Below are 62,087 nucleotides of genomic sequence, written 5' to 3'. Positions count from 1 at the left end.
AACTGACCTTCATTAATTGTTAGCTAAAAAAGCAGAAATTCCTTTCACTTTGAAAACCGAGCCGAGGTGGCGCAGCAGTTAGAGTGCAGTACTGCAGGCCACTTTAGCTGACTATGTTCAGCAGGTCGGCGGTTCAAATCTCACCGTATAAGTCTCATAAATAAATAAATAAATAAATAAAACCAGTCAAAGGTAAGCCTTGAAATGGAACAACACAAAGCACAAAAGGAGCCAGGAGCTGGCCAGCACTGATAGATAAGTAAATCCCAACAGATCATACTTTCCTTGCACCAACAGTGCCTTGCTTTGGAAACTTTCATGCCAATTGCCCTTTGTTCTATAATAGAGTAAAGCAATTTCCTGTCTTGTGTGCATGATTGGATTTGTGTGACAGGCGTAAATGAAACCCAGTATTTCTTGGGACAACACCTATATAGTTGATAGCTGTGGAATGAACCTGTGGCTTTGGAAGATATAGCTCCATTTATTCAGTGTTGGAAGAGTGATTCAGCCCAGAACTGCCAAAAATGCAGTTATAGTACTTTTACCTCACGTGTAATTGCATGTCTGCTCTTGATGGCAGGGCCATAGGATTATCACATTATGTTTTTTTAAAGAACGCTATTTTATAAGGTGTATAGCCCACTTATCAAGGAGGTTATATTGATTTGGATGTGGGTCCAAGTGAAAAAAGATCCTTGGGCATGAACTAGAATTACCTAGAACAGGGGTCCCTAACCCCTGGGGCCGTGGCCTATTTGGAATTGGGCCTTGCAACTGGCTGGCCAGAATGCGCGCATGCATGTAGCTCAACTTGCGTGAGCCGATGGGAAGTCATGCACATGCATGTTGGCCCGCTGCTCAGATAAGTGAGCTGCATGCATGGCACTGGCCTGCCACTTGCACATGTGCATGTGTGCCAGCCTGCCACTTGCACAGACCAGTTCTCCTCTCCCCCTCCCCAGCCAGGCCACCAAGCCACAAAGGTTGGAGACCGCTGACCTAGAACATGACATCACAGGTTGTCCTTGACTTATGACTGGTCATTTAATGACTGCTTGAAGTTATGACAGACCGTCCTCAAAATTTACATCTGTGTCCCTCCCCCCGTCATGTGACCACATTTCAGATGCTTGGTGACTGGTTAACATTTATGACTGATTGCAGCATCCCACGGTTATGTGATTACAATTTGCAATGCTTTTTGCCAGTTTCTGGCCTTTTTTATTCTCTCATCGACAACATGATTCACTTTATGACTGCACTGATTTTCTTTATGACCTTTGTAAAAACAGTCAAAATCGAATTCAGCCTCGACTTACGATCGCAAAAACATATGACTGAAATTCTATGTTCTATTGTGATTATAACTCAAGGACTACCAGTAGTGACATGCTGCATTTCATTTTATATTAAATTTTAAAATTAAAAATAATACAACATTGTACAATTTCTGCTCACATAGACCTTTATTTTTTTTTAAAGAGTGAAGTCTGAAATAGCTGCCTTTCAGAATAGTAACCATAAAACCTGACAATAATTATAAAGGTGTATTTACAGCAGAGGTCCCCAACCTTTTGGGCATCAGGGACCGGTTCTGTGGAGAGGAATTTTTCCACAGACTGGAGGGGGTGTGGTTTTGTGTGCTGCCTGCATCCCGCGGATGGGCATTGCTTGTTTGTGCGGACTGGTTGCTGGCATGCCACAGACCGGGGGACCCCTGATTTACAGTATAGGTGGGTGCTAGTATGATATGCTACTATTTTTGAAAAGATATATATTGTATGTATGTTTTAAATTGTGGCAAATTTAGCCTATTGTTAGTTCCCTAAGTTTCTTTTTAGACTGAAGATAATTTTCCAGTCTTCATGTATAGACAAAAAGAAAAGTCAAAAGTATATTATGACTATTAAAGAGTAGATGTGGCATTTTTGGAAACTAGAACAGGTACCCCATATAGTTTCACATTTAGCTATGATAAATTAGTCCTGGTGGCATAGTGGTTAGAATGCAGTATTGCAGGCTGATTCTGCCCACTGCCTGGAGTTCGATCCTCAAGGTTGATTCAGCTTTTCTCTTTAGAAATTAGTGTGATTTCAGAATAAAAAAAAATCTTTATTAATCCCCCAGTAGATCTGATGGAAAATGTATTTCAACTATATGCATGACTGGGGATTATCTCAAGCTAAATTTAAATCACTATGGCTTACTCGATTACTTCACTCCTTTGGGGAATTCCTATTACACTATCATGCTTCCTCTCTCTGCCAATGAGGCAGTGAATCAATCAAGAGAATAGGAAAGTTTTGCTCCATTTTTCCATAGACCCATTCCAAAGTTAGCTGTTTTTTGTTTATTTAAGAAAAGAGAAGATGGAAAATATTTGACTCTAAAACCTGGAACTCCTACGACATTATTTGAATAAGATAGAACAATTACTCAATGAAGATCTTGACTTAAAAGGCCACCATTACCTCAGAGAAGAACTATTGATCAGGAATAGAAAATAGAACAGAATAGAGTAGAGTAGAGTAGAGTAGAGTAGAGTAGAGTAGAATAGAATAGAATAGAATAGAATAGAATAGAATAGAATAGAATAGAATAGAATAGAATAGAAGCTGGAAGGGACCTTGGAGGTCTTCTAGTCCAGCCCCCTGCTCAAGCAGGAGAACCTATACCATCTCAGACAAGTGACTGTCTAGTCCAGGGGTAGGCAACCTTGACTCTTTTATGACTTGTGGACTTCAACTCCCAGAATTCCTGAGCCAGCATGGTTGCCTACCCCTGGTCTAGTCTCTTCTTTAAAATCTCACTGGTTAATTGTCCTCACTGTCAGGAAGTTTCTCCTTAATTCCAGGTTGCTTCTCTCTTTGATCAGTTTCCAATTGATCCACCTATGTTTTCTCTTGAAATAGAAATGTGCTTCAATAAATAAATTCCACAATTTATTGTCCTGGGTCATTTGAACGATGAAATGGAAAGGCATATAAGAAAGTAAAAATACCTCATGCCCTGTATGGTACAGTGGTAATCCTTGACTTACAACCATTTGTGACCATTTGAAGTTACAACAGCACTGAAAAAAAATCAATTTATGACCATTTTTCACACTTACAACCTTTGCAGCATTCCCTGTGGTCATGTGATCAAAATTCGGATGCTTGGTAGCAGGCATGTATTTATGACAGTTGCGATGTCCCAGGAACAAGCGATAACCTTTGGCGACCTTTAGACAAACAAAGTCAATGGAGAAGCCAGATTCCTTTATCAACCACAGTTACAAACTTAACAGCTGCAGTGGTTCACTTGCCACAACTGTGGCAAGAAAGGTCATAGAATGGGGCAAAACACACCTAGCCACTTTGTTGCTTGGCAATAGAAACTTTAGGCTCAGTTGCGGTTATAACGTTAAGGGCTATTTGTACCAATGAATCTTTCCTATTTTGCAAAGTAATGTATATGTGCATGGTACACATGTTTATGTGGATCTAGAATTAGATCTAGGTAGAAAAAAACAGTAATAGATCCTGAGGTACAAGACTATTTTAGTCTGAAGCCATTAGGACAGTTTTCTCCAATCTGCTGTCTTCCAGATATGTTGGATCTAATCAGAATTCTGAACCAACATGGTCCGTTGTGGAAGCTGTAAACATGACATATCTGAAAGGCCACAAGTTGGCTAAAGTTGCATTATGGAATGACAGAGACAGCCCTTCCACCAGGGGGTTATTCTTCAAAAAAAAAAAAAAAAAAACCCTGCAAGCTTACTTTCAAAGTCATGAGGCACAGAAATCCTTTTCAATAAAGCAGGGTGACTTTAGTTTATCAAGGTTTCTACTTTTTAAGAGACCGTCAGTGCAGTGTTGTAGATAACTAAAGCAGAAAAGTGCCCTTTGCCTTTCTGAATTTCCTTTAAAAATAATCTTTATTATTATATTCCAAGATAGCAGCACCAAGAAGACGACGTAGGACCTGAGCAACAAAGAACCTCAGCCGATTAAACACACAAAACAAAATGAAGATCTCTTACAACTCTCTTAGCAACGTGCCTGTTTTGCTGGTTTGGAAACGGAGCGGTCAAAGCAAGGCAAGCCGGTGGCTGATTACATTTACATTCACCTAATTGTATGACTTTGTAAGTCTTTTTCCCACTTGCACACAGCAAAAACACACTCTGACAATACCTTTGTTCTGGGATATCCCTTTCACGCTGCTGTCATCTTGTCCCTAGCTTATGGGTAAAAAGGCTTAACTTCTCTAGCTAGATGATTTATCTCTTCTTCAGCTGTTCTGATGTTCAGATAGTGTTTACCCACTGATTCTGACCCACTCCAGAGCAGTTCTAAGCTGCATAACATCTGTTGGGCTTTGTTACCCCATTTCCTTGAAGGGAGTCAGGAGACTGCACAGATGGGGGACAGAATTGGGATATAGGAATTAGTAACGGGAAGAGCTAATTCCCTGCTGGCATAGCTTTTTGCTAGCACATAGGTAAATGGAGAGAGTCTCCACTCAACAGTGGGGAATGACCCTTAGTGTACTATCTAGGACAGTGGTTCTCAACCTGTGGGTCGGGACCCCATTTGGGGTCGAACGACCATTTCACGGGGGTCGCCAAACAACACAGTCCACCATTTTTTTCCCCCTTTTCCTTAGCTGTGCTACTCCCTTTTATTCTATTAGCTTTTGAAAGCCAATAGAATAGACTCTCTTGAATAGAGTCTAATTCTATTGGCTTTCAAAAGCCAATAGGAATTGTCCAGGCTGTCTCTGCCCTGCTGAGCCCGCCAAAAATCCCATTTTGCAAACGGTGCTGCACCAGTTGAGTAGTCCTCGACTTACGACCGGTTGAGTAGTCCTCGACTTATGACCGGTTGGGGGTCGCGGCATTTAAAAAGGTTAAAAACCACTGATCTAGGAGATCACTATCTTCGGATTTCGTGCTGGTCTTTGTGTTTCCACTAGTAGAAATGTTAAGGACCCATGTTTTTTTTGGGGGGGGGGAAACATTCTGAAAGGTGTCAGAGATGTTCTCCACCTTCTGTGGGTTAGAGTCCTGAAGTGATGGATGGTGAACAAAGCAAGAATTCAGTCTCTCCATTTAGTCCATCTAGCTTGCAGCAAGATCCTCTTCCCTGGGCCTAACCTGGCTGCTTTTTGACCAGCTTACCATCCTCCAGGAGGAACTGGCTAGGAAGCAGCACCTGTGAATCATACACACACACCTGCCCACAACATTCATATTGCACCAACCCTGCTTTCGACAGCAAGGCAACATGACCGCCTCTTTGCAGTACCCTATCATCTCTATGGCAACAGATGCCATGACCATCAGGTGATGGAGGGGGCTCTCTGGCAGCCAGAGTAATCTCTCTGCTTTACACGTTTAGCTGAGCTTGGACCCCTTCCTTTGTATTTTTGGCAGTGGCATTACCAGCCAAGATGCCATTACAGATGCCATTTCACAGGCATCATAAGGAAGCCAATCCTTCTGAGGCCCAAGGACTACCTTCTGCCTACAGATAACCAGTGGGATCGATCCCATTTTGCAATACACCCTCAGTCCACAGCCCTCAAGTGCAGCTTGGCCTGTGCACCTTGAGTTGAGCGAGGGGGAACAGGGATTCCTCCAGTCTCTTGACGTTCTTGCTCCATGGTTGATTCCGCTGCTTCCGTGAGCTCCTCTTCTTCTCGGCTTTGAGCAGGTGGCAAACAAGGGCCTTGGCGCTAGCATGGAGCCAGCTGGGTCCTGAGCTGGAGTTGCCCTGCAGGACCCCAACCAGGTCTGGCAGGTCCTGAGGCAGGCGGTAACGGGGAAGAAGGCGCAGAGCACGTGGAATATCCCGCCGGTCGCACAGTTTATTGAAATAGGCAATGATCCAGTCACATCGCTGGACTGTTCCAGACACACCCTGAAGTTCACTTTGTAGACAGGCCATGGCTGCCCCAAAGAGGTCATAGGGCTCTGGAGCTTTCCTACCATGGCTACTTGCCTCTCCTTGCCAGAGTCCATAAGCGCGGGCACTGCCCGCACTCCACAGCAGTAGCACCTGGCCCTGCTTGCGACCCACGAGTTCCCGTTGGGCATACACCCAGGGCAAGATGCCAAGTCGTCCCACATGGCCCAACTCCCAGAGGTCCAATAGCACAGGGCAGCCCAGCGCCGACCTCAACAATGCAGCAAAGGAGCAGACCAACTGTGTGTGTTCCTCTGAATCAGGAGAATAGATCAGCAGGATGGGACAAGAATGGTGCCGGCCGGGCGCATCTGGAAGAAAACAGAAAGGAAAGGGATGAGGGATGCTTCTTACAGGAACTTGGGTCCTTTTTTTTATTGGAATCTAATAACCTGCCAAGGAACAACTGATCTTCCAAAACTTTTAATTAGCGAGGTTGTTTTATTGTCCTGTTATATTGTTTCACTTCCCCAACAACTATTTCTAAACTATTTCTTTTATACTATACTCTTTTATTGTAAAGGCTAGTCAAAGACTGTAATGAGATATTTGATTTGACCTTGCATTTCACATATTTATCTCAAAGACAAAACACACGGTAAAGGTAGAGTTTCTTTTTTTTTTAACAATCCACATTTGGAAGCCTCAGAAATAACTCCTTAAAGTATGTACATGCACCTGAATCAACTCAAATTCATTTCTTTTTAGCCTTTCTCTCTATGCCATCGTTCCCAGTACATGTTCCATTTTAGTTTGCTTGCGTTTTCTTTTATTTAGATCCATGTAGATACAACATTAAACCAGCACTGTGACAGTGTTTAAAATACAGATTACTGAACAAGTTAGTGTGGACTGTTGTATATGTAATACTAAGCGAATATACATGTCTCAAGATCCTGTAATAATAATAATAAGCCCTGATCAGCAGATCTACATACTGGTAATCCTCGACTTACAAGTGTAATTACAAGTGTGCAATTTTGGTTGTTAAGTCATGACCGTGATTAAGTGGCTCATATGACCACAACCAAAGTTACACTCTCTTTTGCCACAATCATTAACCAAACGCCAGGGTCATTAAGCATAGTTTGCTAGGGGAAGTTTGAATGCAGGTTGTAAGTATTCTTTTAAAGGGTCTGTTGTAGCTTCAAACGATCACTAAGTGACTAACCAAGGGCTGCTTGTATTGGGCTATGACCAAATACAACAAACCAGCCCCATTTAGCATTAAATGTGTATCAGGTGTATGCATGTTGCAAAAAGTGTATTATCCTTCTGGCTGACTACCGTAGGAGCCTGCATTTCTCAAGAGTCAGGATGAGTTGGAAGGGACCTTGGAGGTCTTCTAGTCCAACTCCCTGCTCAAATGGCTGTCCAGTCTCTTCTTGGAGGCTTCCAGTGATGAAATTGAGAGGGCTCTGCTGCAAAATAATATGTTCTGTTTCGCTGCTTGAGATCGGTACAAGTATAGAATCCCCTTTCCTCCACCCACATCCATTATAAACCAGTCCTTCTGATGCTTTTTACCTCTACGGAGTTTGTGCATATTCCAGTGAATCAGGAAAATCGCCAAAGCCAGCAATCCCAGGCCCAAAACTACAGCAAAGACCAGCAACCCCCAGCGTCGTTGAGAAACTAGCAGAAAAAGAAATTTGAAGGAAAGCGATGTAAAATCGCTGCAGGAAGTAATTCTTGATCACCTGTGCATTTCTGCAGAAATGTATTCATGTGTTATCTCCTACTTATCACTTTTCCCCAATCTGGGCCCGTCAGGTGGGATTCAGCCAGTTTGCACCACTTCGGCAGAATTGGTAGCTAATTTTTTGTGGCCCAGGCCCAGAATGGACGTCCAGAAGCGACATCCACACAGAGAACCGGTTGTTCCCATATTTGAATCCCACCACTGGATGTACAGTATATACAGGTAGTTCTCAACTTACAACCATTCATTTATTGACCATTCAAAGTTACAACGGCACTGAAAAATGTGACTTGCAACCAGCCCTCACACTCACAACCAACATAGCATCCCCACGGTCATGTGGTCACAACTGCTTGGCATCTAGCCTGTTATTTACACTGTTTGCAGTGTCCTGATCCCAGCCAGCTTCTAGCATGTAAAGTCAATGGGAAACGCCAGATTTACTCAAAGGCTGCAGGATTCACTTTTCAATTGCAATGATCCACGTAACAACCTTGGCCAAATGGTTGTAAAAGTGGGCATGATTCACCTAATAATCATTTTACTTAACTATGGAAATTCTGTTCTCAGCTGTGCTCGTAAGTCAAGGAATACTTGTGCCACAGTTCCTCAGACCATCTAGCTCAGGGGTAGGCAACCTCGGCTCTTTTATGACTCATGGACTTCAGCTCCCAGAATTCCTGAATCAGCATGGCTGACTCAGGAATTCTGGGAGTTGAAGTCCATGAGTCATAAAAGAGCCGAGGTTGCCTACCCCTGATCTAGCTGGTCCTGTGTGGCCAAACACTTCTGGAAGGCATCAAGTCAAGGGAAGTTTAAATAGTACAGTGAATATTTTTTTTAAGAGTTGACCCTTATGTAGCTAAGACAGCATTGTTCACATGGACAAGGAATTTTAAGGAAATCACATGTCCCAAACTGAACCCCAAAGGGAAACAAACCTCTCAGGAAAGAAAATCCTACAACTGGTGACTGAACATGTTCAATTTGCATTAAAACTCTTTTTGGGAGTGGAAAAAAAATCAGAATATAAAAAGCATGAGAAAGGGAATTGAGTAGAACCCGGTGGTTTTCAAACCTGGCTAGTTAAAGGTGTGTGGACTACAACCAGTGGTGGGATTCAGCCAGTTCGCACCAGTTTGGCAGAACCGGTAGCTAATTTTTTGTTGCCCAGGTACAGAATGGACTTCCAGAAGCGGCATCCACACAGAAAACTGGTTGTTCACATATCTTAATCCCACCACTGACTACAACTCCCAGAATTCCCTAACCAGTTGAAATCCATACATCTTAAAGTTGCCAAGTTTGAAAAAACACTGGGATAACCAAAGAAAGAATAGTTGATTGGCTGAACACATACAGAACTCAAGTATGTTTTGAAAAGCACACCTCTGAATTCTGCAGCATAATTATTTCTCTTTTTTGTGTAATACATTAGGGGAATAAATCTGATTCATTATTTGCATACTAGACAATTTTTTTAAATCAACCATCCATTTTATGTGATACAAGGTTGAAATCATAGCGCCCACTTTAAATAAAATGTTACAAACTCGTAAGGAAACAGGATGGACTGAAGGTAAGATTGGAAAAACAAGAAACGGAGAAAATGGATCTGCTGCCCTCATTGCAACATTTTTATCTGTGCTTTCCCCTGTTAATCTTTAACTGACATTGTCATATCATTTCTTCTTGTGGCCATCAGAGAGGGAAAGGAATGCTAGCAATTCCTCAGATTGCTGTCATTAATCATGTCATTCTGCTTTCTCAGGAATGTCCTAATGCTTTCATTCATTGGTTGGAACCATCATTGTCGACCCTTCTATAAATCCTCTAGCTGTGATGGCGAACCTTTTAGAGACCGAGTGCCCAAAAACTGGCCCTGCCCTTGCTTCACCTCCTGCCACGGCCCCACCTGCCTGCCCGCAGATCACCCAGGCAGCCCAGCAGCGCCATGGCGTCCACACCCTCTGCCCACGCCCCGCAACATCAACTGTGCATGATGGGGCGTAAGGGCAGAGTCTTGTCTATGCTGTCTGGCTGCCATATCCTTGGCTGTGCTGCTCCACATGGGCCACGCTCGGGGGCAACTCTCCTCCAGGGGGGCTGCTGGTCGCGGGGGGAGGCAAGGCTGGGGCAATGGCACGTATGCCCACAGAGAGGGCTCCGAGTGCCGCCTCTGGCACACGTGCCATAGGTTCGCCACCACTGCTCTAGCTTGTTTCTTTAAGACAGACATGTCAAACACAAGGCCCGGGAGCCAGATGCGGCCCGCGAAGTGGTTTCATGTGAGGGAACGGCCCCCTCTGCCTTGGCCCTGGCCCAGGCCAGCCGGGAGCCAATGTACAATTTTGTGGTGGCCATCTATGCTGAAATGCATTCAGTCGTAGCTCCATAAGCCCCCCCCCCCCCGCATGGCCTGAGAGGAACAGTGAGGCTCCTCCAGTGGATCATGCCTTGGACTTGCCCTGGTCCCACCCCCTTCTGCCAGAGACCCTCAGATCTGTCCCACTCCTGCCCAGGCCCCCACAGGCGCCCTTGACGCGAACGGTGTAGAGCTGGCCACATCCACCCAGTAGGCCACACCCACTCCATCCACACCCACCCAGTAGGCTGCACCCACCCTGGCCACACCCACCCGGCCCCCTGAGGGCAACCGCAATGCTGATGCGGCCCTCAATGAAATTGAGTTTGACACCCCTGCTTTAAGATCTGGAATTTCTTCAAAATATTTGAGTAAGACATAACTCCGGTGAGAAGACCCAGGAGTGCTCTCTCTCTACCTCCCAAGAAGCATCATAGAAGACACAATATAATTGACATTTTTCACAATAGGATCACACAGCCTCCTGTTTATTTAGCCTATTCTTATAACTTACCATCTGGACACAGGAGTCGCTTGCCAGCAAACTGTACATCAGAACGCCACACCTGACAAGTGAAACAAAAAAAAGAGGTGGAATGGGACAGTGGAACTCAGTACAGATAGTCCTCGACTTACAACAGTTCATTTAGTGACCGTTCAAAGTTACAACGACACTGAACAATGTGACTTAGGACCGTTTTTCATGGTTACGCCCTTTGCAGCTTCCCCATGATCACGCGATCACAGATGCTTGGCAACTGGTTCATATTTATTGACCCGTTGCTGTGTCCCAAGGTCACATGATCACCTTTTTGCAATACTCAAAGTCAGTGGGGAAGCCAGATTCACTTAACAACCGGGTTACTGCAGTGATTCACTTAACAACTGAGGCAAGAAAGTTCGTTACAAATGGGGCAAAAATTACTTCACAGATGTCTCACTTAACAACAGAAATTTTGAACTCGGTTGCGGTTGTAAGTTGAGAACTACCTGCATAGGGATGAAATGTGTTAATATGCACCTCGGTGCTCCCGTTGATCTGGCATATTATTCGTATCAAGTTGTTAGCTAATTTGCAGATGCAGGCAGTCCTCCTCTTGGAACCATTTGTCCAGTAACTATTCAAAGTTAGGGCACTGAAAAAAGCGACTTACGACCGGTCCTCGCATTTATAACCACTGCAGCATCGCCAAGGTCATAGGATCAAAATTCAGGGGCTTGGCAACAAGCCGATATTTATGATGGTTGCAGTATCCTGGTCACCATTTGCAAACCATACTCAGGTGGCTTCCGAGAAGCAAAGTCAATGGGGGAAGCCAGATCCGCTTAACAGTGATTCGCTTTACAGCCGTGGGAAAAACGTCGTAAAATTGGGCACAGCTCACTTAACAACCTCCTTACTGAGCAACGGAATTTCTGATCCCCCATTGCGGTCATAAGTCGAGGACTACCTGTAACTTTAGCAACTGGGCTTAGTAGCTATTCAAAGTTACAACAGTGCTAAAAAAAATGACCCAGCCATTCGTCTCTGCATTTGTGACTTTCACAGTCTCTCTCTCTCTCTCTCTCTCTCTGCTCTTATTTTCACCTGGTTATTCACCCTGTATCGAGATGTCCTCAGAGAGAAAGAACCCCCAGTTCTCCTGAAGGAAATAGCCGGAAGCAAAAGGAAAACCGAAATAAAATCGTAATCATAACGAAAACCATAACATCCAGGTGGTGTGATTTTCACTTAGCGACTGCTTTGCTTAACAGCCCAGTTGCCAGTCCCATTTCCTCCCTAAACTACCTTTAATTGACTCCCTATAGTAAAACCGTACAAATTTCACTAAGGAATTACTCCTTCCTTAATTAATTGCGAAGTGATGGAAGAAGGTAAGCTAGTCCTTACCAGTACACAACTTGTCAGGGCTGTCCAAGGAAGAATGAGGTTCAGTTCACCCAAGGCAGATCCTCCCGTCTGCAAAACATAACCTTGAATTAAATCCAGGCTACATCCTTCCTCTGCTACCGCGTCCATGTCAAGTAGAACATCATATTTTAGGCTTTCCTCATCCAATAGTCATGACTGAGATATTTCTGGAAACTACCTCAAATTCCTCCTCTTGAGACGGGAGTCACTTACATGGGAGATGGTATAGACAGATGGTTCAGGTCTGCAGTGGCTTGAAGATATCGGCTGGCATAAGGCTGAACTAAAGGAAGCTGGTGTGCGAGAACGGAAGTTTAAGTGAAGCTGCAGGAATTTCTCACTGAGAGAGACATTCCAGGTAGTATCTAGAAAGAAAGAACAAAGTCGCTTGTGTACATTCTTCAGTCAATGCCCTATTACCGTGGTGGCGAACCTATGGCATGTGTGCCATGGGTGGCACGCAGAGCCCTCTCTCTGGGCACGTGCGCTGTTGCCCCAGTCCTAGGCCTTCAGCTGAGTTTTATAAAACCTTTTCGCTTTAGGCCTCCACTGCCGTGTGCAAAAAAAAAAAAAAAAAGTTCAACTTTTTTCAATCATTTTCAACTTCTCGTGGGAAAAAAAAACATCTCGCAAAGTTGGAATTGATTGACTGAACGTTTTAGTCCCACCTAGTCTGCCATTACCACCGCAGCCACACCCACCCAATGGGCCATGCCCACCCAATTGACCACACCTACCCACTGGGCCACACCTACCCAGCACCCGACGATACATAAGTGGGTTTTGGGTTGCAGTTTGGGCACTCAGTCTCTAAAAGGTTCGCCATCACTGCCCTATTATTTCCAATCTTTTGAGAAGTATGCTATATGGAAGCCCTCGACTTACGAGCGAAATTGAGCCCAAGATTTCTGTTGTTAAGTGAGATATGTGGTAAGTGAGTTTTGCCCTGTTTTACAACCTTTCTTGCCTCAGTTGTTAAGTGAATCATTGCAATTGAGAAGTGAGCAACCCGGTTGTTAAGTGAATCTGGCTTCCCCATTGACTTTGCTTGCCGGAGGTTCGTAAAATGTGATCACATGACCTGGGGACACAGCAACGGTCATAAGTATGAACCCATTAGGGAAGTGGAGTTTGGGGACTGAACCAGTTAGGGGACTGGAGGCTAAAACATACAAGGAACGGTTGCTGGAACTGGGAATGCCTAGTTTAATGAAGAGAAGGACAAGGGGGGACATGATAGCAGTGTTCCAATATCTCAGGGGCTGCCACAAAGAAGAGGGAGTCAAGCTATTCTCCAAAGTGCCTGAAGGCAGGACAAGAAGCAAGGGATGGAAACTAACCAAAGAGAGAAGCAACCTAGAACTAAGGAGAAACTTCCTGACAGTTAGAACAATTAACTAGTGGAACAACCTGCCTCCAGAAGTGGTGAATTCTCCAACACTGGAAGTTTTTAAGACGAGACTGGACAGCCATTTGTTTGAAATGGTATAGGATTTCCTGCGTGAGCAGGGGGTTGGACTAGAAGACCTCCAAGGTCCCTTCCAATTCTATTATTATTGTTGTTGTTGTTGTTGTTGTTGTTGCTGCTGCTGCTGCTTACTGCTGCTACTACTATTATTTGCCAAGCATCTGAATTTTGATCACTTGATTATGGAGATGTTGCAAAGGTCAATAGTGTGAAAAATGGTCATAAGTCACTTTTTTCAGTTCCATTGTAACTCTGAACGGTCACTAAATGAATTGTTGTAAGTCGAGGACTTTTTGTAAGTGATAAATATACTTACATTGAGGTCATTAACAAATTCACCTACACCGAGGATTCTGAGTCTTTTCAACTTTTGGGTTGAAAATTCTGTTTTGCAGAATTCCATGACTGAAGACTTTGTACGCATGTAGAATTAAGTACAGATAATCCTTGTCTTACAACCATTCATTTAGTGATCTTTCAGAGTTACAACAGAACTGAAAAAGGTGATTTATGACCGTTTTTCACACTTAGGTGCAGCATCCCCATGGTCACATGATCAAAATTCAGACAAGTGGTTCGCATTTATGACAGTGTCCCAGGGTCACGTGATCACCTTTTCCAACCTTTTGACAAGCAAAGTCAATGGGGAAGCCAGATTCATTTAACAACTGTGTTATTAACTTAACAAGTGCTGTGTTTCACTTAACAACTGAGGCAAGAAAGGTGGTAAAATGAGATGAAACTCATTTAACAACTGTCTCGCTTAGCAACAGAAATTTTGGGCTGACCTGTGGTAATAAGTTGAGGATTACCTATACTTCTCACTTACCCAATAAATTTTTTTTCATATTTAAGAATTCCCTAAAATTCATTGAGGTTATGTACAAAGGTCATGATCCCAGTTGTGGAGCACCAATGCTAGTTTGAATATCTTTGGGAAAATAAATTAAGTTTACTTTTTCAGAGAGCTGCTGCTACTTGGGTAGACTAATTTTCCAAGCCCAGGATATAGACCTGATATAATGAACTTTAACTTTCTTTATCTCTAGCTAGCTAGACCCTGCTGACTGGAAATTAAGAGAACGGACATTCAACATATCTGGAAGATCACAGGTTGGGAACATTGAAATAGGCTAGATCGATGAATGATGCAGGCTCCGTATAAGGCAAGCATGATGCTTACAGCCAATGATATAGGACAGATCTGACCTTTTGCTTTGATTTCTAGAAGATCCTGTTTCCCAAAGGTTTGAATATTAACGAGTCAATGTTTCTCACTCGTTCTGGCCCAGATTATATTGTTGAAATGAAGAAATACTTCACAACAGAGGAATGAGGCAAGTTTTTTTTTTATGTGAAAGACTTGAGCAATCAGGTCTGATTTTAAAAATAAATAGTTGAGCTCATCTTAATGCCTAAATCTTGGACTTTTTTTTTTTCAAAAAAATCAGATCTTATAAGTTTGAAATCTGCCCTTTTTTGACTACTTCTACATTTTTTCCAATTAGCAGTCTTCCTGGAGGTAGTGAGCTAGTGCTACCTGTCTTTCTGATAACATTACCTTCTGCTCCTGTTCAGTTATAGCTGTACATACACTATGTATCTTGAAGACCAAAAGGTCTTTCAAAGCAAATAAGCATTTCATTTTATATCAGTGGTTCTCAACCTTTTTAATGCCATGACCCCCAACCGGTCATAAGTCGAGGACTACTCAACTGATCGTAAGTCGAGGACTACTCAACTAGTGCAGCACTGTTTGCAGATTGGGACTTTTGGCGGGCTCAGCAGGGCAGAGACAGCCTGGACAATTCCTATTGGCTTTTGAAAGCCAATAGACTTAGACTCTATTCAAGAGAGTCTATTCTATTGGCTTTCAAAAGCCAATAGAATAAAAGGGAGTAGCACAGCCAAGGAAAAGGGGGGAAAAAATGGTGGACTGCGTTGTTTGGTGACCCCCGTGAAATGGTCGTTCGACCCCAAATGGGGTCCCGACCCACAGGTTGAGAACCAGTTTTATATCCTTTAAAGTTTCATGTCGAAAACTACTATCACATCTACCTGGAAATTGTGAAAATGTTAATCTCCTTGCTTAGCATCCTACCACTGGATTCAGATCACAAAATTCCATTCATTGATTGCAACTTGCAGTATACAACACAGAACCATTCGCCCCACATCTGGTTGTGATATGTACAAAATGGACAGACCTGTAGCATGACCCATTTATGAAGCACTCCAGTTTTTCCTTTTAACCAGGATTGGATAGAAATCCCAGAGCATAGTCTTAATGTTAAGGCTACACCTCAGAAACTATGGTTGCGGTTAAATAAAAATTGTCTCTATTAATTATTGCAAACCATTACTTAGGAATAAACTCTCAGAGTTGCTCTAGGCCAGGGGGTCTTCAAACTTGGCCCTTTTATGACTTGTAGACTTCAACTCCCAGAATTCCTCAGCCAGGCAAGCTGGATGAGGAATTCTGGGAGATGAAGTCCACAAGTCACAAAAGGGCCGAGTTTGAAGACCCCTGCACTAGGCATTTGCAAAGGAAATTCGAATGGGCAGACCACAGGCTAGAGATACTCAAAGAGAATCCAGACAGTAGCAGGTTACAAAGCAAAAGGCTTGTAATCACAAAGGTTCATTAGCTGATGAGTACCAATTGTGAAGATATGATGCTCATGAAGAGTTTATTCAGAAGAACAGTACAAAGAAATTGATATTCCTGAATGAGGGGCTTGGTATCCTAATAAACTCATTCAATTCAACAGGTAGAGATTAATCATTAATCCCAGGGTCTCTCCCTGAAAACAAAGATGGAGGTTCGCATTGTGACTTAGGTAGACTCACCTGTCTGGCGTGGGCACTCAGTGTGGCTGCTGTTCATGTAAGAAAACTTAAAAAAGATAAATGATTGAGTTGTGACTCATCATATAAAACCCTGTAGTTAATATTTACACAGATTTAATACTCAAAAAAAAATTAAGTCCTCCTGCTAGCCTCATACCTTTCTTCATTAAATATTTGTCATACAAATTAGAAAGAGGAGCTGCCCTAAATCAAAGGATTGAGCTATAGTAAATGTTTTAATTATTGCCTCAAGGATGAAGCCTGACTATTTAACTTGATTTTAAAGACTTCTAGAAATGAAGATTTACTACAATTTTATGGGGGAGAAAAATCTGTAATTCAACCAGTAATAATAACATTGTTTTAAAAATTAAACTTTGCCAAAATCTCACTGGACCTCGTGTACTTTAGTCTAAACTCTCATGACATCTCATACAAGATCAAAAAGATCTAATGTGATTTGCCATCATTTCTATTTTAATTCAATTTGGGAAGCCACAGGGATGTAGGCAAAGCAGAGGTACCTTGCAGATACCATATTAGCAATCCCTACGTTAGATATTTTTTTCTAAGGACTGAGTCATTTGTAGTCATGCAGATGTAGCCAATAGCAACCTTTTAGAGGTATCACATCATCATCTTCTAACACTACTTGAGATAATCCACAGAATTTTAAGTAAACATGCATATTATATGCTGCTATTGTCTATTGTCCTTGGAGAAACTTTCTATGCTTTTTATTTATTTTGCTTGTTTATTTAAAAGACTTACATGGCCACCTTCTTATACAATATAACTCTGGATAACTACAACAATCAGATTTCTATACTGTAAATGTATGACAGATACATTTTAAAAGACTTTTTGATGACTGTTTACCAAGTTTCAAAGATTTACAAAGACATAGTTTGGGCTGAATGTTTGGAATGGCGCATTTTGCTTTAGAGGTGGTCCTCAGTTTATAGCCTTAATGCAGGGGTGTCAAACTTGTAATGTCACATGATGTTTCACGACATACCGTGACTTTTTTTTCCATTGCTGGGAATGGGGTGGGGGCAGTTTTGCCATGAAACATCTGGCCCATGGGTCAGCAGTTTGACACCCCTGCCTTAGTGGAGTCTGCCCCTCACAATCATAAGTTATGACTGACCTGATTTTATGACCTTTTTGCAGCGATCATTAAATAAACCAATAGCTCACTATGGGCTGTTTTTGCCGAAAAATGGAAGTAAGTGTCATTTTTTGACAAAACTCTCATAAAATGCGGGTCATGTGACTGTGAGACAATGAAAACAGCTGTAAATGCGGGCCAGTTGCCGAAGACCCAACGTAGAGTCACATGATCGCGGTGGGAAGGGTCACCTTGGAACTGGATTGTAAGTCCCCACACAAGGAGGTTCACCATAACTTCAAACAGTTGCTAAGCAACAAGTCATAAGTCGGGGACTCCCTATATACATGCATCATGCCTGTGTACTTTCATAACAGCACAGATACAATCTTCTTCAACAGCATCTAAACTAGATAAAGTTCATTGCTTTCACTGTACGCTTGTATCTTCAAAATTCAAGAGCTTTCCTTAGACTTGTAATACATCATAGTAACTCAGTTCTTAAGCAGCAACTATCTTGTAAGGATGTAATGGGTGTCTGTGTGTAGATGGATCTCTTACCTTGAAGCAAAGCTGTGGATTCACATCTACGCTTTTAATGATGTACGCCTAGAGTAAGAACTACATATTAGGACAATGGAAGGGATCATCTCTTTCTTTCTGTTTTTGTCTCTGTCTCTGTCTCTGTCTCTCTCTCTCTTTATCTCTTTATCTCTATCTCTCCCTCTCTCTCAAAACCCATAATTTCTTTGTGAAATTAAGTCCTTCTTGCCTCTTAATAATGCTGGTAAAGCAAACTCAATCAGCAAATCTTTCTATTACTATATTTACAAGGACTAAGAATGGGGACTATGCTGCCTCCAGATGTTATTAAAAATCAGGAGCGTTTGGTTGCATTTTTTCCAACTTGTTCAAAATGTAGTAGTTCTAGTAATTATAGGTGTGCTGGAGTTCATCCACATCAGTGGTCCCCAACCTTTCCAATGTAAGCATAAGCACCCTCCGCTCAAGGGCTCTCTGCTTGTGCAAGTGGAACTTCATGCGCGAGACAAGGGCCTACCACCCATGCGAGTGGGGCTTCACGCATGCGCTTATCCGCCACTCACATGCTTGCCCATCACTCGCATGGCCCGGTTTTGAACAGGCTGCGGCCCCTGGGAGGATTGGGGACCCCTGATCTACATAGCATCTCTAACACAAGAGCTGCATTTGGTACTGGTTAATTCTCGGCTGCAATTTAAAATGCTGATTGTTACTTTGGAAGCCCTATATGCGCAGGCCTGGTATCTCCAAAACTGCTTGCTCTGAGCCAATTTACCTATCTAATGAGATTGGAAAGAAAAGCCAGATTAAGAGTCCCGCTTTTGAAGGAATGTGATCATCAAGGACCTGGTGCACAAGACTAAGGGCCCCTCTTGTGGAGCAGACTTCCCCCACATATAAGGTCATCCTCTTCCCTCCCGCTTCCATGGAGCAGGGGTTTTTTGATCCATCTATCGGAGATTGGCCAAAAGGATGATTTCGCCCCAAGGTTTCCAGACACGATGAACTGATTAGGTGGGAATGTGATTGTGATTAGCTGTGGGATTTTTAGTCTTACTTACTGCGATAGGAAGTGTAAGACTCTCGGTGTCTTCACCCTGGAACGGCATAGAAGCCTGAATAAATAAAGAAAATAAGTCAAATGAATTCCGGAGGAACAATGTCCAAACCTCTCAGAATGATCTTCCTGCACCTGCTTCTCTCTCATTTCCTCAGCCAGCATGGCAGGGTGAAAGAGGCTCTCTTGGAATCTGCCTGATAAGGATATTCCCTTAGCAAACACCATTCTGCCTTCCACCTTTTTCTTCCATCTGTTCAGGAGATGGAGGGGGTCAGCGTAAAGCCTCCACTAAGGAAGTAAGTTCCCAGAATCACTTGGCCTTCATTTTGCTACTTGGCTGCCCTTCATCAAGTCACAAAACCTTGTTATTCTCATCCCGTTCAGTGTGTTCTCTACGTCCCTTCACCTTGCTGGCTTCAGGGATGGTGGAATTGGGGATATCTTGGCAGGTTGCCTCTGGAGCAGAGTTTTCCTTCCAGCAAAGTGAGACAGTGGGCTGAAAGAAGCAGCGTCCACTCAAAGACACGGCCATTTCGGTCCTGTCACTGGAACTGAAGTCATGGAAGCACGCTGAGGACCAGAGATCTGCAGCATCTGGCAAAATAAGCAGGGAATATATTTGAATGAATGAATGAACCAATTTCTATGATTTTATGTTATAATAATAGTAGTAAAGTTGGAAGGGACCTTGGAGGTCATCTAGTCCAACCCCCTGCTCAGGCAGGGAACCCTACACCATTTCGGACAAATGGCTGTCCAGTCTCTTCTTAAAAATTTCCAGTGTTGGAGCATTCACCACTTCTGGAGGCAGGTTGTTCCACTGATTAATTGTTCTCACTGTCAGGAAGTTTCTCCTTAGTTCTAGGTTGCTTCTCTCCTTGATTAGTTTCCATCCATTGCTTCTTGTCCTGCCTTCAGGCGCTTTGGAGAATAGCTTGACTCCCTCTTCTTTGTGGCAGCTCCTGAGATATTGGAACACTGCTATCATGTCCCCCCTCGTCCTTCTCTTCATTAAACTAGACATACCCAATTCTAGCAACCGTTCCTTATATGTTTTAGCCTCCAGTCCCCTAATCATCTTTGTTGCTCTTTGTTATTTCTATACTGCCCATTTGGGGAAAATGGAGGGTCTCTAAACCTGATAAATATGATACGATAGATAAATATGATAGATTAAAGAATGAATGAATTAAACATTTCTAAATATATACTAATTTCTGACAGCTTTTCAGTTCCTCCTCTGTGTTCTGATACTATGACATTAATATTGTATTATATTGTAAGGTATGTCTCTAGTGTTGATTTTGTCAAGAGAAACAATCTTTTTCCAGAAACCCCAGACAACAGCTCTGTTTTGTTTAGAAATACTCTTTTCTCCCTCCTGCCTGCATGTAGTAATCCATTTGATCTGTCACAAAGAATAATCTGAATTGCAAAGGCGAGTATGAGTTTGGGAAATGGATTTTGGATTAGTTACAAACAAGCCTACAAACACCTGTTAAAAACACATGTTTTTAACAGGTGTTTGAGCCGAGGTGGCGCAGCAGTTAGAGTGCAGTACTGCAGGCCACTTTAGCTGACTGTGTTCAGCAGGTCAGCGGTTCAAATCTCACCGGCTCAAGGTTGACTCAGCCTTCCATCCTTCCGGGGTAGGTAAAATGAGGACCCAGATTGTTGGGGGCAATGTAAATATATATATATATATTATTTACCCTGGTGATCATTTTATTTCCTATCATGAACACTCCCAGGGTTCACGTTTTTAATTTTCTTAAACGCATATATATATATATATATATATATATATATATATATATATATATATATATATACACACACACACACACACACACACACACACACACACACACACACACATTGCTTACTGGTGTACACCGCTTAGAGAGTGCTTGCACTTAAAGCGGTATATAAGTCTCATAAATAAATAAATAAATAAATAAATAAATAATGTTGGTTTCTACCATTCCATTTCCTACCTACAGCTATCCCAGCTGAGTAACTACTCTGTTTTCTCGGGTAGAAATAAATATGGAAGAGAAAATGATCTTTCCTTCCTTCCTTCCTTCCTTTCTTCCTTCCTTCCTTTCTTCCTTCCTTCCTTGCTTCTCCTTTTGACATGTTATACATAAGGTAGGTTACAAAATAAGATACTACATAGTTTCCCAGAAAATTTAAAATATTACAACATGTTTGAAATAGTTCTAATTATTAACTATACAACAGTGAGTTGGCACAGAGAATGTAATTCATCCAAGAAACACAGATTGAAATTATGTAAAGTTATCCTGTTTTATCTTCATAAAAGTCCCATAAATTATGTTGGATTTAAAGAAAACAGCTAAATTTCCACATTTATAATGGCCACAATTTTGTTAAATATAAACTGGCTGGGTTCAAATCTCAGAAAGACTAAAGCAAATAAAGCAGGTTAAGGCTGATGTTTGAACCTGGGCAATGACAGCCAACTAATCATTTATTAGCTAACTGATTCTGCAAACATTTGCTAAGCACAACTTGAAAATAACTGTTTCAAACACCAGCTCTCTGTTTTTTGATTGGTGAACCGAGCAAGCGCAGTGCCCCTGTAGCAGAACGAAAAGGAACATTTTCAGACCTTGACAAAGACCATTTACAGTACAGACAACATATGTATTCATTAAGCAAGCCAGAGATTCAGTATAACTGTAACAGAAGTGAAGTATTGATTGATTCAGTTTGCCAATAATCAGGCAACGATCTGGCAGAATTTAGTTGTATCTGTTATGTATAGTAAATTTTTATTTATGTGTTTTAGGTTTCTGCTTCTCTGTGTGTGTATGTGTGTTTGTCAGTGTGTCTGCCTTCACATCATTCTTGACTCCAGGCAAGTCCCTGGACAAGTCTATGATGTTTTCTTGGCAACAATTTCAGAACTTCATTTTTTTTTTCTTCTTAGGATTGAGAGAAGGTGACTGACCCAAGGTCACCAGGCTGACCTCATTAAGATTTCATTAGGTAAGACTAGAACTTACAGTCTCCTGGTTCCTAGGCTAGTGCCTTAAACCAGGGGTGTCAAACTCAATGCATCAGCATTGCGGTTGCCCTCGGGGAGGGAGGGGGTGTGTGGCCAGGGTGGGTGCAGCATATTGGGTGGGAGTGGGTGTGGCCTACTGGGTGGGCATGGCCAGCTCTACATCATTCGCGTCAAGGGTGCCTGTGGGGGCCTAGGCAGGAATGGGACAGATCTGAGGGTCTCTGGCAGAAGGGGGTGGGACTGGGACAAGCGTCAAGGCATGGTCCATTTCTTCATTCCTCACAAAGGGTGATACCTCCCCAGCATGCACCCAGAGGCTGGGACTGACGCGGCAGGGGCTGGTTCCTCGCTATTTCTAGACGGCCTTGTGGAGCTAAGACTGAATGCATTTCAGCATAGATGGCCACCACAAAATTGTACATTGGATCCCGGCCGTCTTGGGCCGGGGCAAAGCAGTGGGGGCCGTTCCCTCACTGTTTCCAGGATGGCTTCGCGGGCCACATGAAACCACTTTGCGGGCCACATCCGGCCCCCGGGCCTTGTGTTTGACATGTCTGCCTTAAACTATTATTCTAAACTATTTTTTTATGTAGAAATTAGCCAATGAATATTTCATTACAACAAGATAAACGATGTCTGAACAACAAGGTACTGGTAAAAAGGTGAGGTTAATAAAAACACAAAAACAAAATCTGTTCTCCATATTGATCTATTGTCTTCCCGGTTACATTCCAAATTACTAGTTTCCTGCTATCATATCAGTCTGTTTCTTGCCTCCAAGCTAAATAATAGACTTCCTGAGTAGAGAGGAAAAACCGGCAAGGCTCTAAAGGCCACTAAGATATGGGCATGAAGTATGAATATATAGAGATAATCCACACTTACCCACTATTGAAAAGTGACAATAAAAAAGCTAAGAAGGAACAAAAAACACTTTCATAGCCAACATGCATATAAGCAGGGATTAACACCAGACAAAAATCAAGCAAACAAGATTCTTATCAAGGAACTGTCAAAGACAGGATCACACCCCCATCAACACTGGCAGGGCAAACTATTATATATAAGCAGGGAACAAACCCCACAGTCCCTAGCACTGGAAATATTACCTAGTTGGGTAATGAAATGCCTGCAAGCAAATAACCAAGCTCAGAGCACCAAGGATTCCACAATATGGGTATAAGATACCTTGGTACTCAACTGCTTTGAAACTCATCAAATTTGGTATTCAACACATTTTGATGTAAACATTTTGTCCTGGTATTCATTGTTTGTTCAGTAGTCATGCACAAGTTAGAATTTGCCGGGGTTGGCTACTTTGTGACTCACTACATTATTACTTAAAAGAAAAATGAGTTTGGCACTCATCATGGTCAGTACTCATCATGTCTCTGGGAATCAATTAACGATGAGTCCCAAGCTACCACTGTATTTGCCATTTGTGAGCCAACAACTCTTCCCATAACCTATGACACTGGTGGCGAACCTATGGCATGAGTGCCAGAGGCGGCACTCAGAGCCCTCTCTGTGGGCACACACGCCATGCCCCAGAGATGGCAACCGTCCCTCTTCAACCAGCTGCCTGCTAACTGGCCGAGGTCCTACATGGCCAGATGCATCCCAGCACCCATGCGCTCGCTGGCCTCTGTGTGCAGGGGCCGATGGCGTCAGGCAGCAGCCACCCTGGCCCCTGCCTCACCTTTCCCTGTGACAATGGCACCCCCGCCCTGCCTTGCCTTACCTCACTCCGCAGGACGAGCCTCCTGCCCATCACCCCACCTGCCAGAGACCCCTTGGATCTCCCCCATCCCTGCCCGGCCCCCACAGGCGTCTCTCCCCACGAACAACATCGAGGTGACCACACCCACCTTGGCCACACCAACCCAGTCTGCCATGACCACCACAGCCATGCCCTGCCAGAGACCCCCTGGATCTCCCCCAACCCTGCCCGGCTCCCACAGACGTCCCTCCCCATGACCACCATAGCCATGCCTATCCAATGGCCACGCCCACCTGGCACCCGCCGATAAATAAGTGAGTTTTGGGTTGCAGTTTGGGCACTCAATCTCTAAAAGGTTCGCCATCACTGACCTATGACATCCCAGCTCCCGATCAACCAATTAATTAAAAAAAACCCACTGTCATCAATCTTGTCTAAAGCAGAACTCACAGGCTTCTGGCTGATACTGGAATGGACACACAATCTTGCGTAAGCTGTCTCTGTAGTTATGCGATGCCTGCAGAAAAGAAAGCTAAGTTAGAAAGATCCAAGTTGACTACTTCCCATTTTTTGGCCAAGTGGTTGACCTCAGGTGGGGCCAAGGATGGGAATTGTCCAGAGCCCCTCAAATAATATCTGCCCACCTTCTGCAGAGACCAACACAGGCATTTATGTTTAGGCATTCTATATTTTTGTTGAACAGCACCCAGAGTCACTTTTTTGTGTGTGAGATGAGCGGCCATATAATGTTGATGAATAAATAAATTAATAAAATATGCAAAGGAGTCTAGTAAAATCTGTCAGGAGACTGAATTTTTGCAGGGTCCTTTAATCCCTCTCCCCAAATTTTACATATTGTCCCACTTCGAAGAATCTCACTCAGAGTTCTTGAGACGATGCACACACCTCTATGCACAGACAAGGAAGAAGGAACTCATACTGCAACACTGCAGGGCGATGTTTGGAAACCAATACCTGGCAGAAAACAAGCGATAAAAAAAATAAGCAAAATTCCACTTCGAGTTTTACAAGAGTCACCAATGATGACAAAATAGAGCAAAAATAAATTGAGCATTAAAAAAGTCCCTCCAAACCAGTGATTCTCAACCTTTCTAATGCCGTGACCCCATAATACAGTTCCCCATGTTGTGGTGACCCCCAAGTGGGTGTGGCCACCAATAAGAGGGAGTAGGACAGCTAGGGAAAAGGGAAAAAAATGGGGGACAGCATGGTTTGGTGACCCCCGTGAAATGGTCATTCGACCCCAAATGGGGTCCCGACCCACAGGTTGAGAACCACTGCTCCAAACAAATTCAGAGTTCCAGAATTCATTTACCCCACCGTATTTGGACTATTACAGATGGTCCTTGACTTACAACCCTAACTGAACCCAAAATTTCTGTTGCTAAGTGAGCTTTGCCTCATTTGATGACCTTTCTTGCATAGCTGATAAGTGAATCACTGCAATTGTTAAGTTAATGTCAAGGTCCCAACTGACAGACCCAACCAAACAAACACCTTCAAGGCATTCCGATCTCTTAATTAACTTTATTGAGCACATCACTTCAGCACCAATGAAAGCAAAACCAGCTCTGGCAAGGCCCCTCCCAAGCCCACATAGTAAAAACATTGAATTCTCCCTCCTCTCTCTGGATCAGGTCACGTTGCCCAATCAAGTAGAAAAATATTGTTATGAGAAAGCATCTCTAGGTCTGGCCAGACACCTGGCGTAACGTCCTTGAGTCTCACAGTCTGGCTTCTTAATCTTTGAAGTCTTCATTCCAAACCTCTCTTCCCTCCCCCCAAGTTCGTTGGCAAGCTGAGAAGCAATATTTGTCACACCAGCAAATCTGTGCTTTGAAACTTGACAGTTAGTAGCATGTTTATTAAGTGAATCTGGCTTTCCCATTGGCCTTGTTTGTGAGAAGGTACCAAAAGGGAATCACATGACCCCAGGACACTGCAAAAGAAGTGTGAGTTGCCAGGCATCTGAATTTTGATCCCTGGAGATGCTGCAATGATTGTATGTGTGAAAAATGGTCGTCGCTTTTTTTTCTAATGACGTTGTTAACTTTTGAATGGTCACCGAACGAACTGTTGCAAGTCGAAGACTACCTGTGATGCAGTTTTATGGTTTAATCGTTCAAGTGATTTTTTTCTATGTATTTTTGGGGGAAAAAAAACAACAACAGGGGGGAAACGAGCCATCGATTGGCCATCCCTAGATGGCGCAATGGGAAAAAGCTTGGAGAGCAAGGATGAAAGGAACACTGTGAGTCACAACAGACATCATCCTAGGCTGCCCTTCGGCGTTCCTGATGCCAAGCCAGAAAGGTTTGCTTCCAACATTTACTTCTACTAACACTGTTTGCTTCCTGAAATGCACCTGGCCTCAGTTTCCCTTTCTTTTAACCACCGTCCCCTGTGCCACAGGTGTTCCCCACATTTGACTTTTCTCCCATTATGATCCTACCTGCTGATGGAAAGATTGGTGCAGTTCTGTGCATTCCAGCATCAGCTGATGGCAGAGGCGCACAGTGACGGCCTTGGAAGCAGACACCTCAATAGCCCGGGCAGCTGGTACCCATCTGTAGCGGAACTCAGGTCCTGAAGGAGGGGGACATGGGTAGAAAATTAAGCCTCGTCACACGACAGGTTCCTTTATAGCAGGCATGTCAAACTCGCGATGTCACATGACATTGCACAACATATCGCGACTTTTCCCGCCGGCAATGGGGTGGGCGTGGTTTCGGCATGATGCATCCGGCCCGTGGGCCAAGAATTTGACATGCCTGCTTTGTAGCAATAGTCTCCCCTGTAATTATATCGCTTCATTTATTTTTCTGGTTTCCTGTGCAAAATAGTCTCTTTTTTTTTTAAACAAATTTTATTTTTAATAGTTAAAAACAAACAAACAATGGATTTAACGTGACATTCCAGTATATACATTCTTATCAGATTATTCCACTTTTTACAATCAATTCTTCATTTCTATGTATACATCTAAGTTTTATATACAATACTTGTTCTAAAATAACATATATTTCTATCTTAACATTCATCTTTAATCCCGACCGTCCTCTTCAAATTCCTCCAGTGGTAAAATTTATCCCAGGTTTCATAATAAACTGATCCACATTTGTCTTTTAATATCATTGTGAGCCTGTCCATTTCCGCACATGCTAATATTTTATGTATTAACTCTTCCTCTGTGGGAATTTTCTTGCTCTTCCATTTTTGCACTAAAGCAAGCCTAGCTGCAAGTCAGGATGTGTAGCAGCAGATAGATTGTTCCCTTGTCATACAAAATAGTCTCTTATTGTCAAGAGGCTACAACCACATAGCCTCCTTGCCATGGCACAAAGACGCCCCACTAGTTTCCCCCTCCCAGGACATGACTTCATGGCAGTGACTGTACAGGCAGTCTACAACTGAGCCCCAAATTTCCAACACTAAGCAAAGTGGTTGTTTAGTTTTAGAGTTTTGCCTCATTTTACAATCTTTTTGGAAAAGTTGTTAAATAAATCAGTGCAGTTTTTAAGGGAATCATGTGGTCATTAAGCAAATCTGGCTTCTCCCCCTGACTTTGCTCGTCAGACACCAGCTGGGAAGGTTATAAATGGTGTGACCTTTTGCTCACATGACCCCCCCCCCAGGACAATGGACCTGTCACAAATACATGCCAGTTGCCAAGCGCCTACATTTTGACCATGTGACCACAGGGGATGCTGCAACAGTCCTAAGTGTGAAAAACGGTCATAAGTCACTTTTTTCAATGCCCTTGTAATTTCAAACAGTCACTAAACAAATGGTTGTAAGTGGAGGACTATCTGTATCTTGTTATCAGCTCACACCAGAGGGAGCTCAAAGTTGGCTGCAGGTACTCTGTTCTGGAAGTGGTGTTTTCCCCTCTTATTCCAGTTTAAAACCTTCCAATGATCTCCTGACCATTTCTCTTCTTTACTTACTAAATATTTTGCAACTCCCTATGTGAGAGCCGTAGTGAGCGCTGTGGTTAGAATGCAGTATTGCAGGCTACCCACTGCCAGGAGTTCGATCCTGACTGGCTCAAGGTTGACTCAGCCGTCCATCCTGCCGAGGCTGGTAAAATGAGGATGCAGATTTATTGGGGGCAAAATGCTGACTCTGTAAACCACTTTTGCTGTAAAGCACTACGAAGCAGCATATAAGCCTAACTACTATTGCTAAGGTTTTTGATGTCCAGCAAAAGTAGTTTCAGTTTTCTAAATATACATTTGAAGATTCTTTGTCATGAGGTGATGTGCCCTGTAAAGTTGTCTTACCTGGTTGGTTGTCAGTGACTGCATAGCTTTGGTTGAGTTTGAGCATCCCAGGAGGAATGGTCTTCACTGAGACGTGTACCTGCTCTCCACTGGCCACCTGGAAACTGTCAAACTGCATCTGCCACTGGAAAAACAATGCTGGAGTCAGAGCCCTTCCTCTTATTATTCCTAGCATGTGAACCAGGATGGATCTTGCCAAGCCTCCAAGGTAGACCAGACTAGAAAGCCAAAGCTTTGGTCACCACGATGTAAAAAAGATGTTGAGACTCTAGAAAGAGTACAGAGAAGAGCAACAAAGATGATTAGGGGACTGGAGGCTAAAACATATAAGGAACAGTTGCTGGAACTGGGTATGTCTAGTTTAATGAAGAGAAGGACAAGGGGGGACATGATAGCAGTGTTCCAATATCTCAGGGGCTGCCATAAAGAAGAGGGAGTCAAGCTGTTCTCCAAAGCGTCTGAAGGCAGGACAAGAAGTAATGGATGGAAACTAATCAAGGAGAGAAGCAACCTAGAACTAAGGAGAAACTTCCTGACAGTGAGAACAATTAACCAATGGAACAACCTGCCTCCAGAGGCGGTGAATGCTCCAACACTGTAAGTTTTTAAGAAGAGACTGGACAGCCATCTGTCTGAAATGGTGTAGGGTTTCCTGCCTGCCTGAGCAGGGGGTTGGACTCGATGACCTCCAAGGTCCCTTCCAACTTTATTATTATTATTATTATTATTATTATTATTAAAGTCATGCACAATTATAAGCATATAGTTACATAATTGTCCAAGTCTGAAGGTTTCCGACTTCCTCCGTTTATCTTCCTGAGAACTAGGGATGGTTTTGTCTAAAATGCTTACTCGAGCTACAGGGCTTGGCCAGGCTCAGGTTTCTTTTAACCTGCCCATTGTCTTGGTTAAGGCTCTTTCTCCTGTTTCTCAAAATTATTCCTTCTGCCCATTACAGATCTTTGGCCTAATTCAAGATACACTAAAAACTACCACCATTTGAACTGTCTACCTATTCATTGATTTACTGATAAGATTTATATTTCCCCTTTTTCTCCTGAAACTGAAGGAGGCACATGCTCTTTCGAGTTGGGTTGAGGGATGACAGACCCAAAGCTTGAAGATGGCTGAAGATGGACTTCAGCCAATTCTCCTACAGCCTACAGTGCAGCCACACAATTGCCTAACTTCATGCTCAAGGATGACTTATGAATTGCTTTTCAAGATAATGTACTGACGATGCAGCTTCTCCTCACCAGCCTCGTGAATCATCCTCAGCATCTACTTCCAGGGTCAGGATAACTGTCTGTCACCTCATCCTTGTGAATCAGGCACCACTGAACAGAGTCTAAACCAGGGGTAGTCAACCTTGGCTCTTTTATGACTCGTGGACTTCAACTTCCAGAATTCCTGAGCCAGCTGTACTGGCTCAGGAATTCTGGGAGTTGAAGTCCACGAGTCATAAAAGAGCCAAGGTTGACTACCCCTAAACCAAAAGAGGAGAGCCCTCTTGCTATACTGGGCATGCAGCTGATCCATTTGATGGGAAGGGGCTTCTCAGTTAAATAGAAAAAGACAACATCTCCTATGATAATAGGACTGCACTTCATCCCTGGATCTATAGGTTTATAAAGATCAAGTCTAGAAGAGGTTAGAAGAGGCAGAAATTCTACACCTACAGGTTTCCCTGGAGGGAACAAGCAGAGTACTTAACTCACTGAATTTCTGCCTGTTATACAACTTGTATTGGTACAGATAGTCCTCGACTTATTACCACAATTGAGCCCAACTTTTCTGTTGTCTGAAATGGTATAAGATCTCCTGCTTGGACCAGAAGACCTCCAAGGTCCCTTCCAACTCTGTTATTCTATTATTAAGACAGTTGTTAAATGAGTTTTGCCCCATTTTACGACCTTCTTTTGCCACAGTTGTTAAGCGAATCACTGCAGTTGTTAAGTTAGTAACCTGGCTGTTAAGTGAATCTGGCTTCCCCATGGACCTTGCTTGCCAGAAGCTCACAAAAGGTGGTCACATGACCCTGAGGCACTGCAACCGTCATAAATACGAGTCAGTTGCCAAGCATCCGAATTTTAATCACGTGACCATGGGGATGCTGCAACAGTCATAATGTGAAAAATGGTCCTAAGTCATTTATTTCAGTCACTGTAGCTTTGAATGGTCACTGAACAAACAGTGGTAAGTCGAGAACTACCTGTACATGCGCCATCCTTGGGGAAAACAGCTGCCAATGCAAGGGATTTCATCCCTCAGGGTTGAAAGGGCTTAGGGAAGCAACCTTGAGATGTGGTACTAACCAGCAGTTTCAAAAATGGGTTGAACCAGTTCATGAATTCAAGGGGATCAATGGCTATTAGCCTTGATGTCAATGTGGTTGAAGGCCATCTGCTGGAAGTTTACAGATAATCCTCAGCTATAACCACAATTGAGCCCAAAATTTCTGTGGCTAAGCAAGACAGTTATTAAGTGAGCTTTGCCCCATTTCACCAACCTTTCAAGCCATGATTGTTAAGTGAATCGCTGCAGTTGTTAAGTTAGTAACACGGTTGTTAAATGATTCTGCCTTCCTCACTGACTTTATGTCAGGCTATGAATCCTATTGATACTTTGCTTGCCAGAAGGTCGCAAAAAAGGATCGCGTGAAGCCAGGACTCTGCAACCGTCATAAATACATGCCAGTTGCCAAGCATCCAAATTTTGATCACGTGACCATGGGGATGCTGCAGTGGTCGTAAGTGTGAAAAACAGTCATAAGCCAGTGCCACAGAAATTTTGAACAGTCACTAAGCAAATGGTTGTAAGCCGAGGACTACCTGTCGGGGGCTTCCTTGTGCTGTGGTTGGCCACTGTGAGAAAAAAAACTGCTGGACTAGATGGGTCAATCTAGAACAGTGGTTCTCAACCTTTCTAATGCCGCGACCCCATAATACAGTTCCCCATGTTGTGGTGATCCCCAACCACTTATACATCACCGGGTGCCAGGGGCGTGGCCAAAGAAAAGGGGGGAAAAATGGCGGACAGCCTTGTTTGGCGACCCCCGTGAAATGGTCGTTCGATCCCAAATGGGGTCCCGACCCACAGGTTGAGAAGCACTGATCTAGAAGAACCGTACTTATGTTTTTGTGCTGTTAGGTTACCTCAGGCCCTGTAGAGTTCTGATGCTCCCGCCTTTTCAAGACCTGAAGCCTGCCGTAACGGTTAGAACTTGCCACGAGAAAATCCAATTCTAAGCCTCCAATACCTAAAGTTAAAACAAACAAGAAGGGAAGATCTTATCTCCCAATTTTCCCAAATATGGTGACCTCCACGTATTTTATAATTTACTTTGCATTATTTATGTCAGGGATGTCAAACTCAATTTTACTGAGGGCCGCGTCAGCATTATGGTTGCCCTCAAAGGGCCAGCTGCTGTCCCCTTCTCTCCCTCAGGCTTGCCCCTTCGACATCTCTCCTCTCCTCCTTATTGCCTTCTCTCCCCCCTCACTCCTCCTCCTTCTCACCAAAACCCCTCCTTTTATATCCTCTCCTCTCCTCCCCCATGGGTTCACTCACTGCCCGGCTGGCCTTTTCACGCTCATCATTTGGAGCTGTATGAGCTGATTCTGGGTCGCCGTCCAGGCCTGGCAGCCCCACAGCTCCATCTGACTCTTCCCTGAAGACTGCATGCGGCTGCCAGCCATCCCCGAGGCTGCTGGAAGCCCTGATCAGCTGGAGCCACGGGTGCCAATCCTCTGCCTCAGCAGAGACCCAGCAACACCACAGCTCCAACTGATTCTCTCCCAGACCTCTCTGGTGCTGCCGCCACTTCAGCTCACCCCTCCTGCTACATACTCAATCACCCACTCCAACTAGTCTGCTTTCGGGACAGATCTAAACCATCATGGGCCAGATATGGCCCACAGGCTTTGAGTTTGACATGTCTGATTTATGTGTTTATTGGATTCACAGGTAGTCCTTGAGTTACAACCACAATTGAGCCCAAAATTTCTGTTGTTAAGGGAGACATGAGTTAAGTGACTTTTGTCCCATTTTACGACCTTTCTTGCCACAGTTTTTCAGTGAATCCCTGCAGCTGATAAGTTAGTACAGTAGTGGCGAACCTATGGCACGAGTGCCAGAGGCGGCACTCAGAGCCCTCTCTGTGGGCACTCACGCCGTCGCCCCAGACCTACCTCCCCCCATGGCCCCCTCCTCACCAGCAGCCCCTCCAGAGGAAAGTTAAATAACTCAGCACTATTTTTCCCAATGTTGTTAAAGAGATGTCATAAATCCATAAAAGTGTAAGTAGTCCTCAACATACCACAATTGGGACCAGAATTTACAATAAGCAAGGCTGTTGCGAAGTGAATCCCTCCCAATTTTACCTTTGTGACTGTGGTTAAGTGAATCACAAGGTTGTTAAGCAAATCCAGCTTCCCCCATTAACGTTCCTTGTTGGAAGCCAGTTAGGAAGATCACAAATGATGGTTACATGACATATGTCACTTTTTTCAGTGTCATTGTAACTTCAAATGGTCACTAAACAAATGGTTTGTAAGTCAAGAACTATCTGTAATTCTATTGATGATGGAATTGAGCCATCTCTTTCCAACAAAAATCAACCCACCTGACTTCATTCTCCCAGGACAGGGGTAGGCAACCTTGGCTCTTTGATGACTCGTGGGTGAATAATAAAAGAGCCAAGGTTGCCTATCCCTGTCCCAGGAGAACCACTGGGTTGTTTCCCATTTCCTCAAAGTAGATGTGTAGAATTTGTAGATACAGCGCCGATTTTTGGGAGTAGCCTCCTGCTTGACTAGAAGCTGGCCCCTACATGATGCTTAGGATGAGGAGAGTTCTTTTCTATCCTTCCAGACAGCCCTCAAGTCTCGGGATGACTGCTGGGATAGGGCAAGCTCAAAATGCGAGCTGCATCAGGGAAGTATAGCTGTGGGATGGTTTAATCATTGCTTGTTTTATATTGTTTTGTCAGTTGTAAGCTGCCCAGGATTGGTTTTAAGATGGGGCAGCTACACAGATGTTTTAAGCAAATACTATAATATTAAATTAAATGAATAAAATAATGTATTAGAGCAGTGGTTCTCAACCTTTTTAATGCCACGACCCCCCAACCGGTCGTAAGTCGAGGACTACTCAACCAGTCGTAAGTCGAGGACTACTCAACTGGTGCAGCACCGTTTGCAGAATGGGACTTTTGGCGGGCTCAGCAGGGCAGAGACAGCCTGGATAATTCCTATTGGCTTTTGAAAGCCAATAGAATTAGACTCTATTCAAGAGAGAGAGAGAGAGTCAAAAGCCAATAGAATAAAAGGGAGTAGCACAGCTAAGGAAAAGGGGGGAAAAATGGCAGACTGCGTTGTTTGGCAACCCCCGTGAAATGGTCGTTCGACCCCAAATGGGGTCCCGACCCACAGGTTGAGAACCACTGTATTAGAGCCTTTTCCTGAGAAAGGCGTTCCCATTCCAGCCTGACCTATAACACGCCAAATATTCTATCGAGATTCTCCCAAATATTGCAGCCTCAACAAGCCAGGTTGTTCTTCAGCAATCTAGTCCCCCTCTTCAACACCTTCAATCTGGGCCCCATCATACCTGTAGAGTTCAAGGCCACGTAGACCTGCAGACAGGTCTGCTCTTCATGCTTGCAACATGGAACTGTGCTTAGGAGAAGGGCCGGCAACAGCTGAGATGGGCTTTCCTGCAGCTTGGGCTGGCATTGGGAACAGAGGCTGGGTAGATCTCCTTCTCCTGTTGAAGAGAGTGAAAACTGAATGAAAGGCAGAGACAATTTTTCTAATGCCAAGGGTAGAGAGATAAATAGGGAGAGAGGAAATCAGTGGAGTCGCAGGAAAGATGCAGATGGGCCCAGGACAGGGTTGTCCACAGGGATCCAAAAATTCAAATGACCCATGTAAAAAAAGCTGGAGCTTTCATCATATGGTTACAGTCCTCATGTTGACTTTTTCAACCTTCTTCTTTGTAGACATCCATGATCCACCATAAAAATGAACTCCAAATCAAATTAAAAAGACAACTCCTTCAAATCAAACTTAAATCTTAGTATATTGTATTTTCTTAGCAGGAGTATGGAAGCGGTTGGCCATTGCTAACTTCCAGGCAGATTTTTGTTGTTGTTGTTGTTGTTGATTGGTTTCTTCCCAGTCTAACCTACAAACGAAATGTTGCTTGGTGGCCTCCTATCCAGGTTCTAACCAGATCTAGTCTTGCTTAGCTCCAGATCAATTCCAGCAGGTATAGTGCTATTATAGCATATGTGTACCATCACTCCTCTCTTTCCTATCACTTAAGTCAGGGGTGTCAAAGTCAATTTCACTGAGGGCCGCATCAGCATTGTGGTTGCTCTGGGGTGCCCGGGGGGGGGGCATGGCCAGAGTGGGTGCAGCCTACTGGGTGGGCGTGGATGGAGTGGGTGTGGCCTACTGGGTGGATATGGCCAGTTCTACATCGTTCACGTCAAGGGTGCCTCTGGGGGCCTGGGCAGGAGTGCGACAGATCTAAGGGTCTCTGGCAGAAGGGGGTGGGACTGGGGCAACTGCCAAGGCATGGTCCACCAGGGCAAATGCCAAGATGGCCACCAAAAAATTGTACATTGGCTCCCAGCCGGCCTGGGCCAGGGCCAAGGCAGCGGGGGCCGTTCCCTCACTGTTTCCAGGATGGCTTCGCGGATGAAACCATGGGCCGCATCTGGCCCCCGGGCCTTGTGTTTGACATGTCTGACTTAAGTACTGTGGTTCAGCAACAGCAGTTTTAGAAAAGCTCTAGAGACAAACCCAGAGGCTTGGGGGCCACATACAGCTTAAGTCAGTACCTTCTAATACAGAGGAAAGAGCAGCAAATCAGGCCCATAATAAATTATAGAAGAAGGATGCCAAATTTGTAGAGCAGTATTAACCTTGGCCACATTAAGATGCAGGGATTTCTACACCCAGAATTCCTCTGTCAGAATGCTGAGAAATAGTGAATTAAAGCTAGTAAGTGGCAGACAATGAGTTCTAGCCCTGCACTAGACCCAAAGCCAGCTGAGTGACTTGGGCCAATCCCTCTCTCTCAGCCTTAGAAAGAAGGTGGCAAGGGCAAACTGCTTCTGAAATCTTGACAAGAAAACCACAAATATTTACCCAGGCAGCCACCAGAAATGAAAAACTGACTCAAAGGCACACACACACACACACACACACACACACACACACACACACACATCCCACTGAACTTCCTAAAAAAAAAGATTTAAAAACTATAATTTAATAAGAGTGTGTAGTAGAGGCCTGAATCTCAACACCCGATCTTGAGGCCACGTTGGGCCTCAATTCAAATTTTTAAACTGTGTTGCCTTTCTGGGTTGCTATGTGTTTCAATCTGTCAATTGTGTTATCTTCCTTGGTTGCCGTGTGTTTTAAGCTTATTATTTATGATATGGTAGCAAACATTTTTGATTTTGCCATCCAGACTTATTTGTTGAGATGGAAATCCACATGAATTGAATAATGACTTAAATAAATACGCACACAGGAAAACTGAACTGTAAACAAGTTCTAGGGCAAAGTTTACATTAATCCCCACGCAACCTTTCTCCCTGAAAGTGTTGGGGTGTGTAAGGCAACAAAGGTGTAAGACAACAAAGTGCAATGCGTATGTCTCTGTAGAAGGAGAACTGACAAGAAGGGCCTTCCAATAACTCCCAGGAAAAACCCTTGTATGTTTATCTACTCCCTGGTAAGTGACAATGGAGGAACATTGTCCATGGGGTCACGATGGGTCGGTCAGGACTTTGCAACTAATAACAAGTGACATTAAAGGACTGACCCGTTTGAATGCTCTTGGTGACACGTTTACCTGGTTTATAATCAACTTATGCTTGATTACAATTTGTTTGATTTTGTCTTTGCCCAATGTGCAAACTCAGCCATTATCTTCCTTTTCTTGTAATCCTTAAATACACAAATACATTTACAGACTGGATAAGGAAGCATGTTTGGATTCCTAACTGGCATTATAGTGTCAATACAATAGCCGATTGTTATGTCTATTTACAATGGCTACTTGCACATGTTCCAAAGGAAGGAGGACAGAAGTAAAATAGAGCAGGATTTCTGTAAGATTAGCACTTAACATAGAAAAGAACAAGTCATCTACTACAGGAAGGGCATGGATTTCTTCTCTGATTCTCCAAAGCAACCAGCACACTTGATTGACTGCGTTCACACGGTGCTAAAGCAGGATGCTTTAAAGCAGGGGTTCTCAACCTTGGCAACTTTAAGACTTGTGGACTTCAACTCCCAGAATTCCTCAGCCAACAAAGCTGGCTGAGGAATTCTGGGAGTTGAAGTCCACAAGTCTTAAAGTTGCCAAGGTTGAGAACCCCTGCTTTAAAGAAAAATAATTTGTTTTGGTTCACACAGACTAATAAACCAATAATGAGTGAGTTTACACATCATGCTAAGCTGCAAAAAAAAAAAAAACAACCCAAATTGCATTACAGATAATCCTTGACGTAAGACCACAATTGGGACTGTTTAGCGACTGTTCAAAGTTGCAGTGGTGCTGAAAAAAGTGACCGATGATCAGTCCTTGCACTGACAATGATCACAGCATCTCTATGGTCACACATCAAAATCTGGGCCCTTGGCAACCGGCATGGATTTATGATGGTTGCAGTGTCCCAGGGTCATGTGATCGCCATTTGCAACCTCGTCATTTGACTTCCAACAAGCAAAGTCAATGGCGGAAGCCAGGTTCACTTTATTAACACCTGTCTCCTTAATGTCTATTAATGATTTCCTTAACGACCATAGCAAAAATGGTCAGAAAATGAGGCGCAACAACTGCCTTGCTTAGCAATGAATTTCCGGTCTGAATTAAGGTTTAAGTCAAGGACTACCTTCCAGGTGAATGTGTGGAGAAGGAGGATGGAACTGATATATTTCATCTTTCCCCTATTTCTCTAGCCTATGAGAGAGAGAGAGTAGTAACTATCTATAGTAATAGAGTGAGAGAACTGATTCTGAAATTCTCATTGCATTGTTTTATAGGCACCACCAGTCCCTCAAAGGATCTTGTGTTTAAAAAGCGCCTCCATAGCACTCAAAGGCACTTCAGAAAGTTCTAGTCAGTCACTACATGGGCAGGGGCTACTGCAGAAGGCCGGGGTCTGATCTCGCCAGCAGCCCATGCCAAAGTCACCACCAAAGGTCACGGTCACTATTCAATGTGGAGGGAGCATTTTCGGAGCAACCTCAATTGTCCAATTGGAGTTGTGCAAAATCCCAGCCCGAGGACATCATCAGAACTTCTCAACGGCAAGAGAAGAGGGAAAATGCAACTTTCAAATTTAGTTTGAAAGGAATAACATCCAAATGGTAGAATGATAATTTTTTTTTAAAAAAAAAGTCAACGGGGTTATCTTCCTGCCATGGGTAAGAGGACATGTTACAACAGCACTAAAATCAAAAAGCCATCCAAAATCCATGAGGGCAAGTTTAACAGATTTGTGGTGGTATACCACTGCTCTCAAGTCATTGTGCCTTGCAATCAAATGTGCATTAGTTGTCTACTAATAAAGGAGAATATGTGTAGCTCAGGGTTGAAGTGAAGTGCTCTCTGAGCTTGGTTGTTTTCTTGTAGATGTTTCATTACCCAAAGTAGGTAACATCATCAGTGCTAGTCAAGATAGTCAATCCGATGAGAGCACCAAGGACCTCTCATCGGTTGTCTACTCCAACCTCAACCCAATGCAGTGAGATCTCCGGTCTTCACTCCTCACTCAGTTCCCAATTGCTGTCTCCATCACCCTACAACCCCAGGCTCAAATTCAACATAGACAGTAGTTCCATAAAAATGTTAATTTTCTTACCATAAATACTGCAATCCTGAAAAACAAGAAAGAAAGGTAGAATTAGAAGGGGAACATTAAATCAAAGGCCTCTCTTTTTAAAACAAAACATTCACCCCAAGTAAACAAGTTGTCTAAGCCCCCTTGGGGGGGGGGCTTAAGAGTGTGTATTGAGTGTGCATTGTGCAGATTGCTGAAATATTTACTGGCTTTTGACCAACTCTTGCTGAGTCCAGAGGTGACAAGATATAAAGAAACAACTTCTTCTTCACACAACATCTAATACAATTTGGGGACTTTCATCACAACCAAGATACCACGGCCGCTGGTCTTGAAGGCCATCTACACTCTTGTAGGTCATCTACGTGGCTGTGTAAAATCCGTCAGTTGAGAAACGGATGCAACTCCATGGTATCAAAGCACAATTGCTGACATAACCTCCCTGGGGGGGTTTCCATTTGGTTGTGAAGCACCATGCCAAGGGCTTTTCTTAAATTCTTTTGAAAGACACTGCGCTTCCCAGTACTTGAGCAAATCCTAACTCTTCTACGAATGAAGGTATTGGGGGAAATTACTGCAGCTGCCCACATCCCCATGTAATCATGTTACTTGTTTACCGAACTCTGCAATGACTTTAATATGGCCTAATCAAAAAAACAGATCCACCAAATGATCCTCACTCCCCCACCTACACGATCCTCTATTAGTCATTTGCGATCAAAGACAAAATGGAGATCCAGGATAGGAAAGTTAGCTTTCTTTCGATATTTCTCTCTGCGGTTGTTGACAGATGATTCTTATCTCAAGAGACTGGCAATTCACAAGCTGGCTGTTGCTCTTGTTTCATTCTCAGTGTGGGGAGATTTGGCTAGAATGCATTCACTGTGCCCACAGATGTGGTTTTCTGTTCCTGCATGAGGGCAACCTCTGCTCTAACCAAGTGAATGCATAGAGAGAGGCACACCTTCGATTGTGTAACATTTTGCCAGTAACAAATCACTGAAAAACATTTGAGCTGTGTATTTTCGCTGCAACGTTACTCAATCAGGCAGGAGGTTCTGGGCACAAGAAGAAAGCTGAGAATTTAAAGCTGGGATAGACAACCAGATACTTTCAAAACCCACTGGTTATAAAAATCTTAATTAGGAGGCAAAACTCTAGTGATAGAAAACTGGCTCAATTCAACTGATTTTGTTTTCCTTTAGTTTTTACAAAACCCTATTAAGTTCCACCAAACATAGTTTGAAAAACCCCGTTTTGTTTTGGGACTTTATTTGCACCATCCCCAGATCGCTTACCCAAAGCAAGGGAATATGTGAGATATAGTACAAAAAATCTGGAAGGCTCCAATTATAGGGCAACAAATACAGACTTCTATAGGTAGTCCTTGAATTACGACCACAACTGAGCCCAAAAATTAAGGTTGCTAAGTGAGTTTTGCCCCATTTTAAGACTTTTCTTGCCACAGTTGTTAAATGAATCATTGCAGTTGTTAAGTTAATAACATTGTTGTTAAGCGAATCTTGCTTCCCTGTCGACTTTGCTTGTCAGGTCACAAAAGCTGATCACATGACCCCTGGACACAACTGTCATAAATACACGCCAGTTGCCAAGCATCTGAATTTTGATCATGTGACTAAGGGAATGCTGCAAATCTCGTAAATGTGAAAAACGATCATAACACACTTTTTTTAGTGCTGTTGTAACTTTAAAGGGTCACCAAATGAACTGCTGTAAGTCGAGGACTACCTGTACTTACTACGAAGAGTAAGTAACTTACTGCAGACAGTAAAGTTTTGTTTAAATTGTCTCTTGACAGTTTGAGAAATAAAAAGCAAGTTTATCTCATCAACAATGCTAAAGACAAGATGCCTTTGATTTCCTTGTTTCCCCAATACTGTAACCATATCAGTCAACCATCATTATTTTCTTCTTCCCTTCCCATCGCTATTTCCTTTTATGTCATGGCATGTAAGAAGGATGACAACAATTATGATGATGGGTGCATATAACCCCTTAGAACAGTGGTGGCGAACCTATGGCACGGGTGCCAGAGGTGGCACTCGGAGCCCTCTCTCTGGGCACACGTGCCGTTGTCCCAGCCTCGCCTCCTCCCACAACCCCCTCCTCTCCAGCAGCACCCCTGGAGGAGAGTCGCCCCTGAGCATGGCCCACCCAGAGCAGCGCAGCCAAGGACATGGCAGCCAGGCAGCGTAGACAAGTCTCTGCCCTCACACTCCATTGTGCACAGTTGATGCTGCAGGGCGTGGACAGAGGACGTGACCGCCATAGCGCTGCTGGGCTGCCTGCGGTGGGCCCTAGAGGCGGTGAGTGGCCCTGTGGGAAGGCAGGGCAGGGGATGGGGGGCAGAGCAGGAGCAGGGCAGGGGTAGAGTGGGGCAGGGCCAGTTTTGGGGCACTTGGTCTCTAAAAGGTTCGCCATCACTGCCTTAGGAGCTTTTTCAGCTGCAAAGGAGAGGGGTGTAAAAATACTTAATAATTATTTTTGTTGATAAATAAATGAAAGCTGCTAGGAGACACTGCTGGTTTTTTTGACATGGAAAATAAGATGAAGCAAAACATTTCTTCTTTTAAAGGTCCGGGTGTGGTATTAATGTTTAGGGCACAAATACTTGGCTCGAAGACAAACTATCAGGAGAAAAACATGGGAAGCAAGCTCCTGTGTACAATTGTGAGAAAAGGGCACAGCTGAGAAACATTTACCCTACATTAATACCTAATTTAGCTCAAGTGACTACAGTTCACTATTATTACACTACATTAATCCATTTTCAGTAGCAATAGCTACATGAAAATAAATAAAAAGACTTTGAAGCTCTAAACCTGTTTGGGGGTGGGGGGTGGGGGAGGATATTATATAAGCAAGTAAAGTAGAGAATGGGCAGAGAGTCAACAGTTTTTTCTCTTTGCTACAGAAAGTGCCAATTCAAAATTGTCACCTGACGTATTTAAGTAGTCACAAAGTGATTTAGAGCTTCGCAAAGAAGGACAAAATACTAAGCTTCTAGGTGAGATTAACAGAATAAACAGCCTTAATGGGGTAAAAGTATATAGCTGTCAAGGTGGAGGAGGAGAAAGAAAAGGAGAAGGAGAAAAAGGAGGAGAGGGAGGGAGGGAGGGAGGGAGGGAGAGGAAGGGGGAAGGAGAAGGAAAAGGAGAAGACAGGGAGAATTCCGAAAGGGAATTGTGTTTTGGGAAGAAAACAGCTCTTACATTTCCTTGCGCAACACAGGACAACCAACCAATGGAAAGCTTTCCCCACGATCCTGAGAACAACTGTGTCTGCTAAATATCTCCCTGACACTCAACTGTTTTTTTTTTAAAATAGAAGTCCTATAGCAGTGATGGCGAACCTTTTAGAGACCGAGTGCCCAAAACTGCAACCCAAAACCTTATTTATCACCGGGTGCCAAGTGGGCGTGGCCCACTGGGTGGGCATGGCTGTGGTGGTCATGGCAGACTGGGTGGGTGCGGCCAAGGTGGGTGTGGTCACCTCAATGTTGCTCGTGGGGAGGGACGCCTGTGGGGGCCGGGCAGGGATGGGGGAGATCCAAGGGGTCGCTGGCAGGTGGGGTGATGGGCAGGAGGCTCGTTCTGTGGGGTGAGGTGAGGCGAGGCAGGGCGGGGGTGCCATTGTCACAGGGCAAGGCGAGGCAGGGGCTGGGGCGGCTACTGCCTGACACCATCGGGCCCGGCACACAGAGGCCAGCGAGCGCATGGGGGCTGGCAGTGTCCGTCAGCAGCCACAGCCTGCCAGCCCCTCAACCAGTGCACTCTGGGGCTCCGCAGCCCACCGCCAGCAGTTCAGAGAAGCCACCTCTGAGCTGGACAGCCGGCCGACAGCTGAGGAGCCGATGCAGTGGGTCGTGCCCGGTAAAAGGAGAGCATGCGAGGCCAGGAGAGATGGGACGGGAGGGAGGGAGGGAAACCAGCTGTGCTGGGATGCATCTGGCCATGTGGGACCTCGGCGAGTTAGCAGCAGCTGGTTGAAGAGGGACGGTTGCCATCTCTGGGGCATGGCACACGTGCCCACAGAAGGCTCTGAGTGTCACCTCTGGCACACGTGCCAGAGGTTCGCCACCACTGTCCTATAGGCACCCTCCCTTATCTGCAGACTCAACAGAAAAGTATTAGAAAGAATCTACTTCTGTTAATAAATGTACAATTCACAGGTTAGAAGTTATCTGCTTCAATTGATGCAGGAGATATTTTCTTAAACCAATGGCAGCTTCTCCTACCTGCCCTATACACCAATGCAATCCCATCATGAAGTTGTAACAGTGTGAAAGTTTGCTCTCCGTCATTTCCATCACCTTAGTGATAAGGAGAACAGGCTTCTCACTGCCCTTTGATCAATTCCAGTTACTTATTTCTTTAAAGACTTATTCTTTGGGAATGTCTCTTCCTGCCTCCCTTTTTCCCTTTTTGAGTCTCTGCATATCTTCATGCACATTAACCATGGTGTGTGTCTCCAAACCCCCCCCCCATCAGTTTCTCCAGTGTTGAGAGTTGGAAAATTAAAAGGAAGTGGGTGTTTGCACATGTATGTGCACGCAAGAACTTATACTCTCTCACACCCACATTATGAGAACTTTATTAGAAAAAAAAATCTTATCTTTGTTGAATGCAAAAGTTAGCCATAAGGATCTTGGGTTTGACAATGTAGCATAGCTCTTGGAAAGTTGCTATTTGCAGGTTATAATATGGATATTAAGACTGTATCACCTGATCTGATTGCCCATCAAAGGCATGGGACTAGATGCAGGGATTAAGGAGATATTTATTGACTTAATTTTGTTATATTTTAAAACCAATCTACAAGTCAATCTAAACTGTCATTCAAAATTCAAAGTGTTTTGGAACTGAATACTGTAATGTTGTTCATCAGTATTTTTAAACACATTTATTAAGGAAAGACCTGTACATTAAAATGTATGTATATGTGAAAATAATGTATAAAAGGCATTACAAAAGGAATTATTTGCAAAACTGTGAACTTGTAGTAAAACTCAAAGACATGCATATTAAAACACATGCAAATCATAATACTAATTGAACGATCCAGTTCAATGCAATTAACTTTCATCAACAGATTTGCCAAAGAGGAGAGGTGGGGAAAAATCAAAATGGACAAATTTCTTTATTGCTGGGGGGGGTGTGTGCACAACTTTCAGGAAATGTTCAGAGAAATGCAAGCATCTTTAGCAACAAATGAATATATCACTTTGGTGACATAACATGCATACCTTTTAAGATTAATTGTAAGCATTTGAAATTCTCCAAAACTGTGATGTTGTGATGTTTAAAAATTCTTTAACTGCCTCTGCCATACAATAACATACTTTTAAATGGTCATGTACTTCTTTACATGAACATAGCTTCTACTGTATGTAGACAGCTATTCTGCCAATCACAACTGAGATTTTTAAGCTTTTTGTATTCATTCTTTTTTTCCATTGCTCCTTCCCCATTTTCTCTTTCCAATGTTCTGTCAATTTTGTTTGGACTGTTTGAGGAATTATCCAAAGTTCTCAACCATAAATTGATAACTGATTAGCTCTTCACATCATACTAAGTGATAAACTGTTGCACCTTTGTGCTGCTTGTGAAATCAATTATTTCAGCCATGGAGGACTGTGTGTCCTGTGAGCTTTGAGCCCTTACCCTGGCTTGTATTCTTTATGACTAACTCAGCAATGAACTAAATCCATCCTACACGTTCAATCACATTTCCCTTATTATCATTTTACAGCATGAGGCTGAGCTTTAACCTGCAAAACACATTTAAAGGTATGCCGGATCTCAGTTACTAAGAGTAAAAACAACACAGACGAAGGATCAGACTGCATCAAAATTTACGTTTTTTAACAGCTTTGTTGGAGACAGCCAATGAGCCTGTGTCAGTGTTATTCTACACATTATTCTAAAATCTAAAGTTAGTGTTGCTAATGCCATCCGCTGATCACATTCACGATGTTGCTAAACTCAAAGCCTTCAGCTCTTGGACCACACGTGACAATGTGCTTTCCTTCAAACGCATCCAGAGTCAGCCACAAGTTAGCCGAGGAAGTCAAAAGGATAGCTTTTCCTCCTAAGTTCCCATCTCGGAAACCACATGGCTTCAGCCTCTCCACTGCATATCATGCAACAAACAGGCACTGGAGAAAGTGCCCGCTTTCACTACTCCTGGTGGTCTCCATTCCCATGAACCCAGAAGAAACCATCTCCCGAGGTTTTGGTGCCCTCAGCATCTGAACCCTTGCACCCTATGAGAGGAAGACCTCTCTCCTCCACCTCCCAAATTCTTCTCTTCCCCCCCCCCCCCGGAAGAGAATCTCCTTACAAAGTTGGTGAAGACTTCTCCGCAGGTACACGGCCGGTGGGTCTGGAGGGCAGCAGACAGGAGATGCGGTAGGAAGGCGGTGAGGAGCAACAGGACCCTCAGAGTGGGACTCCCCATGGGGTGCAGGCCTAGACCTCAGCTGGGCTGGAACATGGCTGTTGTCAAACAGTCCAAGAGTCAGATCTCGGCAGCGTATCTAGGCCAGGATAGCTGCCAGCGTGTGTCTCCACCCCTTCTTCCCTTGTACACCGCTCTGCCCTGCCCTGCCCTAACCCAACTAGTCTTGCTGGGCTGCATTCTTTGACTGCTGCTGTTCGTGCTGCTGCTGATAAGGACAGCCTGAGTTGCGCAGGGCCGTCACTGGGAGGCGGGGGGGGGCGGGAAAGGTGATTTTTTTCTTCTTCTTCTTCTCCGTCCCGTCCTACAAGGAAAACACGTTAGTCTGTGGTAGTTCACGAAAGCTGCTGTTTTTCAATAAAGTGTACTAGTTGTGGGGGGGGGGGAGAGCTACCAGACGATTTCGACTTCTTCCTGTGGAAATGCAGCCCCCTGAGCTTAGATCAGGAGTAGGCAACCTTGGCTCTTTTATGACTCGTGGACTTCAACTCCCAGAATTCCTGAGCCAGCATGGCTCGGCTTGGAAATTCTCCCTGTCCCCTCAGCATGGCTGGCTCAGGAATTCTGGGAGTTGAAGTCCACGAGTCATAAAAGAGCCAAGGTTGCCTACCCCGGCTTAGATGAATCATTTCCATTTGTTAAGTAGTGGAGCAAAAGGGGAATCGGCATTCAGGGAGCAATTTACGGAACTGTCATCTTCAGAAGACAGAGGCTGTCCACAAGGGAGGAGAAAAACCTGAAGGAATAAGGAAGGAAGATCTGAATCTTCAGTTCTTGGAGCAATTTGCAGAGGTAAACGGATTCCGGATATCTTTCCCACCCCAAAGCATTGTACATACGACACCATATATTGAGTGATTAACTAAAAGTTTGCATTCAGCACCCCTACCTATCTTAATACAGGTAGTCCTCGACTTACGGCCACAATTGAGCCCAACATTTCTGTTGCTAAATGAAACATAGGTTTTGCCCCACTTTACGACCTTCCTTGCCACAGTTGTTAAGTGAATCCCTTCAGCTGTTAAATTAGTTTACGCGGTTGTTAAGTGGATTTGGCCTCCCCATTGACTTTGCTGGTCAGAAGGTCGCAAAAGGTGATCACATGACCCCAGGACACCAGAACCGTCATAAATGTGAGTCGGTTGCCAAGTGTCTGAACATTGCACATGTGATCGTGGGCGTGCTGGAATGGTCGTAAGTGTGAAAAATGGTCGTAAGTCCCTTTTTTCATGCAATTGAAACTTTGAATGGTCACTAAATGAACTGTTGTAAGTTGAGGATTACTTGTAGATCCTACCCTGCTTTGTCTGACTGCAGAATATTCCATTTATATTCTTCTCTGGGTACCAGTCAGTGTGGTATGTGAACCCATTGTAATTATGGAAGGGCTGTGTTTTGTCCCCAATGAGTGGGTAGCCATATAAAGTGAATTAATACAAATAAATATCCCGTAGTTCCCATAGTAGAAAGGCCAGAAGGACCATCACCAGCGAGATCAAATTCTTCACTGTCATCTTTCCCAATCATCTTTCTGCTTATCTTTACCTTCAGACACAAACAGTATTTATATTCTTATGGTGGCCTTCCGCAGCTTCATGCTCTCCAGTTACACAGAATTTCAACAGTCCAAATTTTCACAGAGTTTAGCCCATGAGCATTAAAGACTGAAAATCAACATGTTTGGAAGACAATAATGTATTGGATATGATTATTATAATTTGCTGGTTAAGAATATCTGTGATTCTACTGATTAGAAAAAAAAAAGACTCCAGTATCTGCTGGTTGATCAATAGAAAAGTTTTAAGAATAATGGATCTACTTTGTTCTTCAGCAGATTTTTGAAATTCATCATCTTGATGAAGTTAAACAGGCCTTCAGTCAAGCAAACCCTGATGATTATAAAGGCAATTTTATGCTAATGCTAATGCTAATGCTAATGCTAATAATAATAATAATAATAATAATAATAATATCTGTAATACCATCAAACATCCACATCTGCCTATCCCAGGTCCTGGGTAAGGACTCGATAGGTAGACAAAATGCCAAATCCAGTCTGAACATCTGGCTGACTGTGCGATGATCCATAATAATAAACAATTGTCGATAAGAAAGACAAAAAAGTCTGGATAGTGGACGGGGCAGTCCCTGGAGACAGCAGAATAGAAGAGAAAGAACTGGAGAAGATAACAAAATACAAAGACCTACAAATAGAAATAGAAAGACTGTGGCAAAAGCAAGCAAGGGTAGTACCAATAGTCATAGGCTCCTTGGGTGCAATCCCAAAACAACTGGAGCACCACTTGAACACCATTGGCATTGACAAATTCGCTATTAGTCAATTGCAAAAGGCGGCCTTACTAGGAACTGCTTCCATCCTGCGACGATATCTGTAATACCATCAAACATCCACATCTGCCTATCCCAGGTCCTGGGTAAGGACTCGATAGGTAGACAAAATGCCAAATCCAGTCTGAACATCTGGCTGATTGTGTGATGATCCATAATAATAATAGTAATGTTGGAAGGGACTTTGGAGGTCATCTAGTCCAACCCCCTGCAGTTGTAATAGAAATGTTTGTCATTGCCTTTCGAAAACATGTTTTACAACTCCCCAGTCTAGTCCATAGCTTTGGTACAGGTACAGGTCCTCAACTGTACCTGTACCAAAGCAACAAAGATGATTAGGGGACTGGAGGCTAAAACATATAAGGAACGGTTGCTAGAATTGGGTATGTCTAGTTTAACAAAGAGAAGGACAAGGGGGGACATGATAGCAGTATTCCAATATCTCAGGGGCTGCCATAAAGAAGAGGGAATTAAGCTATTTTCCAAAGCACCTGAAGGCAGGACAAGAAGCAACGGGTGGAAACTAATCAAGGAGAGAAGCAACCTAGAACTAAGGAGAAACTTCCTGACAGTGAGAACAATTAATCAGTGGAACAGCCTGCCTCCAGAAGCAGTAAATGCTCCAACACTGGAAGTTTTTAAGAAGAGACTGGACAGCCATTTGTCCGAAATGGTGTAGGGTTTCCTGCCTGAGCAGGGGGTTGGACTAGATGACCTCCAAGGTCCCTTCCAACTTTACTACTATTACTACTTACAACAATTCATTTAATGACTAATTCATTTAGTTATAATGTCACTGAAAAAAATGACTTGTGGCCATTTTTCACACGACTGCTACAGCATCCCCACAGTCACATGATCAAAATTCAGACATTTGGCAACTGACTCATTTTTATGATGGGGGTAGTGTGTCCCGGGGTCATGTGATCTCCTTTTGCAACCTTCTGACAAGCAAAGTTGATGGGGAAACCAGATTCATTTAACCATCATCTGCAGTGATTCACTTCACGACCGTGATAAAGTCGTAAAATGGAGCAAAAAAAACAAATGTTTCACTTAGCAAGAGAAAATTGGGGCTCAGTTGTGATTGTAAGTTGAGGATTATCTGTATAGGTAATCCTAATTCATCTAAATTCTAAGAAAGCGACCCTTGCATACAATTCCAGGTCAAATCAGGTCAGTTTACTGCAATCTTCTGCTGAAATTACACAGGTCAATTTATTGTTATCTTCTGCTAAAATACAACAGCCAATATAAATTACAATTCGCCTAGCTCTTTATACTGCATGCCCCGCACTCAAATGAAGCATAGCAAAAGGAACCAAGAACATCTGACTGAACACAGATCTTGTGGGTTGAATGCACTGATAAGTATAAATTGAGATAAAGATAAAAAAAATCAGATAAAATCTAAGTCAAATCTGAATTTCTTTCTATTAATCCAATGCACGTAATATAAAAGTAGCTAGACTTAGCCTATTGTGATTTTTTTAAAATTTATTCTCTCTGTTTGTATTTTATCAGAATCTTGAGATCCACCCATCAGGATCCACCCAACCACAAAGAGATTCACTGTTTTAGAATTAAATAATTTAGAGTCAATCATTTGTTCCAGAACTGAATGGAACTCCCTGTTCTTTCACAGGAACATCCCCTCCTGATTCTGCTAAATGTTATAAATTTCAGCAATACATATTTAGAAGACTGGGGAGTGATAAAACAATTGGGAATCAGAATTCTGGCTAATCCACCCAAAATCCTGTGGAATGAAACACGGAAAACAAGGCTTATTTCAGTGTTTATGAAACAGGACATAGTGGTGGGATTCCCTCCGAAGAATATTGAAAGAGACCTCACCTCCAAAGGGATACACTAATATTTGTACGTTGCTGAAAGATGGGAAAGACAAATGCATAAACAACATACAAGACAGCATATATATTTATATATAAAGGATATCAAGTTACTCAAGGATCTCAAGTTACTATAGTTAAAAGTTATTTCCTGCTCCTGTTTTCCTTCAGAAACCAAAATGGAGGAATAAAACAATAAAACCGGGAGGAAAACAAGAGCAGGGGTCAGTTTAGGAATGCCAGATGCCAAAAGAGAAACATTTCCAATTGCAAATTCTTATTGTTATAATAAGAATAAACCTTATATCTCTATATATCTAACTTGATTTGATCAATTCCACTCATCTAATTCCACTCATCTTTCCCACTGCCCCCCAGATCTACCAGTAGCTTCTCACTTAACTCCTATTAGCCTCTTCTTTAAAATACACATTCTTCACCGGGTAGATTTAAAGTTGCTCAGTTTCTAGTTCCCCTTCTCACAGCTCTTTCAAGCAAGTCCTCTCCTCGCCTCCAGAAAGGCTGTTCAAAGAACTAAAGTGCAAAATGTAGGCCATCCTGTGGGTGACCTGTTTTAGCTGAGGTTTCCTGTAAGGCTGGCTTGGTGGATAATGGGGACGCTGTGCACGAACACAAAAGCCGCTCTAGTGAGAGACACATGCAGCGGCTTTAAGTGAGAGACAGGCAGAGGAAGTCTTACCCAAACCAAACCTCATTAGACACCAACCATCTTCACCTAGTTCAAGCACCCTGTACTTCCATTATTGCAGCAACTTCTTTAAAGCAGAAAATACCAGGGCCAGAGGAAGACCTCCAAGGTCCCTTTCTATGTTCTAAACTCTGGAGTCTTCATTGAGTCTACTGTATATCCCATTACTAGCTCACTGTAGCCAGGCTGGACAAAAATGGGGAGGGGGGTTTCTGGTTTTTGAAACCTATGGCTCTTCAAACATCAAGATTCCCTCCCACACACCAACAGTTGGAACGGACCTTGGGGGTCTTCTAGTCCAACCCCCTGCCTAAGCAGAAGACCTTCCGGACAAATTGCTGTCCAGTCTCCTCTTGAAAACCTGCAACGTTCGAGCATCCACAACTTCCGGAGGTAAGCTGTTCCACTTGATTAATTGTTCTCATGATGCATGTAATCCCTTCCCTATGTTCCAGCTTTGGGTAAGTTCTCAGAGCTAAGGTTGAGCTCTTCCCAACAGCCACAGTGATGTAGTTTCCTCCCATCTTCACAGTGAGAGGCCAGTGAGAAACCAATGCCACCCGGTCCCTTTCCCATGCCTAGAAAGCCAGCCACATGAGGACAGGTTGGCAGTTTCTGCTGGTGCTGTTGGGGAGCTTCTCCTTCGCTACTATCCAAATGTGCTTGCTTGCCTGCCTGCCTGCCTGCCTGCCTTCCTCCCCAGCCTCCAACCCAAGCACAGAGCCCTCATTAGCTCCCATCACTTCCTTCATCTCTGTTGTTTAGCTGAGGAACCACTGCAGCCATCTGGGGGAGGGTTGCTACTGTTGGGGGAGAGGTGATGCTCTCCAGCAAGCAGAGCTAAGGAGGGGATCACCATGGTGGGAGTTGGAAGAAATAGCAGATAGGAATATCAGTCTTGTGGAACATCTTCCCTGCAGTGTCAACCTTGTGGAACATCTTCCACGCAATCTGCTTTTCTATTGGGGACAAAACAAAGAAGAAAATCTTTGCCTGCCAGACAAAGCTCTGTCCTCTCTAGCAGTCAAAGGAGTAGTTACCTGGAAGCATGGAGCCCCATGGCTGACAGGAGGGCTTGGCCTGCAGGGGGAGTCAATTGAAACCTGCAGGTCACTGACCTTCATAGATCCTAAATATATGCCCGAATGTCTGCATAGAGAAGGTCCTGGCCTCCTGTCCCATCATGAATCATATTGGAGGCTCCAAGGTGAGGCCACTTGGGAGCTGGGGGCAAGAAGCTGTATGGCTGCAGAATTCCGGAAAGTTTCATTCCATTTATCAATAGGCCCATTATGAGGTGGTCTAAAGAGCTTTCATTCTAAATCAGTGGTTCTCAACCTGTGGGTCGGGACCCCATTTGGGGTCGAACGACCATTTCACGGGGGTCGCCAAACAACGCAGTCCGCCATTTTTATTCCCCTTTTCCTTAGCTGTGCTACTCCCTTTTATTCTATTGGCTTTTGAAAGCCAATAGAATAGACTCTCTTGAATAGAGTCTAATTCTATTGGCTTTCAAAAGCCAATAGGAATTGTCCAGGCTGTCTCTGCCCTGCTGAGCCCGCCAAAAGTCCCATTCTGCAAACGGTGCTGCACCAGTTGAGTAGTCCTTGACTTACGACTGGTTGAGTAGTCCTCGACTTATGACCGGTTGGGGGTTGCGGCATTAAAAAAGGTTGAGAACCACTGTTCTAAATGGTGCTTGATGCAGGGCAGATGTTGCTGCCTGTGTTGCTTGATAAAGATGGATAATAGAGATCATTCTGGTCTGCAGTATGTGGCAAACTGTCTTTCCCGTTCTCAAGTTTAGATCGTTCCATTACACAGTTTTTTCACAACCGTTGACAACTTGAAGATGGGTAGACTGGAGAATTCTGGGAGTTGAAGTCCACACATCTTCAAGCTGCCAGTGTTGAGAAACACTGTATTACACTCTGCCCATAGGGTTGTTTCTGTGGGTGGGGAAATGCTGTTTCAGAAATGGCATTGTATCACAGCCGTGTGCTTCAAGAAATAATTTGTGCTTCCAGTGGAAAATACTCTTCCTTCACCATATCTCCCATCATAACAATATACTGGCCTGGTCAGAAAAAAGAAGACGGAACAAATACAAAATTGCTAAATGCCAGTTAGTACCTAATACCAGGATTAGGAGTTCATATACAATCGGAAAGGCTTTGTCAGCTTTTAATGATTTTGGTTTTTTAATAATAAGGGTTTTTTTAAGTGTAAAAAAACCACTCTGGGTAATATCATCAGTGCTACTAGAGAGTGGGGTTTGCTCTCCTTTTATATAATTAGGGGCTTACCCCGTCAGTGTTGTTGGGAGTGGTTTTGGTGATTCTGAGATTGGGCTGTGATTTACTGCTAGCTTATTTGGCAGTATCTTGATAGAGTATTGGCCTCTTGATTATCGGTCTAATGTTAATTTTGGTCTTAGTCTCTTTTGGTGAGGAGGTCTTTTTGTTTCTTTTTAGTTTATCGTTTCTTTTAAATGGTATGTAGATGTTGTTTATGTCTATGTGCCTGTCGATGGCCAATTTGTCTGAATGCCAGCCTTCCAGGAATTCTCTAGTGCAGTGGTGGCGAACTTATGACACAGGTGAGAAAGGCGGCACTCAAAGCCCTCTCTGTGGGCACACGTGCCGTCGCTCCAGCCCTAGACCTTCAGCTGGGTTTTATAAAACCTTTTCGCTTTAGGCCTCCGCCGCCATGTGCAAAAAAAAAAAAAAAAAAAAGATTCAATCAATCAGTCAATTTCAACTTCTCTTGGGAAAAAAAAAGATCTTGCAAAGTTGGAATTGATTGATTGAACTTTTTAGTTCCACCCAGTCTTCCATTACCACCACAGCCATGCCCACCCAATGGGCCACACCCAGCCAATGGGCCACACCCACCCGGCACCCGACGATGCATAAGTGGGTTTTGGGTTGCAGTTTGGGCACTCGGTCTCTAAAAGGTTCGCCATCACTGCACTAGTGTTTTCAGACTTGGCTTGTTCTAGGATGCTCACAGTTTCATAACAACAACAGTAATAATAATGATGATGATGATGATGATGATGATGTTTGGAAGGGACCTTGCAGGTCATCTAGTCCAACCCCCTGCTCAAGCAGGAAACCCTATACCATTTCAGACAAATGGCTGTCCAGTCTCTTCTTAAAAACTTCCAGTGTTGGAGCATTCACAGCTTCTGGAGGCAGGTTGTTCCACTGGTTAATTGTTCTAACTGTCAGGAAATTTCTCCTCAGTTTTAGGTTGCTTCTCTCTTTGGTTGCTTCTTGTCTTGAAACAATGCTTAAGTCTGTCCATGTGTGATGAAGTTAAAAGCATTTTTATCACGTCTTCTGACTGCTAGTTGGTGTTCATGGATACGATTTACTAGTCTTCCTCTCTGTCCTCCATAATGGCTGTGCCACTTCGTATTTGAAAATACAAAGGTAAAAAATGATACAAATGCAGAAAAATATAAAAATAAAAAATGCAGAGCAAACAAAAAGAAAAGAAAAAGATATAAAAAATATTTTTTTCTTTCCCCCTTGATTTGGACAAGTACAATTTCAGTAACTTGTTACCTTCTCTAAAATTTCAGCTAAAAATCTCTTCTTCCCATATCTTATCTTTTATCTATAAACGAATTATAAAACCACAACATTGGGTCTTAATCAGCAAAAATCATTATTACCAGAAATAACAATGTATTTAACCTTAATCAAATAAATCAGTTTCATATACTTTTCCTTTATTTTGAACATAGTAATTACCCTTTTTTCTAAAAATACAACAAAAAAATCTCTTCTTCCCATAATTTACTTTTATCTATAAACAAATCTTTAAAACCTAGTCATTCAAACCTAGTCATGAAAAAACTGTTAAGAGCTACCAGAAACAACATATTAAAATCTTGATCTTTATTCTGATAAATTAATTTCTTATCATTTTCTCTTTAACTCCGCTCAGAAACTTCTTAACACCATCTATTTTAACGTTAGCCAATTTTGTAATTCTCTGTTTGAAACAGCATAGCATACCACTTTCTTTGAAAATAGAACAAAAAAAAATCTTTTCTCATATGTATAAACAAATCTTCAAAGCCTTGTAATTCAGTCTTAATTGAGAAAAATCCATTAAAATCTACTGAAGAATAAAAAAGTGTATGTATGTGTGTGTGTGTACTCAGTTTGTTGGGGGCAATATGCTGACTCTGTAAGCTGCTTAGAGCAGGGGTGTCAAACTGCTGGCCCATGGGCTGGATGCGTCACAAGGAAACCGCTCCCACTCCATTGCTGGCAATGGGGAAAAAGTTGGGATATGTCGCGCAACATCACATGACCTCGCAAGTTTGACATGCCTGGCTTAGAGAGTATCGTAAAGCACTATGAAATTGTGGGAAATCAGCCCCCCAGAGAAGGAAATATTAAAAGGGCAGAAAAATATATTTCCTCAAAGGATCTTAAAGAGGCAGAAAAGCATGCCCGGTTTTTTTAATAGCCCCAAGTCTCCCTCCCCCAAGCAGAAACCAGCTCTGGAGAAATGCAGATGTAAATAATTCAGGAAGGTTGGAGGCCCCCAGCTAGAAGATTTAGAAGACAAAGACACCTAAAATCTACATACCCCACCCAATCTCTAAGACAGGACATAACACAGGTCAAAATACATGAGACAGGAAATACAAAGCCTCAAACAGGAACAGGAAACAACCTCAAGAGCCCCAGAGGATATAAAAACCCACTCCCTACATGTGCTCTTTTTCTTTTCTTCCAGAGCCATCTTTTTGTCTGGCTCTCCTCTTCAATAAACTGCAACCTTCTTTCTAAAGCAGTCACCATGTTGTTTATTCCCGGCTTGGACTGAACCATGATGAAGACTTTTCCTTCAACAAAACAGTATATAAGTCTAAGTGCTATTGCTATTTCTTCCTTTTGGATAAAGACAGAAGAAATTAAGCAGCTCTACTTTCTCCCTACTGCCTGTCACCTTCTTACCATCTGCTCCCATTAGTGGACCTATCATTTCCTTGATTTATTTTCTTTTTCCTAACATATTTTAACATAGTTAATATATTTGATGGGAGGCAGGAAAGCCAAAGAAAGTAAGCTCCTAGAAAGAAACAATATTCATGGAGTACTGCTTCTTTGTTTTTTTGAAACCCTTCTGTCTTTGTAGTCCCATCCCATTGCCTCATTAATTATATCCTAATGGCCTTACTGACCTCGCCAGGTAGATGATCTAAGGAAATACTCTTCATTATGTTTATCCAATCACCTATCTTGCTACTATCCAATCATGCTCTAATCTGCATAAGTCTATAAAGAAGCATTATTACCCCACTCTTCTTTAGCCCTATCTTTGCCTCCAGTGCTGTCAATAAACCAATTTGTGCTTTAAAGTTTGTAACTTGTTCTGGTCTCAAAACACATTCCTGAATTCTACTCCATTGGCTTGCCTAAAAGGACAGCAAGTTACTCAGTCCACTGGCTAAGACTTCTCTGCAAGCAAGCAATTTGCAAATCAAATTTGGCCAGGCTTACAACATTCTGATGTATGAAACAACATGCAAATACTTAAAAACAGGCCAGTTCAGCTTCAAGTGTAAACCAAATTGAGAAGGAGTGGGAGATGGAAAGGCTGGTCAACTGGAAAATCTTGTAGAGCTTTGCATGTTTGTAAACAGAGTATAGAAGACTGATGCTACCATCTTCTGAACTGCATTTGAGGAGTAGGAAATCAGAAATCTGATAAATACATAATACAGTACATTAATAAAAGAAAATGAAAAGACCTCCTGGCTCCCTTCCAACTGTATGATTCTATGATTCTATAATCTAATGCAAATTGCATAAAGATCTATAGAACCGAAACTACTTTCTGATTCAGGCTACGTTTTATTGAATCATATTTAATTACTCAGTCCAATATTCTAGATTCTCTTGACAAATTGAACCACAAACTAACCTCGGGGGCTGAGTTCACACCAGACTAAAAAGTAGTTGGTTAGAGTGATTCAATGTGTTGAATGAGCACAGCCTTGGAGTTTGAAAGATCTTTTAATTCTGATCAAAGATTGTTAACATTTTAACATATCAGTGTAATTCTAGAATTCTAGAAAGAAATTCTAGAAAGAAAAATCTTCACTTGATTGAAACTCAATGCACCCAGGTTCACATCTATATGTTCTGGGAAGAAAAATTAGATTTGGTGGATGTTTAATTTTAATATTTAAACTGAGTCCATTTGGTCTAGTGCTTAAGTCACCAGGCTAGAAAATGGGAGACCATGAATTCTAGCCCCATCTTAGCCATGAAAGTCAGATGTGTAATCTTGGGCCAGTTACTCTCTCTCTCAGTCCAAATCACCTCATAGAGTTGTTGTGGGGAAAATAGGTGGAAGAAAGTGTGTTGGATATGTTCGCCACTTTATTTGTAAAAACAATAAGTAAACAGAAATAAATGTCTCCCAAGAGACTTAGGATTCTTCTATTACACAAAGGATGTCCATTTGGAATTGCTTACTTAATTAAGGCTACTGTATCTGAATTACAAAAATCCAGAGGATTCACTGAAAAGAAAATTGAAGGGAATTCTCCTTGTCACCATCAACTGGTTGTCCAGACATTTGTAGCCCAAATATACTAGCTGTATTGCATGGCATGATGCTGTCAATCTGAGTTTGTTTCAGCAGCTGAACCAATGGACTTCCAACTCAGCTGCTGTTCCAGAGAAGACTTTACAAAAGTAATTTTACAATCTGGCACGTTGACATTTGGTTGCCTCAGTTGGCCAACTGGAGTTGATCAACATCTTATTAGCAGTGATGATGATATCTACGTATGGGCTGTGTGAGTTGAAAACACTGACTGTGTGGAAGTATCCTTTAACTGATCCCTGTACAGAAAGGGGAATAGCTATAACAGCCTTCCCGCGCTTCCATAATGTATCAGTCACACAGTGGAAAGTATGTAGTGATTTTCAGCTTGATGTTGTGTCTTGAGATGCAGAAAACAAGGCAATCATAATTCTAGAAGAATGGATGGAAGAGCTACTAAACTGTTCAAATTAACTTTCCTTAATTGGTGCCCTCTAATATGTTGGGATTATGACTTGCAGTCCCAAAAAATATGAAGGGCACATTCTGTTATGTTGAGGAAGGCTGGTATAGGTGGCAGCGAGTTCACACATTAAGCAACAACAAAATTTGGTTTGGCTTAGGCTCTACCCTCTGGCAATTTGCAATGTCCAAAAAGCTTCCTGCAAGCCAAAGCAGCCAAGTCTTTAAGATAAAGGTGTCATCTCTTCCCATGACAAGAAAGACACTTTGCTGTTGAACCAAGTCAAGAAGAACTAGGAAGGACAAGGGGTGACATGATAACAGTCTTCCAATATCTGCCACAAAAAAGAGTCAACCTATTCTCCAAAGCACCATCAAAGAAAGATCCAATCTAGAATTACAGATAGTCCTCGACTTACAACATTTAATGACCGTTCAACGTTACAATGTCATTGAAAAAAATGACTTATGATCGTTTTTCACACTTACAGCTAGTGGTGGGATTCAAATATGTGAACAACCAATTCTGCTTCCGGAAGTCTGTTCTGGGCCTGGGCAACAAAAAACTAGCTATCGGTTCTGCCAAACTAGTGTGAACTGGCTGAATCCCACCACTGCTTACAACCATTGCAGCATCTCCTTCGTCACGTGATCAAAATTTGGACGCTTGGCAACTGGTTCATATTTATCACAGTTGCAGTGTCATGTGACCAGCTTTTGCAACTTTCTGACAAGCAAGTCAATGGGGAAGCCAGATTCACTTAACAATCATGTTATTAACTTAACAACTGCAGTGATTCACTTAACAACTCGGGCAAGAAAGGTTGTAAAATGGGACAAAACTCACTTAGCAAATGTTTCACTTAGCAACAGAAATTTTGGGCTTGATTGTGGTCATAAGTCGAGAACTACCTGTAAAGAGAAACCTCCTGACCGTGAGAACAATTAATCAGTAGAACAACTTGCCTTGAGAAGCCATGGGTGTTTCAACAATGTTTAAGAACAGATTTGACATTTGTCTGAAATGTCTTCTGCTCCTGCTCCTCCTCCTGCTCCCCCTCCTCTAAGGTCTCGTCCAACTCTGTTTTTCTGTTCTGCTAATACCCAGTACATTTATAAATTAAGCAATTAAAGATACAAGTGCCAAATATGGAAATGACTATAATGATGTAGAAGAAATATTCCTTATTCCCACTCTTTGAAAATGCAGAATATTTAAAGACAGAGCTCTAGCTCAAAATGTAATCTATACCAATGTCCATTCATGTCCATTAAGAGCCATGTGAGAGATCCAGTCACCTGAAGCAGAATGCATGGCTGCCATTTTGCCTAGAAAGGCTTTCTAGAATAATAATAATAATAATAGTAGTAGTAGTAGTAGTAGTAGTAGTAGTAGTAGTAAAGTTGGAAGGGACCTTGGAGGTCATCTAATCCAACCCCCTGCTCAGGCAGGAAACCCTACACCATTTCGGACAAATGGCTGTCCAGTCTCTTCTTAAAAACTTCCAGTGTTGGAGCATTTGCTTCTGGAGGCAAGCTGTTCCACTGATTAATTGTTCTCACTGTCAGGAAGTTTCTCCTTAGTTCTAGGTTGCTTCTCTCCTTGATTAGTTTCCACCCGTTGCTTCTTGTCCTGCCTTCAGGTGCTTTGGAAAATAGCTTGATTCCCTCTTTTTTATGGCAGCCCCTGAGATATTGGAATACTGCTATGTCCCCCCTTGTCCTTCTCTTCATTAAACAAGACATACCCAATTCCAGCAGCCGTTCCTTATATGCCTTAGCCTCCAGTCCCCTAATCATCTTTGTTGCTCTTCTCTGTACTCTTTCTAGAGTCTAAACATCTTTTTTACATTGTGGTGACCAAAACTGGATGCAGTATTCCAACTGTGGCCTTACCAAGGCATTTTAGAGTGGTATTAATACTTCACGTGATCTTGATTCTATCATTGATGCCTCATTCTAAGGAAGGGTTTGAATACAGTTTCAGGTCAAAGGGGAAGTTAGCTAAATTGTGGGAAATCGGCAGTCAAACTTTGTTTCGCATATTATTTAGATGGGGTTGATGTTGCCTCTGCCTTTCTTTGAAAAACCAATGTTAAATTCAATCTATGTAGAAAGAACAACACACCTCAGGCTAGACTGGATGATGAGGTGGGGAAAACCCTTGGTCCCACCTATTCTAGGCTCTCCTATGCCTGCGGTGAACAGCTCTCTTGAGTCATCCACGAGCTAAAATGGAATTCTTAGTCTGACAAAGAGCAGTGGAAAGGAACTTGCCTGGTTCCCGCTCATACTAATTAATCCTTATTGCCGAGAAGAGGACTAGATCAAATATTATAGCTACAAAAATCTTGCACGCTAACCTCAAAGCAATTTCATTTGAGTGGATTGTGCACTGCATTGTTCTTCAAGGCTTGTTTGCGCCTTGCAAAAAGGCTGGCCTTCCAGTTTGACCTTGCTAGCCAGGAATCTATTGAGTTACAGGCTAAACCAGTCTTTCTCAACCTTAGCAACTTTAAACTATAGACTTTTGACTCCCAGAATTCCTTAGCTAGTCTAGGGAACTCTGGAAGTCCCATCCAGTTTAAAGTTCCTGAGCTTTGGAGACACTGCTCTAATCACATTTTGGAAAATGTCCAAAGGGTCTGACTTACAACCAGGGCTCACATTTAGAACTGTTGAAGTGTCCCTGCAGTCATGTGATCAGAATTTGGGCACTTGATAACCAGCATATTCAAAATGGTTACACCAGGGGTCTTCAAACTCGGCCCTTTTATGACTCATGGACTTCAACTCCCAGAATTCCTCAGCCAGGCACGCTGGCTGAAAAATTCTGGGAGCTGAAGTCCACAAGTCATAAAAGGGCCAAGTTTGAAGACCCCTGGGTTACACCATTCTGGGTTCGCAAGTTTGCTATTTGCAGCCTTAGCAGGGAGATTGCAACAAGGAAAGTCGATGAAGGAAGCCAGAGTCACTTAATGACTGCATGATTCACTTAACAACCACTTCATGACAGCATAGTTTAGGGTTGTAAATTCCAGTCTCAATTGTGGTCCTAAATTGTGTACCTGTCTACAATTCAAAGCTCCTTTCTACTCTTTACTTTGGAACACGTCCTGCCAGGCTAATTTCTGAATAAATATACATACACACAGAAATTACTGCTATGGACAATTAACTCTGAATTGGAACAAAAGCAAAATCTTTTGAACAACGTCTTTTGCGTGTGCTTGGACTATCAAACTGTCATGTTGTACAATAGCTTGCTTTTCCTTTTCTTCTTTCATTGTCATCTTAAACGTATGTTTTTCCTTGACTCTAGCTGTGAAGAGAATGTACAGTTTTGCCCCAGAAATGCAGTACTGTGCTTCTTAGGATTTCATTCTAAATAATACATGGAGCTGACATTTGTGCAAGTCAGCATTTTTAGCAGTTATGGTTTGATTTTATGAAAGCTTGGTAGGGTGAAGAATTTCCTTAAGCATATTAACAGGAAAGAGAAAAGAACAATTGATTAGCCCTACTAAAAGATTAATTATAGTCAAATGGACAAACATGGTCAATTTATTTAAAAGTCGTACTTTTACAAGTCTTTTTTTTTTAAGCTCTGCAGTTTATTAAGATGAGCTAATGGGAAAGGATTGAGATGAAGAGAGGAAAAAGAATAAATTGAGAAATGATTGGGTAGTTTATAGCAATTCAACAAGACCTAATGTAATGTATCTTAGATAGTTGGTGTGAAAGCCACAATTCTGGAATGCATAAAAATCTCCAGGGAAATATGTGTAAGTGTAATAACTTTGTTTTTGGTTTCTTTTTCCTGTTCAGTTGTGTCCAATTCTCGGAGACTACCTGCAGTTTTCCTAGCAAAACTGCTTTTCAGAAAGTGGTTTGCCATTGTCTCCCTCTTAACACCCGAGGTAACTCAGCTGACTTTGTGCCTAAGGTGGGACTAGAACTCGTGGTCTCCCAGTTTCTAGCCTGGTACCTTAACAACAAACTACCTCTCAATAACTTTATTACTGATTTGTTATTCCATATGCTACATTCTGTTTTTTGTAGTTTTATATAGCATCTTTATGGCAACAAGGAATTTCTTAAGTCATGAGATCTATGAAGGGTGACTATGTTGCATACATATGTGATCTGCTACTGTTTTTAGTCTTTTTTTTTCATTTATTTTATGCTACTTGCTTTGTTTACACTGTACAACCTTATCTTAGTCTTTATATTTCTAATATAAAGAGTAAAGGCAACTTTAGTTCTAACATGAATAGTAATTATAATTATTACAGTTAGATCTCAGTGTTAAGAGTTTTGTATTAATATTCTGTTATTAATTTTTTTAGTCTATACCTTAAATTCTTATTCTTAAAATGATTGCAATTTTATATTTTTATATTACTCTACAGTCAAAATAAAAATAAATGATTATGTTGTGATGATTTCAACATTAATATAATCTTACTACACTTGGGACCATATCTACTCAGCTATCATTTTTATAATAATTTTTAGCATTTCAGGTAGTCCTCCACTTATGACCTCAAATGAGCCCAAAATGTCTGCTGCTAAGCAAGGCAGGTATTGATTTTTGCCCTGTCTTGCCCTTATGAACTTTCTTACCACAGTTGTTAAGTGAATCACTGCAGTTGTGAAGATAGTAACACGGTTGTTAAGTGAATCTGGCTTCTCCATTCACTTTGCTTGTCAGAAAGTCACAAAAGACGGTCACATGAACCCGGGACACTGCAACCATCACAAATACATGCCAGTTGCCAAGCATCCAAATTTTGATCACGTGGCCATGGGGATGCTGCAATGGTCCTAAGTGTGAAAAACAATCACAAATCACCTTTTGCGATGCTGCTGTAACTTTGAATGGTGTATTACTAGAGTTCCTTGTTGCAGGATACTTGACATACACTGTCAACGCTGCTAACATCTGATGTTCTTGCTTTGACAACAGATGGAAATGCAGCCATTTTCTGTATTGCTTTTAGAATTAGTTGCTGCTGGGAGGGGGAAATAGGGATGAGAGTCCAGCTAGTCATAACAATAATAACTTAATCAAGGGAACCCAAGGACATTGGGTCCAGAGCTGTTAGTGTTTTGGCGGGCTGGAGAGCAAGCCTGCGCTTCAAGCTAATTGGGTATGTGATTTTTGACTGTTTATTGGAGAAGGGAATTGCACTTTGTTACTTTGCATCCAGGGGAGGGGAATTTAGTTTCTGGTTACAACTATGTAGTGCTGATATGTTGTTTCTCAAATAAAAAATTATTTAAGGTAAACAATGCCTCAAAGTTCTTTTGAAGAGTTTCATCTATCGCAGTGGTTCTCAATCTTTTTAATGCCATGACCCCCAACTGGTCGTAAGTCAAGGACTACCCAACCGGTCATAAGTCGAGGACTTTCCCTGCCCGGGAGCACTGTGCATGCGTGGTGCCACCCCCTGCGCCGGCCAAGGCATAGCTGGCAGGCCAACCACCGGCTGGGCCACCAGCTGGCCCAGCCCAAGGGAGGTAAGGCACCCTCGTAAGTTGAGGACTTTCCCTGCCCGGGACCACCATGCATGCGTGGTGCTACCCCCTGCGCCGGCCAAAGCATAGCGCAGGCCGACCACTGGCTGGGCCACCAGCTGGCCCAGCCCAAGGGAGGTAAGGCACCCGCCGGGCCCCATGTGCACCAGCAACCCTCCCTGCACCCGCCGGCCTCCCACCTCCCACCCCTGGCCCTCTTTTACTTACATTTTTAGTA

The 62,087-nt window shown here is 42.9% G+C and overlaps 1 protein-coding gene across 2 annotated transcripts; it reads right to left on the bottom strand.

The window, feature by feature from the left end:
* Window positions 1-4,794: 4,794 nt before the first annotated feature.
* Window positions 4,795-44,559, bottom strand: IL17RE (interleukin 17 receptor E). Of its 2 annotated transcripts, XM_039333356.1 has the most exons (17): window positions 44,258-44,559; window positions 37,916-37,931; window positions 33,637-33,792; window positions 31,182-31,285; window positions 28,027-28,150; window positions 26,196-26,329; window positions 24,629-24,697; window positions 24,173-24,239; window positions 19,375-19,562; window positions 18,970-19,023; window positions 17,927-17,974; window positions 16,255-16,300; window positions 12,150-12,301; window positions 11,916-11,984; window positions 10,539-10,590; window positions 7,485-7,592; window positions 4,795-6,268 (listed from the first exon to the last, which is right to left on the bottom strand). In XM_039333356.1, exons 1-17 carry the CDS (start codon window positions 44,372-44,374, stop codon window positions 5,574-5,576), a joined length of 2,199 nt encoding a protein of 732 aa, XP_039189290.1. In that variant the 5' UTR covers window positions 44,375-44,559; the 3' UTR covers window positions 4,795-5,573. The 2 variants fall into 2 exon arrangements, with proteins under 2 accessions (XP_039189290.1, XP_039189291.1); XM_039333357.1 differs by lacking the exons at window positions 31,182-31,285; window positions 37,916-37,931; window positions 44,258-44,559 and having other exon boundaries at window positions 33,637-34,406.
* Between the last annotated feature and the right edge of the window lie 17,528 nt (window positions 44,560-62,087).

Source organism: Crotalus tigris, unplaced genomic scaffold (assembly GCF_016545835.1).
Source record: "Crotalus tigris isolate CLP2741 ecotype Arizona unplaced genomic scaffold, ASM1654583v1 scf7180000024474.295514, whole genome shotgun sequence".
Taxonomy (NCBI): domain Eukaryota; kingdom Metazoa; phylum Chordata; class Lepidosauria; order Squamata; family Viperidae; genus Crotalus; species Crotalus tigris.
The sequence above is the reverse complement of the archived record's forward strand: the minus strand, read 5'-3'. Positions and strand labels throughout refer to the sequence as shown.

Bases quoted from the DNA above. Each gene is read 5' to 3' on its own strand.
- IL17RE (XM_039333356.1), bottom strand. From the start codon at position 44,374: ATGGGGAGTCCCACTCTGAGGGTCCTGTTGCTCCTCACCGCCTTCCTA. The intron at 19,563-24,172 runs GTGAGTTCTGCT...TTATTTTGCCAG, and splicing joins CCAGTATCAGCCAGAAGCCT to ATGCTGCAGATCTCTGGTCC. The intron at 11,985-12,149 runs GTAAGTGACTCC...TATGTTTTGCAG, and splicing joins CTGTCTATACCATCTCCCAT to ACGGGAGGATCTGCCTTGGG.